We start from the raw sequence: 60948 nt of genomic DNA, 5'->3' as shown, positions 1-60948 counted from the left end.
AAGTCCTGGACTACTTGGAAGTGCTTTATAAAATGTGTACTATGCTAAATGTGTAAGTGCATATATGTTTTTTTAATACTGACTTGGTTTGGTCAATACTTATCATAGTTTTACGTTGGTGGCAATTTGAACAAAAACCTGAAAGAAAAAAAGAAGTAGCTCAAATGAATACCTTTACCCAGGCCTGTCAACAGAAAATTTGGGGCCCGGAGTAATAAGCCTCAAATGGCCCTGCCTTTCCCTATGTCATCAGCACGGAAAACTCCATACAAATGCCAGCATTTTTGTAATGTAAGTATTATCTTAACAAAATAAATGTGTTGTCAATTATTTTTATTAGTCTAGACAAGTTTTGGTTTAAATTTAAAGTTTAAATTTGCTAGGTAATATTTGTGGAATTACATATGTTACAGTGATGGCACTCTGGGGGTGTTCTACATGTATCGCTATGGTGGGATGCTCAGAAGTTCCCACAGTCCACAGATTGTTGTAGTTACAACTAATCAGCTCTTTCTGGTTAAATTGCATTAAAATAAAGCTCAGATTAGACTAACAGGCCTCAGATCGAGCAGTTTCTATTTAGCATCACCCCAGAAAATATTGATGACATCAGTTGCAGTGCAAAGTATTGTGTTATGGCATATATGCTGAAGCTTGTGTCTAACCAGGAATTGAAAACTTCATAAAAATTGGAAAACTAGACAGAATTTTGTTTGTTTTTAAACATGACATTAACAGGGGTATAGTGGGCGTGGAATGCGGAGGTATACTGGCCACCCACTTCTCCCGATGTGAGATATAAAACAACAAATATAACATAGATACAACTTAAATGTCAAACCAAAGCTATTGGCAATGGTGAAAACAACCTGCATAAGGTTCATGATATCTGCAGTGCTGCCCTGAACCAGGACTCAAAGAGGTTTAAACCAGGTCTAAACCAGAACTAAACCAGGACTAAGTGTTGGCATGAACCCAGAGGTGCGCCCGTGTAGACCGCAGATGAAAGGACCAGCGCAGAGCTCTGTGCCTAGTGGAGTTATGTGCAGCCATCACTGATCTTGCTTTGTGGACGCTTTGCGGATGACTTGCTCCGCGGTCTCGGAGTTCTCTTTCTTTTTCTCTTTCTCTCTCTCTCAAGTCCAAGATTAGTCCTGGTTTAGTCCTGATTTAGACCTGGTGTAATCCTGGTTCCCTCCTGGTTCAGTCCTGGTTTAGACCTGGTTTAGTCCTCCTAGTTCAGTCACTATTAACGTACCCCCACCACACCACTGGTCTTATCATATATACTTTAAAGTCTTCTTCAGCCATATAGGTTAAAATTTAGACAATATGGAATGTCCAAGATGGTCATGAGCTCTGGGTAGTGACCGAAAGGACGAGATCGCGGATACAAGCGCTCGAAATGAGTTTCCTCCGCAGGGTGGCTGGGCGCTCCCTTAGAGTTAGGGTGAGGAGCTCAGTCACACGGGAGGAGCTCGGAGTAGAGCCGCTGCTCCTCCACGTCGAGAGGAGCCAGTTGAGGTGGCTCGGGCATCTGTTCCGGATGCCTCCTGGGCGCCTCCCTCGGGAGGTGTTCCGGGCATGTCCCGCCGGGAGGAGGCCCCGGGGAAGACCCAGGACACGCTGGAGGGACTATGTCTCTCGGCTGGCCTGGGAACGCCTCGGGGTCCCCCGGAGGAGCTGGAGGACGTGTCTGGGGTGAAGGAAGTCTGGGAGTCCCTGCTTAGGCTGCTCCCCCCGCGACCCGGCCCCGGATAAGCGGACGAAAATGGATGGATGGATGGATGGAATGTCCAAGAAATTTGTGGGGCAATTACTCTATGTTGAATCAACTTGCTAATGCTAATGTTGTTCAAATGTACTTCAGTGGTAAAACGAGCTAACCTAAATGTAGATTGGTGACAGGAAAAGGCAATGACAGCACTTCTCTTGAGCTTCCTGGTGGAGTAAATATTAAAATCAATACAAATTGTGTTGAATCATGTCTCAGCTGTGGCTTTGCCCATTAATTGCACCAGAGATCATTTTCATCATAATGAGATTTGTAAACAGGCACTTGTGTGGTATCCACAATGGGACGGTGGTGCTACGGAGCTGGTTGGATGAACAGTGGTGTTTACAGCCCCACAATGAGGTTTGATTCTCAGACCTAACATGTAATTGCTGAATTTCAAATGACAACACAAGCTTTCAAAGACAAGATTTCAAAACTGCTTTTTAGATCGTCTTAATAATACTTGGTGATATTATGCTGGCTTGTTTGTATTAACCTGTAGGCATGCAGGGTAGGACTGGCCATCTAGAGCACTGGGAGTTTTCTCAGGGGCTAAAGGGACTTTTTGGGACACTGTCAGACCTGAAATCACACTTCAGCTGCCTCCTGCTTTTTTCAAACAAACATATTAGAAATTTGGCCTGGTTGTTTTGCTTTTCACTTGACAGTAAAATGTTCTTGCTACAGCTGCTCATAGATTAACATGTAGTATGATGTAACCTTGCACATGGGGTCCAGGGGCATTAATATTGAAGTATTCTTAACAGACATCGTTAGCCCGACTGGAGACATCCAAATGACTTCCTGTTCTCTGATCTCATTTCTACATTTGTTTAAGTGCCTTTAACTCTGGGATTTTCTGCACTCATTCCTTTGGATGGATTTTTTTTTTATTTAAATGTACTTTGAACAAATCTTATACTCCTCTTTAATATTGCATTAAACTAATCTATTTTACATTTATTGATACACAGGTGTTTTTTATTGCTTGGAAATACCGTGCTTGAGCAGGGATGTCTCTCCACAGACCTGGTCGAGAACTTGGCCAACACCTGTTTCAGGCTAGGCTTATTCAGAATAGCACTTTACAATCAAATTAAATAATACAATCTATGACCAGGTTATTGTGTTATGCTTACAGTTTGGAAAACGGTGTTGAGATGATTACCATAACACAACCTCACAAACAACCTCACGGGATGAATGAGAGACTTAAATAAATAAATAAATAATAATAAGAAGAAAATAATAAGAAGAAAACATAAAACATATTAGTTGTTTTGCTTTACACTTGACAGTAAGTAAGGTAAGGAGCCTACTGCTGCTCATACTGACATGTATGAAGTAAGCAGAGTGAGTCTGAGGCATTAATATTGAAGTATTTTTAACAGACATCGTTAACCTGACATCCAAATGACTTCCTGTTCTCCGATCCAATTTCTACACTTGTTTAAGTGCCTTTAACTCTGAACAAATCTTATATTCCTCTTGGCATTAAAATAATCTATCTTACATTTATTGAAACATAGTGTGCTGTGAGCAAGGTCACCTCCACAGATGTGTGATCAACACTTGTTTAAGGGTAACATACACATTCTTGTCCCCATAGGAAATTGTTCTCTGCATTGACCCATCCTTCAACTTTTGGGTAGGACTATATTAGCTGGAGGATTTGACCTATGGTGCATGTTCACTCAATAGATAAATAAAGAATACAGTTAAGAATAAGCTTAAGGTTAGCTTAGTCAGTTTTGCTGATAAGTTGCTGTTATTTAAAACTGTATATTTGCAGTAAGCCTATGTCTGTTTTCTTTAATGTTATTGTATTTATTTTATTTTTTTCCTATATTTCTATCCTTACACTTGATAGCTGCAGTCCAGTACGTTGTGGTGATAAGTCATGATTTGTTTTATTTAGATATTATTTAGCAATAGTGACTGTAATCATGACATTATTATTATTAGTAGTTTTATTTATTTTTGCTGTATTTTCTTCCTACACTTCTCTCATCATACTTGATATCTGCAGTCCATTATGTTGTGGTGATAAGTGACTGTTGATGGGGGCCTGGCTCAGACGGACAGGCAGCCGTGATCTCGTTATCCTGAAACGTGATCCTCCGCCAATGGTTTTTGTGGCGCGGTGCTTTCAGATACTGAGGCTAACGCTAGCATCCCCCTTTTCAAACCTCTAGCAGCCAAATAATGCACTCCCTCTATTAAATATTAAGCTGCGGTCTGGATGTACTAAACTGTGTTAAGGAATTAAGCTAACAAGCAATAAGACAGTAAGGATACACTGAAAAAAACTAAAATCTAACAAAGTTAAGATTACTTGAATTAAGAAAGTTTTATTGGGATTTGAGTTAATTTCTCTTGACAAGTAAATTTATCTACCGGTGGACCTTCTTTCTTAAGATAAGAAAAACAACAACTCTTTGCACTTAAAAATAAGAAACAAAATTTAATGTTGCTTGTGGAAGTGAAAGTGAAATGTTTTCAATTTAAGTCATTAACTTAAAGCTAGACATTGCTTTTTGCGGTGTAGTAGTAGGAAGCAGCAATACATCCATCCATTTTCTTCCACCTATCCGGGGCCCCACGACATCATCATTGGGATAAACAAAAATTAATTTCATAATTAAGATGGTTCATAAAGGTGCACTATGTAACTTTTCTGGTGTGTCTCCATGGGGATGTTATTGCTTTCCCTGGAATGTTACACAGTATGACATTAAACATATCTGTCTCCATGGAGACAAGTAATAAGACCGTATATTTATACCATACAAATAACCCTGTGTCCTGTAAATCAATATATCATTTTTGCACTGTTTTCCTTATGACCTCTTGTATATAATTGAGATATATTTGTATTACAGTATTTAATTTTTACTTGTACATATACATGTATATAATTATGCCTTATTTCACCATTACCATTAATATTTTTTTCTTTGTCATTATGATATATTGTGATGTGTGAACTACTGTGTCCAAATAATTTCCCTTGTGGATCAATACATTTTGTCTAAGTCTAAGTCTAAGTCTAAGTAAGTAGAAACACACGGGCATAATGGCTAAGACAACATATTTAGGTCACTGTGTAACCATTTATTAAAATGCTAAATTTGCTAAAAACAAACTATTACATGTTTTCATTTTACTTTTGTTTTTGACAATCTGAGTCAAAAGTCACTTCTTTTAAAGAGCACTATCACATTACAATCAGTGTGGGTTCTACTAAGCAAACTACTGCACATCGCATCAGGTCTGTAAAGCTGCAGTGAATTGTTTTGTATCATGTTTTTGTATATTTATGGAGAGAATTGGGCTTGAAGATGAAGTACTCAACAAATCTAACCACAAGGAAGGTTTGAATAGGGCCTGGGAGACATTGCTAAATCACTCAAACATGCATGGATGACATCTAAACCTCTTGTTGGCATGATTTTGGTGAGGGCACAATGTTATAATATAATGTGAAAAAAATTGCAGCAATGATCCAAGATTCCAAGCCATAAGTAATTGATCCCAAGTGAGTTGATCCAACTTATAGCAACCAGGAAATGCTGTAGGGAACCAATGACTTTAATTAAGCTGATTAGCCTGATCTTGTCTGATCTCAGAAGCTAAGCAAGGCTGGGCTTGGTTAGTACTTGGATGGGACACCACTGGGAAAATCAGATGCTGCAGGGGAGCGACAGTGGCCACAAAAAACCCTGTCATTGTGTACTTAGGCAAGACACTTCACCCACATTGCCTAGTATGAAAGTGGTATGTAACTGAGTGTTTGTGGTGGTCAGAGGGGAAGATGGTGCAGATTGGCTGCCTCGCTTCTGTCACTCTGCCCCAGGGCAACTGTGACTACAATAGTATCTTACCACTACTAAGAGTGGAGTGAGTGAATGAGTAATGCTCTCTAAAGCACTTTGGGTCTCTTGAAAGGCACTATATAAATCCAATGATTAAACAATTAATTTAATTAAAACATCATATATTTAATTCCTTAATCAACTATCAACTTATTTCACAACAAATTTTACACTCTGAATTTTGACTGTTGAATTTGTTCTGTTCTCCATGGAGTAACTCATCCAGGCTAAGTTACATGTCAGATCTGTGGAAAGGAGACCCTGCTTACATTAAGAATTCATGTCTTTTAGGGTATTTTAGCCTGTAATTGAATAAGTGCAAGAGGACTAAGTTCATTGTCCCATTCCGGGCAAAGCTTTCACATGTTTATGGAGAGGATCTGGTGACAGAAGATTAAATGTTTATCTCAGAGAAATAATGAGGCTATATTAAGAACACATTTGTGATGTGTAAACTATAATAATCTTGTTATGAAAAGAGACACTTAGCCAGATCTTCACTTCACTTACAAAATACAGAGCATGTCTCAAGTTTCTGTGAAGCTATGAAGGAAAGAGGGCAGAGAGAGACAGAGCTAAACCATCAGGAAGACCAGAGGAGAAGAAAGATAGAGCGAAAGGAGTAGGAGAGATAATATGATAGGGGGGGAGGAGAAGGAGGGACACGTGGAGAGAGAGGAGGAAGGAGAGAGGAGGGATGATGTCGAAAGAGAGAGAAAACAGAAGAGGACAAAGAGAAAGAAAAGGATCATGATTTATATAGAAAGAGAGAGAGAAGAGAGAGACAGAGAGGGAAAGAGACTGGAGCAGTGAGAGAGAAGACACGAGAGGAGAAAAAAAGGAGAGAGAAGGGTAGAGTGAGAGAGGAGAGAGAGCACACACTGGGTGGATACTGTTTACTTGTTGATTTGAATTCTTCAATATAAAGCTTCATTGGGCCGAAGATCACTTTTGGATTTGAATACTGGATACAATTGTCAAACAATTTTCAACAACCAATACTTTCAAAAAATTTTTTTTTGCATTCTATTTTATTTTTTTATTTATTTTACATTATTATAATTACATTTTGTTGACTAGATTAGATTTGTAATTGTCCCCATGCTGGCTGCAATGTGGTCATGTATTACGAACTTTTTCACGTACGAAACCACCAAATCTGTGGTGGTCAAAAGCTGGACCATTGGAATCATTAACCGAGTGGTACAACTGCTAATTATCACCTATTTTGTCGGGTAAGTCCTTATTTTAAAATGTTTAGTAATTTAAAAATCTCATATTATTTGTATGATTCCTCATGTGTCCAAAAACTTAGTACAATTATAAATATTTATTAATAAGGATTTTTGGCTAATACTGGGTTAGTATAATGCATCTAGTACATAAATTCCAATTCAGCTTCTGTCCTGATTTAGTCCTGGTTTAATCCTTTTTCAGTACTGGCTTAGTCATCACATTAGAATTAAATTGGCAGGTGATACAGATGTTAGCATTTTTAGATTAATTCTATTAAAGTAACTGTAAGCAAGTTCTGATTTTAAATTTCATAAACTTGACCTATCTGGTTTAAACTAAAATGCCTCTCTGATCTGAATGGTCACTACCTAAACCCCAGCACCTGCAGCCAATCACTGCTCGGTGCTAGTGCAGCTTCTCCAGCTCAGTCAGGGAACTCTGGAGGTTCTGAACTTTCACATGTTCTCTGTCTTCAGGTTAATGCACTGACAAACCACATTCAGTTGTTGTAGTACCCTATATACAGGCTACATAAAGTTCTTTAATGCCCCTAAAGCTCATTATTATATGTGTAATTAATATGTCCTATAATACAAACTGTTACATTAGACCATTTCCATCTTATTGTTTATTTAAATTTTTAAGTTTTGTTTTGTTTTCGAGCCAAGCTAAATGTACATTATCTTTATTTAAAATCATCTCAATTTGATGGTTGACAATATCCTTTATGATTTTTGGGAGAAGTGAGCTTTTTCACCAGCACAATCCATTGAAACAGACATTTCGCATGTTTTGTAAGTTAGTTAATAAAATAATTTCTTTATGTTGTTCTCAGATTGAGTTGTGTTGTGTCTTGAAAGTTCTGATTCCACCTGATTGACTGTATAAGACAGATATAGTGTATATAGTCCAATTTCAACTTAAATCACCCTTGACTCAGCCCACAAGCCTATATCACCCATGCTCCCACACAGCAATTTTCCATGAACAAAAGCATGATACAAAACAATACACTACAACTTCACAAACCTGATGCGATGTGCTGTAGTTTCAGTAGTAAAAAATATTACATTTGTAATGTGATAGTGCTCTGAAGAGGGAGTGACTTAGCGAGGAGAGCAAGGGCAGGGATTCAGAACTGAACTTACCTATTTATCTACCTATAGCAACACTACCTGTCAAAAATTAGACACCCTCTCATTCAAGTTTTTTTTAGGTTCGAGCGCCAGAAGCTGTAGAAGGGCCTACTAGTATTGTAAAGCAATGCTCCTAGTGGCCGGAATGTGAAAAAGGGGGAGGTAGGAGCAGTGAGAGAGAAGACAGGAGAGGAGAGAAAAAAGGAGAGAGAGGGGTAAAGTGAGAGTGAGAGAGGAGGGAGAGCACACACTGGGTGGATGCTGTTAACTTGTTAATTTGAATTCTGCATCTGATTCAAAAAGTCAATGACACCCCCACACCATATTTTTTACGACGTCGCCATAGACATAAACTCTCCATGTTATTCTAATAGTAAAATCACCAAATTGCACAAACTTTGGCCGATTTCACTCAAATTTAATCGTGGATGGACACTCTGCCATCTTATCCGCCATCTTGTATTTTATTAATTTTTTTTATTGACACATTCCAAAATTTTGAAAAATGGTAGTGCTAGGTTAGGAGTTAGGGTTGGGGCTATGGCTAGGGTTAGGTTTAAGCTTAGGTTTATGTTTAGAGTTAGGCCTAGCATTAGGGTTGGGGCTAGGGGTTAGAGTCATAGTTGGGGTTTCTGATTATTAGTGTTAGTGTGGTGCACTGCATTTGCGGGGGCGCAGCGTTTGCGGGACGTGGTGTTTGCAGGGGGTGGTGTTTGAGGGGTGTGGCGTTTATGGGGCATGGTGGAGGCGCATGCGAGGGCAGATCATTGCCGCCTGCGGCTATATTTTTCTTTATTTTTACTATCTTCTACTTTTTATACATTACATATTACATTATATATCATATATTACATGAAGAAAGATACATGGAATTATGTAGCAAAGAAAAAAGTAAATTATTACAAATATTAAATCCTCATAGTTGCTACCCTTTACTTTGGCAAAAAATATTTAGTAGAGATATTCAACTCTACTACACAATGCCATCTATCTTGCATTATTTATTTGATGTATTCTGTATGTATATAAAAATGTGGAAAGTAGTAACAATAAAGGGAAAAATAATGAGAAGGGAAAAATGAGGAGAAAAATGAGAGGGTGTGTCAAATGTTCGACTGGTAATGTACAGTATATGTATCTGCAGGTGGGTGTTCCTTCATGAAAAGGCCTATCAGTCCAGAGATACGGCCATCGAGTCCTCAGTCATGACCAAAGTCAAAGGCTTTGGAATCTACAATGGCAGAGTGATGGACGTGGCCGACTACGTAGCCCCCACACAGGTACTGCTACACTCTACGGACACAAACAGGTACTGCTACACTCTAGGGGCACAAACAGGTACTGCTACACTCTAGGGACACAAACAGGTACTGCTACACTCTAGGGCACAAACAGGTACTGCTACACTCTAGGGACACAAACAGGTACTGCTACACTCTAGGGGCACAAACAGGTACTGCTACACTCTAGGGGCACAAACAGGTACTGCTACACTCTACGGACACAAACAGGTACTGCTACACTCTAGGGGCACAAACAGGTACTGCTACACTCTAGGGACACAAACAGGTACTGCTACACTCTAGGGGCACAAACAGGTACTGCTACACTCTAGGGACACAAACAGGTACTGCTACACTCTAGGGGCACAAACAGGTACTGCTACACTCTAGGGACACAAACAGGTACTGCTACACTCTAGGGACACAAACAGGTACTGCTACACTCAGAGCTCAACACTGCTACTGTTACATCTGTTATATATAAATTTAAAAATTAGCACATTATATTTATTCATTTTTAATTCATTAGAAATATAATGATGTCATCTATGTTTAAGTGCGATAAGTAACCTGTCATATACACTTACTCTATGTTTTGCAGACTGAAATATACAGATATCAATTTTTCTTTTGCAAAGTTAGACTCTATAGTGCACGTTATGTTGCCTATGAAGGAAATACTAGCTGCACCTTAACTGACATAAAAATGTCTAGCTGTTTATAAATGTTACATGTAAAAAATCTACATAAAAACAACCTGTTATTTTTACTACAGGGAGCTTCAGTCTTCTGCATCATCACCAAAATGATAACCACAGAAAACCAATTCCAAGGATTTTGCCCAGAGGTTAGAAAAAAATATTACTAATATGTGATTTTGTGCAAAGTTTTTGCATGGAGAGTCCACCACCTGCTGGTCTCCCTGGAAATGTATTGCTTGTTTCCATAGAGATAGATATGATTAGGTGCCATACAGGTGAACATTAAGGTGCACTAATGGACTGTATATACAGTCTATGGTTGCACTACTATGTAACTTTCTGGTGGAGGTATACACCTTTTAGTTGTTTCCTTGGAGATGTTGTTTGGCCTAGTATTTTCCACAATATAGCATTAAACCTATTATCTATCTCCATAGAAGCAAGCAAGTAAGACCACCAGGCCAAGGATCCAATGATCCATTGAAATGTATTTACCAAAGATCCTATAGAATGCCTAATGTACTGAATGCACTTCTTGTAGAGTGAAAAAAAATACATTTGCGAAACAGATAGTCACTGCAAAGCTGGGAAAATTGGGGGCAATGGTAAGGATGTGTTAAAAATGTGATATTTGATTTTTATTTTATTTTATTTATTTTTTTTAAGCAATATATTTCTCTGTAGGAATCCTGACAGGAAAATGTGTCATGTGGAAAGGTGGCAATAAAACATGTGAGATCCAGGGCTGGTGTCCGGCCGAAGTGGACACCATCAAAACGTAACACTTTTACTATACTATTTTACTATTTTTACTATATCTTTATGGGAGTATTTAATGTGATTCTATGTAACTTTTTGGTTGGGGGTCCATTACCTGCTTGTTTCGATGGAGATGTAATTGCTCTACCTGGAATGTTCCACAGTATGACATTATATAGCCTTACCTTACATTTATTCAATCCCAGGTCATTTTTATAACTCAAACAAAAAAATAAATAAAAAATTGAAAAAGAGGCACCCTGTCTGTGACCAGAGTTGCCTCTCTACAGATCTGACCTGTAACTTGGTCTAGTTTGGGCTCAATGAAGATAGAAAGGTTTAATACCATACAAACATTCCAGATAAAGTAATAACATTTTCACAGAAAAAAGCATTTGACGGACCCTCCACCAGAAAAGTTACACAGTGCACCTTTAAAGGGATAGTATGTAACTGTCTAGACCTGTATGAAATGGAAAGTTGAAATTATGCTTTGGAACATTCTGCATGAATATATACATTTTATGCTTTAATATGGAATCAGGCATTGGACAGTGAGCTGCTGGTTTTTGCCAAGTCAACACACAAGAAGTACCTTTATAAAAGAAGTGTCCTAAGTGAAGTTTTCTCCTCAGTTGTAAAGTTTAATATGTGGTCAGGGACGTCCACCTACAGCTCTCTGTCCACTGCCTCATCTGTCAGGATTTCTTGGTTTTACTGTGACTCAGCAAAAACCTCCTAGACATTACATTAGAGCGAAAAGACCGGAATTAACTGGCCATTGTGCACGAAGTCCATTAGGAATGGACAAAATCAGCTCCCATCCCCCCATTCACGGATGTGTCAAACATGTGATTAATTATAAAGGGTTACTCAAACGTGTGAATGAAACAAAACACAACTCAGTGTAGGTTTTTGAGGAAGTAACAACATTATAACATGGCTTAAAGCTCACAAAGGTAAATTCAACATAATATAGAACCTTTAAATAGACAAGAGCTGACAGTGGGGATAAAATGACTCGTTCAGTGACAACACAGTACACTTTCCCTATCCCCTATTCTCCAAGAAGCCAGTCTGCTCTTTTTACATTGCACTGCCCTCTACTGGTCATTCTTACCTATTATATGTTTGTTCTTTCCCCTGCAACTATCGCACTATGGCTGAACAATTTGGGAAAGATATCATACTGCAATTTTGTGCAGGATTGTGATCGATTTATGTTTAATAATAGGACTCATACTGAAATGCATCCAGGAGAATAGACAAAGATGGAACTGTCAATAGAATCACATTTCAGAATATGTATATAGATCTAAACTACAGGGTAAGTTTTTTATTATAATTATTATTAGGGTCTGGAGTCTCTGGGCAATAACCATTAAAAATTATAACTTAAAGAAAAGAGGAAATTATATTTTTGTTTTAACAGCCATTTTCATTCTTTACTATATTTCAAAATATTTTTTCATGTTAAAATGTGCATAAATGTTTTGTATTCTCTCATTCACAGCATACCAATGCCAGAGGTGGAGAACTTCACTATTTTCATCAAGAACAGCATTCGCTTCCCAAAATTCAACTACACAAAGTTTGTATTTTTTTTATTATTATTATTATTATTGTTTTTATTTATTTTTTATTTATTTATTTTACAAATAATCAAAATGTAAGACTAAATTACAGCTCAATATCTTCTGCAGAGGCAACTTCCTTCCAACCATTACACAAGACTACATCAAAACTTGTAATTACGACATGGTGAACAACACATACTGCCCCATTTTTCGAGTCGGGGACGTGATTCGGTACGCACAACAAAACTTCTCCGCTCTCGCAAGTCAGGTGAGTATGCAATTTAAAGGTCCTATATTACACAAAGTTGACTTCAGTGAAGCTTCAAGTCATGTTATAATGTTGTTCCCTCATAGAAAACATAGCTGGAGTTGTGTTGTGTTTAGTTTACACATGTTTGAGCTTTCAAGTTAGCAATGTATAGAAATAAAAATATTCAGATTGATACTTTGTTTTTTACATTATTTACCTTATTTCCCCACATAATTTCTTACATTTAGTGATGATTTGGCTCATGTGATCATAACCCTGGCTCTTTTCTCTTCGCTCAGAGTCATGTTGTGTGTCTCTCTGATGCTCATACACAAACTAGTTGCAGTTTTACATTTTAAAAGTTGTGTTATTGCAATATCCAACACAGTAATCAAATATGACTGCCAAAGCTGAGAAATGAGAGGCTCTTAGAAGGTTAAATCACAAAGTGGAACAAAGTGTTTTCAGTTTGAGCCTAAATATGCAGGGTTTATGTGTTAAATGTGTGAATGAAACAAAACACAACTCCGGGTTTTTTGTGAGTCAACAACATTATAACATAGATAAAAATAATAGGAACAGTTTTAGGACTATGAATGTATTTACAAACATACATTCAATTAAAGAGTGTCACTTTTTTGGCTGTACAATGTGAGGTGAATACAAGTACTTTGATCCAGAGCTCTCAAAGCAGTAAAATCATACACATATGGTTGATTGTATTTCAGGGTGGAGTGATTGGGATAAAAATCGGTTGGGTGTGTGACCTGGACAAGTCTGATAACAAATGTAACCCCGAATACTCCTTCACTCGACTGGACGCCATGTCACAGAAGACCGTCGTTTCGCCAGGATACAACTTCAGGTTAAAATTTTCTCACACACACTCAAAATCCAATTATTATTTCATGTTTTATGAGTTAAGAAACAGCAAAACCATCCCATTTTAAACACACAAACTCTGCATATTAGAGAGTTCTTCTCCAATCACCAATCGCCAAACGCCAATCACTACTGAACAAAGCATTTTGAGCTTTGGAGATGTGGGCAGACTAATAAACCAGGTTCACTCAAACATCTGTGCATGAAACAAAACACAACTCCGGATGTTTTTGATGAGGTAGCAACATTATAACAGTCCCCAAAGCTCAAGAATCCATTTACTTTAAAATAGGATCTTTAAATAGACTTAAAGGTACAGAAGTTAATAATCAGATTTTGTTGTGCATGTAAACTAAGCCACTGTTTAATTGTTTTTAGATAACAAGAAGTGCTGACACTTCCTGATAACAAAATGATGAGTTAATCCAATAATGGTTTTGGTGTGTGTTTAAGAGAGAAATCTGATTTTCAAATACACCTGGTGACATGTGACAGTCAGAATAACTGTTATTCGGAAGACAAACAATGAAATTTTAAAAAACTCTTTCAATTTTTCACATTGCACAGATGTGAACAATCAGAGAAATCATTATCATTATTCTCATTAAAATTAACTAACTGCGATTACATGCACTCTCATAATCTGATTTTATCTGATATTTTGGATGTACACAAAGCCAGTGGCTGCAGTTACATGTGCACTCAAAAATTAAAATGACATGTAAACAACAATATCATCTAATTTCTTGCTGATCGTGGTCAGTAAAAAACAGATAATAATCACATTATGGTGTGCATGTGAAAAAAGGCACTGTTTCAATAATCTGATAACTCCAGAATTCAGATAATGATCAGATGTTTGGTGTGTAGGTAAACATATTTAACATAACCACTATTTCTGTATGTAATATATGGAATTTTCAGAAAAGCTCATTAGCTCACTATATATTATCAACTAAATCTAAAATTAAAAATGTTAAATCTATAATGGTCACAGCCTGCCCCATCTCACTTATCTCTTACATGGTTAAAAATCCATTTGTAAGAGGCTATTCACCTGTAATGAGTTGGCAGTTCAAATTCTACTTTCTACTGTTTGAAAAGCAAGACATCAACCACCTATAGACAATCTCTATCAATTCACAAGGAAAATTACTTCCCACCAACCATGAATTGTGATTTTGGTTTGATGGGCAATGCAGCTAGACAGCCATGTTTGTGTCAGTATGCCCCAGGGCAGCTCCTGGCTCTTAGACACACAATATACATTTGTAAGGGCTTATTTGTACTACAACTGCAGAATATAAACTTGGCTGACAGAATACGCATTTCTTCAACGTGACTGACAGGTTGATTAGCCAATCAGCGGCATGCAGAGAACTGAAAACCATTGTGCATTTCTGCAGAATCAATGAACAAATCACTAAACTGTTAATCTGAGGTGAGAAATTTAGATTTGGTCCAAATGATGGGTCACCAAAAAGTACGTTCATTTCACATGTGTCAGTAAAATCAATAAATGTGATTGGATAGTCGTGGAGGAGGCGTGGCAACCAGGCTGAGATCCCTCTATAAAAAGTATGGAGAGATCATTGTAAAATAGCCAGGCAATGTGAAAGTTCAAATCTAGTTTAAGTGCACCATACTTTTACCATATAGCATTGAAATTATTTTCTACTTTTACCTTTTTATTTTGCAGGTTTGCCAAGTACTATAAGACAGACAATGGCACTGACTATCGGACTCTCATCAAAGCCTACGCCATTCGGTTTGATGTGCTGGTCAATGGAAATGTGAGTATGGCCTAATAATTATAAATCTATCTGCAGATAATCAAATTTAATACAAAACTGAAAAGACTGAGACACTCAAAAAGTACAAAATAATTAAAAGCCTTTAATACCACATGGCAGATAATGTTAAAATCACGCCAACGCGTTTCAGCACTTTGGCCTTCATCAGGGCAAACTCGAGATGGCTATCACAGTGCAGATTTACATGTTCACAGTGGGCTGGCCAGCAGTCCCCTGGTGCATTATGGGACATGTAGGCTGAACAGATTTTAGTTACAAGCTATTTAAGATAAGATATAATACAATATATAATAGAAGATAAAAGATATAAATAGTACAATTACCAACAGCCAATACATAGAAAAATACATAGTATAACAATATATATAGTGAAAAAATAAAAAGTGCTACAGATACGACATGAATAATTTGTAAACAGTTTCATGGACACAAAGATGTAAAAAATAGGATTGTACATTTAAAGCTTGTGGTTTTAAAGTAAGGGGGAGAAATCTAACTCTCCATTGAGTCCTGGAAACTGGGTAGCCTTGAGAGTGTAGATCCAGTAAGACTCACTTTGTAGTAGTTTTTTCAATCAATCGCCTCCACTTATTGTTTCTTCAATATGTTGCACAATTTTTTAGGCTTTTACAGCTGCCACGGTTGGCTTCTGTGTAATGCATGGCCATAAGGTACGGGGGTTACAGGTCCTTATAGTCTGTTTGTGTTTAGCCAGTGTTTTTCAGTTTGCGTTTTGTTCGGCCTATGTAAAAATGACCACATGGGCATTCAAGCTGGTATACCACATAATTGGGGTTATAATTAAGGAATGTCCTGATATCAAAACTTTGACATGATATAATGTCCATGAAAGAGTTGGTCCCTTGTACTTGTTCACAATAGGTAGTTACCACACCTGTAACGGCCAGCCTTGAGTGTCCAGCCAAGTCTTTTGTGTCAGTGGAGGGAGATAACTGTTCACCAGTTTGTCACTGAATGTAGGGGCTTTTCTAAAGCTGATGGTAGGGGTCTCTGGGAGAGTCTCTTAAGGTGATGTCACTTTCACTGTCTAGTTCTGTTTGATTATTTGTTTGATTCAGTTTGCTTCAGTGCCAATTTCACTTACAAAGTACACTTGATTAGGACTCACGTTTTCCTGTGGTTTCTGAGTCAATAGTTCTTCTCTATTGAGACTTTTGGCTCGATTGTAGGCTGAGGATACAGTGCTATCTATGTAGCCTCTGTTTTTGAGTGCCTAAGACATGAGCTGTAGATTAAAGGACAGAGGACACCACTGTTGAGAGCAAATCATAAACAAGTGAGACTGGACTTTGTCACGATGCATATTGACAAGCCTCAAAGCTTCTGGGTGAATGTCTTTTGGACAGATGAGACAAAACTGGAGCTTTTGAAAAGCCCCTACGTTCAGTGACAAACTGGTGAACAGTTATCTCCCTCCACTGACACAAAAGACTTGGCTGGACACTCAAGGCTGGCCGTTACAGGTGTGGTAACTACCTATTGTGAACAAGTACAAGGGACCAACTCTTTCATGGACATTATATCATGTCAAAGTTTTGATATCAGGACATTCCTTAATTATAACCCCAATTATGTGGTATACCAGCTTGAATGCCCATGTGGTCATTTTTACATAGGCCGAACAAAACGCAAACTGAAAAACACTGGCTAAACACAAACAGACTATAAGGACCTGTACCCCCCGTACCTTATGGCCATGCATTACACAGAAGCCAACCGTGGCAGCTGTAAAAGCCTAAAAAATTGTGCAACATATTGAAGAAACAATAAGTGGAGGCGATTGATTGAAAAAACTACTACAAAGAGAGTCTTACTGGATCTACACTCTCAAGGCTACCCAGTTTCCAGGACTCAATGGAGAGTTAGATTTCTCCCCCTTACTTTAAAACCACAAGCTTTAAATGTACAATTCTATTTTTTACATCTTTGTGTCCATGAAACTGTTTACAAATTATTCATGTCGTATCTGTAGCACTTTTTTATTTTTTCACTATATATATTGTTATATTATTTATTTTTCTATGTATTGGTTGTTGGTAATTGTACTATTTATATCTTGTATCTTGTATTTTATCTTATCTTAAATAGTTTGTAACTAAAATCTGTTCAGTCTACATGTCCCATCATGCACCAGGGGACTGCTGGCCAGACCACTGTGAACACGTGACCTACACCTGTTACTTTAAATGTGCACTGTAACAGCCAGTTTGAGTTTGCCCTGATGAAGGCCAAAGTGCTAAAACAAGTTGGCGTGATTTTAACTTAATCTACCATGTGGTATTAAAGGCTTTTAATTATTTTGTAGTTTTTGAGTGCCTCCGTTTTTTCAGCTTTGTATTTGAGACTGGTCCCTACACTGAAGAGCACTAAATAGGTTAGGAGGATAGTTCTGCACAATCTCTGAATATCCAAGTAGCACTTCTGCCCTCTAAAGCTTAATCAAATTTATTATTTTAATGACATGAACGTAGCTCAAAACACAACAAATTTATATGTTTATTTTGTGAATATTTTAGATTGAGTTGTGTACTTTTGATGGCTTTTAGATTATTGCACTAAAAGACAAAACAAGCAAACAAACAAAAACAACATTAATCTGAGTAGGCTTGCATTTCCACAGACCTAACATTTATTTGGTCTGGAAATGTAGTTCTGTAGTTCCCATCTGCATTGGGGGATGTCCCAAAGTGGTTTTACCTTTCTATTCCCAATGTATTTTTTATTTCATTTTCTCTTGTGTACAGTAGTGGAAGACAGCAATGTAAAAGTAGGAAAGTACTATAGTAGATTTTTTAGGAATCTCTACTTTACTTAAGTTCATTTAAAAATTGATAGCTTTTTCTTTTACTTTACATTACATTTGAGAGCATGTATCTGTTCTTTCAACTCAACAACATTTTTGAACTGGACTGAAAAGTAAAATGTAGTTTTCATGTAACAGTTTTTGAGTTCAAGTTTCAGCTTCGAACAAACAAACAAAAAAAATGCACAAAATTCACAAGAAAATTTCAAGTTAAGTAAAAGTAAAATGGAAAATGTTATTTTTTTCATGTAATAACATTAAAAAAATATATTTTTTACATGTATGTCTGTACTTTTAACTAAGAAAAAAAATTGAGCACTTCATCCACCACTACTTGTATATTTTATTTAATTTCCTGCTGAAACCTTTTTAAAAGATAAACTTTCAGACTGACAATAGTTTACTTGTTTTTTTTTTTTTTTTTAGGCAGGGAAGTTTGACATGATCCCCACACTAATCAACATGGTGGCTGCCTTCACCTCAGTGGGAGTGGTATGTTGCATTTATGCTGACATTTTAATCTTTATCATATTTTGTCAATGATAATGTAATGGCTATTTTGTTCACAGGGTACTGTGCTGTGTGATATTATTCTACTTAACTTCCTGAAAGGAGCAGAGCAATACAAAGCCAAGAAGTTTGAGGAGGTAAAATTATTAATTATGTGTAACATTCAAGGCTTCTCGTGCATGTACAGTTTCTCAGACTTTTAATACATTTGCTAAACTATTCACACAAAACACAAAACACCGGTATCACTGTTTGTGATGGTAGGGCTGAGTACTATATTTTGGGATGTGGATGACTGCAGTAATTGAAGAGCAAGAGTTTTGATGCTTTATTGTTTTCAGTGACCGCTTTTGGTAAATAAAATGTGTGTGCCTCCCTCTGTGTGTCCCTCAGGTATCAGATGATGCGGTGCATGACTCCCACAGTAACGGTCTGTGCCGCTCACAGCTTTCCCTCCGGAACACCGACATCCTCATGAAATCCAGTGACTCCGGGGCCTTTTCCATCGAGCACTACACATGAGAGACACCGCCTGTAGTGTTATATCTGTACACTTATTTTAGAGACAAACTATATATGACTGTTGTATGATTATATCTAAACCGCATGAACACATTTGCATGGTAGTAAATCAAAAACTAACAAAAATAAGAAAAGAGAATCTATAGGAAAACTTTTTTTTTAAATTAAATGTAAAAACATGAAGGAAGTCAAGAAGTTGAGCGTATGTTACTGTACTAATCAGGTTAGAATAAGCATAACCACAATCTTGTAGAAATGACTAAACTGTAGTTATATACTACTACACACTGAGTTTATGATATCAGATATGTTAAATGCATTTAGACTAATAAAAGTCTCAAAAAGACAGGCTCTTGTGTGCTTAGTCCTTTTGTTCTCTTTGTGTCTCTGGCGCCAACATACGTAACGGTTACGTGTCCGGACCCTCCCCTGTCCTCTATCACGTCCTCAGAGCGTACATAACACCTGCGCTCCTGTTTCTTTCTGAATATTTAGAGGTTGATTTTCTTCAATTCAAAATGAGTGGCAGAGGAAAGGGAGGAAAAGGGCTGGGGAAAGGAGGCGCCAAGCGTCACCGTAAAGTTCTCCGTGATAACATCCAGGGCATCACCAAACCCGCCATCCGCAGACTGGCGCGCCGTGGCGGTGTGAAGCGTATCTCCGGTTTGATTTACGAGGAAACTCGTGGAGTCCTTAAGGTTTTCCTTGAGAACGTGATCCGTGACGCCGTTACTTACACCGAGCACGCCAAGAGGAAGACCGTGACCGCCATGGACGTGGTGTACGCCCTGAAGAGACAGGGTCGCACTCTGTATGGCTTCGGAGGTTAATCTGTTGTACATCCAACAACGGCTCTTTTCAGAGCCACCCACTCCTCCTTAAAGAGAAGCACTTCTCATCTAATCTTTAGAAACGTGTTCTAAACTTTACACCAGCGTCAATGCGCAACGCCATGCACCGATGGTAAGGTTTAAATATAAACGTATGGTTAGAATCGCATTTTCTGTAAGTATTTTCGTACATTTCAAAGACCAAATACCATGACGTAACAACATTTCACCGCCTTAAATCATCATCAGCACCAAACTGCACTTAGGCTCTTAATGCTCCGTTACAATGGGGTTTGTTCTTTAATATTGAACATTGAGTTTTAGGTATAATATAGGCTACTTAATCTGCCACCATTTACTTAAAAAAAAAAAAGCATATTAATGAAGTTGAGGAAAATGTGTTTATTTATGAAGAAACTACTGTTCAGTGGAGGAGACAGGAATGGGAAAAAAGGGGCAAACACAGATTTACGTGCGGTGTTACGAGACATCAGGTTAGTTTTTAAACTATATGTTGACTGAGAGAAAGAGCGCTACATTTCAAGTGTTGTAACCTACGCAAACTCAGAGTCACGTGCCTTTACTCTGCGCTATGGTTGGTTACCTTTCTCTATATAGCGCTTCTCTGAGGTGTGATTGGCGCGTAATTCCCTGCTGTTCATTGGACAAACAGATTTGGTGCGTCTGCGAACGCGTGTGCGTGTGTGAATGGGCTGGGCTCTGCGTTGATTGGTGCGGCATCAAAACGTCGAGTGAAGCTTCCACGTAAATAGTGCGGCCTTTACCTTATCACTTCGTTTTTGATTCTGTAGATATTATATTGTAACCATGAGCGGCAGAGGAAAGACCGGCGGAAAGGTTCGGGCTAAGGCCAAGTCCCGTTCTTCAAGAGCCGGGCTGCAGTTCCCCGTGGGCCGTGTGCACAGGCTACTGCGGAAGGGGAACTATGCAGAGCGAGTGGGGGCTGGAGCTCCGGTATACCTAGCGGCTGTGCTCGAGTATCTTACTGCTGAGATCCTGGAGCTAGCGGGAAACGCGGCCCGTGACAACAAAAAGACCCGTATCATCCCCCGCCACCTTCAGCTGGCCGTGCGTAACGACGAAGAGCTGAACAAGCTGCTGGGAGGAGTGACCATTGCCCAGGGAGGAGTGCTGCCCAATATTCAGGCCGTGCTTCTGCCCAAGAAGACCGAGAAGGCCAAGTGAACCGCGCACTCACCCAGACCACTACAACGGCTCTAAAGGGCCACTCGCTCTTTTAAAGAGCAGACTTTGTAAAAGGACAGACTTGATAAAATAACTTTATCAATATTTGGTATGCTTTAGTGAAAAGCTGCCCCCTACTGGTTGCATTTATTTTGTTAACAAGAAACGCACATTCCACATTACATTAATTCCTATGTAAAATGTATGATGAGCTTGTACAGTAGATATAGGATAAATTATTGGCAATCATCTGACAATCTGCTAAATCGACCAGAGCATGAACGTGTAAGCTTGTGTTTGATGATCTTAAGTCTGGACGCGGACCCCGCCCTGAGTCAGTTTATAAATTAAAAATATTGGTGTCCACCAGAGGGCACTAGAGCACCACTGTTTTATTGTTTTGTTGGCACAAATATTTTGTTGGCTGTTTAAAATTAGGACTTTAAATAATTCACAGTTGTTTAATAATTTCCATATAATAATGACAATTTGCCTATTACATGTATACTAAAATAAACGTGATCTCTAGATTCGCAACTGTTTTTTTTACATGATTGTCTTGCAGTCAAGCTAGCAGTCCACGTGAACATACTGATCAAGGTAAGTTTGCTTTATTTTTTATTCATGTCAAGATTTCATTCTCTTTAAATCAAACACAGCATAGACCTAACAAATGAAAGACCCATTTTAGATATTTTATGTTTGATGTGTTGTAAAGAGTTTCGCTTTTAATAATAAAAAGCTCAAATTTTATGTAGGCTATAAAGATGTTGCGTAGGCAGCCTACCATGAGTTCCTAGGTCTGGATACGTTTTGAGGATTTTAACCATTCAAAATATAAAATATTTTGTTATAAATTGTTAATTGCTATAACAAGTACAATTCGTTTATGTCACCATGTGTTTTAGGCAGGACTATACCAGGATTGTGTAGGACCAAAAAAGAGCCTACAGTAGAACTAAACCTGAACAAGACAAGGTTCAAACCAGGATAAATAAATAGGTCTGTTAATTCCCTTTACAGGTTGATCCAGCAGCATGAAGAATTGGTCAAATGTAGAAGAAAACTTGGCCTATTTGGGAAAATCTACAGTAAGCAGCAGACATATTACCTCAAGGGCTGCTTATAAAATATATCTGTACTGGGGCAAGATGGTGCATTCACACTACATCAAAACTGGGACTTAACTAGAACAGGACCAAACCAAGTTTACATGAGGACTAATCTGGTCTCAAACCAGGACCAAACCTCTTCAAGTGTGAATGCGGCCTTACCCTGCGATGTATTGCTTATATAAGGTTTAATCCAGAGTCTAATTGAAGGAAAATGTTCCATAATATGACTTATCCAAGCTCCACTGTCTCCTCTCTGACACTGATGTAGCGCCAAAGAAATCGCCTGTAACTGAGTTTAAGTGTGAGGTCAGAGGTCAGAGTAGAGGTCTGGAGCCAGTGAGCACAGCACTTTAAATCAATTTATCTTTCAGTTAAGGCTATTTTTAGAAATATAGAGACTGTGTATGGCATAGGGCAAAAGATACATGATTTTTCACTACTATTGATTAACCACGACTTTCAAACCTATTTGAATTCTTTGAAATTATAAAGAAATAAAAATGTCAAGATTTGTTTTTTATTGTGCATAAACAGACCACTATTTAACCATTTAGCACCTTCTCCAAAGTCTGAACTCTGCTGCTAGGCCTGTCACAATAACTAATTCCAAAGTATGTATGTTTATGTCTGGGTCAGGGAGCTGGAGAGTTCTGTGCAGTATCTTTGCTGTTCTTAGTACTGCACTTTTCTGGACTGAGGTGTCCAATGTTTTTTCTAGTATCTGCTGTAGCCACTTCTCCAATTTGGGGGTTATACCCCCAAGTGCTCCAGTCACCACAGGCACCACTGATGCTTTCACCATCCAGGCTTTCTCCAACTTCTTATTGAGCCCCTGGTATTTCTCTTGTTTCTCGTGTTCTTTTTTTCTTATATTGTCATCGCTTGGTATTGCGATGTCCACCACCACAGCTTTGTTCTGTTGCTTGTCCACCTCCAATTTATATTTATATGTATATTTATATATGGCAGGACAACCCTCTACATGGGATCTGCCAAGGTGGAAGGTGAAAGCATCTGTGGTGCCCATTGTGATCGGAGCACTCGGGACTGTAGCCACCAAACTGAAGGAGTGGCTATACCAGATCCCAGGAAAAACAACAGACATCTCAGTCCAGAAAAGTGCAATACTATGAACATCAAAGATACAGTTCAGAACTCTCAAGCTCCCAGGCCTCTGGTAGAGGGCCTGAGTTGGGTGAGAGTGAGAAAGATTGGCCACACTTTTTTTTTTTTAATATACAGAGATATGCTGATATATATGAGATATTGAAACTACTTCTACTATGCCTCTGAAAGAACAACAATAAGCATTGCTAATCATTGTAAGCCATTTTTAATAGACTGTATCATTAAAAAGTTTGAGCTACAACAAATACATAACAGAATAGCAAATAGCACTTATTAGTCACTTATTTAACCTTTTGCTGACAACATTTGATTGTTTTACAACAAAAATACCACAAATCTCTCTACTTTTACAAAGAAATTGTACACACTATACATTTTGAGACTAAAATAATTTTGTCCCAGCTTTCATGTATTGAACAGTAAGTCAATATATAATAATTATTGTGACAGGACTATCCACTGCCACTTGCTTTTGTTGAGGATTGGCTCTGGACCGCTCCATTAAAAACATCCAAGCTTCACATTGACCTTTTGAAATGACCAGATCTCAATTCAAGTAAAATTTGAATTGAAGCTCTAATACTAATACACAACACTTGTACAGAACCTGCAGTTAACTTAAACTTAACATTAACCTTAGAATAACATGTTTTTATATGATTCTTGCAGGTCTTCGGATGAAAGAGAGCGAGCGAGAGAGGGACTTCGCAGATCTACATCATCTGCGTGGAAGCATGTGTATGTTTGTAAAAGGTTGCATTACAACGATAACCGAATGCATAGAACAATAGCCAAATACGTAAATAAAAAAATAAATACACAAATTAAAACAATTATGATAATTTAATATTATAAAATATATAATAAAAAAAAAAAAGATTAGCCTACAATTAGCACACAAAATGCATGAACACTGAAATGTGCTAAATATTAGGGCTGCACAAAATTGATTTTTCAGACAAGCGTTGCAATTACTTTAGCTATTATTGTTTTAATTATAGCATTATGTTCAAAGTTCACAATTTAAACACATCCAGAAAAACTAACACAAGAAACATATTTCAGAACATGTTGGTACTGATCTAAACTACAAAGTTAGCAGACAACATATTTTGCTGTTTATGGAAGAAATTATGGTATTAGAAAAGTTGCAGTCTTTGCAATTTGCTAATTGTGTCCATTTAAACTGCAATTTATATTCTGTTCTGAGTCATCTTACAGATCTACAAAATGCATATAGTATATAAACTCACTGATTGCTTGTATATTAAATAACATGTTTTATACATGATGGTCACAGGTCAGTGGATGAGAGCAGAGAGGTCTCCATCATATGAATACATTAAAAACATACTTTAAACAGTGGCTCAGTGGTAAGGGTGGTCCCCAAATGGTCACGAGACCATTGTTTTTACCACTGAGCTTGGACCAAATTCTGTTGTGTCCTTAGGCAAGACACGTAACCCACATTGCCTAGTATGAAGGTGGTGTATGCGTTAATGATTGGTGGTGGTTGGACACAGACTGGCCGACTCTCTTTCATCACTCTGTTCTCTCACTCTTTGAGTAATGAGCACAGTGTAGAGCTTTGAGGGGCTTCGACAAGCCTATAAAGTGCATTAAAAGGCATTATTATTCTTATGATTAAAATAACGACCAAACATCTTAAACTAGTCAGTTGTCTCATATGAGTTACATCATTATGTTTAATCATAATAATATTACAAAATGAATAAATCTAATCACAGTTTAAATATATGTAAAATAGCAGGTGACATTTGCATCTGAATCTCTTTCACAAAAATATAAAAGCAACAAAAGCTTCATATGCATAAACACATACAGAATACACACACACATATATATACACTATTATTGCTTATATATTGAATAAAATGTTTGCTGTGTGGCGTTTGCAGGTCTGTGGATGAGAGGAGAGAGAGGCAGGGACTTCCCTAAGCCTCCATCATCTGCAGGAAAAAAAAAAAAAAGCCCACTCAATATTCCGCCGCCTCCCACATCACCAGAGCGAGCCGAGCACTAGCAAGGAAGGAATCGCACCCTCAACCTCGAGACAAAAGGGAAATCTAACCTCTAACCCGCCCCAACAATGGAGGAGAACATGGATGACTCTCAAAGCCAGAAAGGTAAGGCAAAAAATGAACCAAAAAACAGCCCTATTCGTTTGTATGGGATCAACCATTTTGCCATTGTTCTTGCAGCCATCTCTTAACCGTGTAATGAGGATGCTTTCTTTTGTGTGGTAGACAGCATGCTTAAAACATTACATTAGGCTTAGATTTTTGCCATTTTAATTTTTGCATTTTTTGGTAACAGATTACATCAATGTTTACGTATAAGATTAAGATTTGGATAACGCCATTGAATAACATGAAAGCCCAGCCCTATTTTCTATGTGCAAAGAGAATGAAGAAGGGATCGCACAGTCGGGGTTGTTGGTTGGTTATTATATGGGTCTTCTTGTTTTGGAGCTGTGGACATATGGACAGACAGCTGGGAGTATGGGGAGAGAGGGTGGGAGTGGCAGGGGGGGTGGAGGGGGAGGAGGTGGCGGTGGTGAATGGGAGAAAGAGGAAAAAAAAAAAACACAAAGAATAGAGAGAATAAACACTCCAGAAAGCGTTCGGGTGAAGGCCATGAATAAAGACGGGATCTTAGCGGGAGGGAGAGTGGAAAAACGGGGTGATGGTTGCAGCGCTCTGGTTTTCCTTTGTTACCGGACTATTGTTGATCCTTCATGCTTGTCTGAACGGTTTTTGCTCTCCTCCTTCTCTCTCTCCCCTCTCCTCTTTTTTTCTAAGCAGTAATCAGTTCATCTTATCTCAGTCTTTCTTCATCCAAGCAACTGCACAATATAACATTTTTAATACAATTTGCCGTCTAAATTTAGAATCTGTCATTTGTAGTTTTTCTGTCTTACTCCTTACCACCATGGTGAAACCTCCCTAGTTCCTTGCAAATTTTCAGTGCTATCCAAACAATTAATGTCCTGACATTTGTAAACGAATACACACTTGAATTTGCATATATTTTGCATACATTTTGAATTACAAATTAGAATAATTTTGGAATTTTCGAAGCCAAGGCCGTATACTTGTTGTTATTGTCGGTATAGGAATGGGCGTGTCCATTTTCTTCTCCGCACCTTCCCTTTCGCCCAAATCGTTATCCGTATGAAATAAATCTATTGATCACACCGCATTTGATCCAACACGATATATTACAAAATGCACCATCAAAATTACATCTTTTTATTGCTGTAACTATGGAAACAGGCTGTGTATCGGATGCCAGTTTGTGATTGGTGGATTGGCTTGTTTTTTAAAGAAGAAATCTGCGTTAGCCAATCACGACGCTGGAAGTGCTAGACATGATTCAAGCTGGATTTTTCATTACGATGTCCACCCTTTTTTTGGCTTGGGTCTTGTATGTGCATAAACAACCATAACACACCCTCTTGCATGTAAAATATTTAGCAACCTACATTGTTAGCACATAGTTCACTTGAATTAGTATTAAATCATTGGTCGGGGGAGAGGTAGTCAACATATGTCCAGATAGGATGTTGTTTTTTCCATTTCTTATGCATGAGTTGTTGCACCTGGAGCTCCAAGCAAAAAGCCTGCCTCAACACAAAATATAGGACAGAAAATTATTCAACCAATAGCCATTAATAATAGAAATCTACCATGTGTTGGCCATGTTTAATGCCCTACATGTAGCCTATTGTGCTAAAAAGAAACATGCCTGCCCTGCTTGAATACGGAAAAAAAAAAAATTGACTCAGAATAATCCTGTACAAAAAGCATGTAATATTGCTTGTCTACAAAATACATACAACAAATTAATCTGATCTAAAAAATGACATTATTTTACCATGTTATAACATTGTCATCCACGCAGGTTTCAGTAATTTAGTGATCTCTCCCAGATCCTGTTTGAAACCCTCCTTATGGACAGCTCTAAGACTGATTTTAGAGCTGAAGAGCTAAGCTGCTCCCACATGACAGTTCTGCATAAATACAAACAAAACTATGATATAAAACTGTACACAACAACTTGTCATGCAGTAGTTTCATTGACAGGATGTACAGAGGAGACTCAGTGTCAAAAACAAAAGTGAAATGTAACATAAAATTTTCAAAACTGCTGCTATATAGTGAATTGGTGTAGATTAGGATTTCAGTTTGATTTCAGTTTGTCAATCTGATGACATTTGAGTATATCCTTATTGCTAAGTTATATCCTTAATGCTAAGTTACCATTTGAATGTTATGTCTCTCAAGATTCTCAATTGAGCTTTCACTATAGAGTCAAACAAAAATCCAAAAATCACCATTGTTAGGGAATAAACAACCATTATTCAAAGATGACTAAGTAAACAAATGAATTACAAAAAAAGAAAAAATAAATTACAAAATATCACTGAAATCAAAAACTCCCAGTGTTGAGTAATCCTTAAACGCAAACATGAAGTTCTATTGTTGATGAATTTGTAATGACTCAAACCTACTAAATGTTCTCTCATTATGCTTGTAGTGTTAATTGCTTAATACGCCTGATACAATGGCATGGCATTTGGAGTGAGAAGATAAGCCATGCGTTTACACTGAGGCATGATGGGACTGTAAAAGGGGTCATTTCACATTACCTGATACTGTGGCTGTATATGGGGCGCAATGATGACCAGGAAATAGACTGATCCCGAACCCTGTCATAGACTTAGACAAACTGTATTGATCCACAAGGGAAATGACTTGGACACAATAGCAGAAAATACTATATAAATCAAGTGTATGACAATATGGAAAAATCTGAACTGTAGTAGTAGAAAAATATGTATTATTAATAGCAGGTTTACAACTCAAAATCTTAAATTAAGATATTGAAAAGAGTTTGTGTTGAGAAGAATTCATTTATTTCATGTCAGTTTTATGATGTAACAAGAGAAGGGTTCATTGTGTAACTTTTCTGGTGGAGGGTCTGCTTGTCTCCATGGAGATGTCAGTAGTTTGACTAGATCTGTTTGTGTTTTTATAAGCAAAGCAATGCATTCTCTGAGCAGGGTCATCTTTTCATTGCTTGCTTGTCTCCATGACGATGGTTTAAGTTTAATATCATACTGTGAAACATGCCAGGGAAAGCAATACATCTCCACGGAGACTAGCAATTGGTGGGCACTACTCTAGAAAAGTTACATAGTGCGTCTTTATGGCACAGAAAGACAACTAATCAATCTCATGTATTATCTACTGCCAATATCGTTGCTATGCTGCTGTGTGTGATTTTATAGAACAAACTAGATTTGTTTTCAAAATGTAAAATGCAATATAAATAAAATCTGTTATTTATTATTATGGAGAAATTGCATATTGATAGCAAGGCACATTCAAAAGAAACTGTGTTAAAATTCCTTCAGATAAACTAGAAATTCTTGCAGAAAATCTCCAGGAAATCCATTTTTGACCCTCACTGGAGAAGAGTATAATTACAGCTGAATAAGTGTGTCTAATTAATTTTATAGTAAAACTCAATAAAATTTCCTGTCAGGAGGACTGGCTGCTGTGCTCGCTGTGACTCTGGTCTGTTTCACTCCTAACCATTTGATTATATGACCTCTAATAGAAAGCTACTTAATGGAGAGGCAGATACAGTCAATACAAATAGACTTAGAGGGCTATAAAGAAGAGCCAGAGAAGGAGAGAGAGGGAGGGAGGAGAGAAAGAGAGATCTGAGGGAGGAGAGAGGGGGAGAGGGAGTCTGCAGAGTCTGTAAACATGTTTTGATGTAGGAAATTTTGAGTTTTTCAATACATAAAAAGAATGAAAATGACTTGAGTTCAGCATATAAATGTACTTTCAAAAATGGATGTTGAGAAATATGTTATTCCTTTATATACCCTTTTCAACTTAAATATTATGTTCAGTAAATCTAAATTATTGGAACATAAAATAATGAAAGAAAGAATAATAGCAGCTCTCGTTTTTTGGGATAATTTAAATGTCTCACTCCTCAATGAGCCATACACTCTTAAAAGTATAGAATAGTATAGAACAGAATAACATTATTTTTGATTACATAATGTCCTATATAGCCCCAACTGTTGTTTGAAAGGCTCTATTAAAGCACCATACAGGAACATTTTCGCTGTGTCCCATAAATATAAAGATGTGGTTGTCTGGTGGATGAAGTTAATCCTTTGTGGTGTTGTGTTTCATTATTGAGCTGAAACCCCACACTGCCCATTAAACTGTCAATACTTGGAATATACTGCCATAACACTTTTCAACTAGCTGACTATTTTATGTGTAGATTTGAGTGGAACTTAATACTAAATCCACTTTTTTGCTACTTGTATATGTATTACTATATTTTTATTGTATTGTCATCTGTTCCTAGTCCTTTTTTGGCAATTTTAGCACATACTAGGTGATCAAAAACAGTCAAAACTGAATGCGCGCTTCCTCTATTGCAATTTCAAGTACTATGTGACATCTCACAAAACTGCCATGATTAAGTATTTATGATTACAAACCCCTGGCTGTAGGGTTTTAAAGTGTGGATACCTTTTTATACCTCCAGACCCCGCCCCTCCTCTCCCCTCACTTTTTTCTTTAGTACTCCACATAATTTCCAGTGTAGCAGCTATGTTTGCAATGTGGTTGTGGGCGGAGTTTAGGTATTTAGTCCCAATTTAAGATATGGTTTCTGTTTACCAGTTTTATAATAATAATAATGCATTAGTCTACAGGGCTGTGCAATTAATTAAAAAGAGATTAATTTTAATTGTCAAAGATCTCTGTAACAGAGTGGTCCACAGTCAATCTTTTTTCTCAGAGAATCAATTGAAATTAAAAAAATCGACCACTAATAACTCATATCTTAATCATACACAGGTGAGGCAATTATTATATTCACAATTATTTGACTCATAATTGAAATCAATTACTTCACACAATTACTTAGAACAGTCAATGTTTTGTATCACTATTGCTTTATAGACTGGAGAAGTGACTTTGCTTAAAGATTTGTTTGTCATTACAATCACAAATCATTCTGAACTGAACTAATTGTATTTTATATAACAACATGTGTTTTCTCTAGTTGTATAACGTAATAATTGAAATAATGAGTTTTAAATTTAGTTGATAACACAGGCCTGGAGTTACACTGGATGGAGTGCTTTGTCCAGTGACAGAGAAGAAGATATGTATTTGGATGAATTTATATTCTAGCAGATTTCCGATATTATATTTAATTCTACCTCCAGTCTTTTTCCCTTGTCCATACCATGTGGTTGTGGTTTTGCCGTGGGCTGAAAGTGAATCTGAAACACAGATCATAATGAGCAGATGGGCTGAATATTCACTGAGCTGCAGTCTTCCCCAGAGAGGCCTGTCCATTCACCCATTAACCAATCACAATCTATCTACCATCACAAGTCTATCTGATCACTGTGGATTTTTGTGGATCCCAGAATCAATTCATGAGATTTAGTGTCATAATTAAGGGTGCCATGTTGAGGACTCCCAATCATTCAAAAGATCTATTTTGTATAATTGTATTATTTTCTAACATTAGTTCCACTGTCGTTATATTTGTCAAACGAAAACTTTCCCTCATGGATTATATGCTAATAGTTTTATATATTATAATATGTTGGAAATGAGACAGTGTGATCTGTCATCGTCCAGGAGTGGTCCAATGTAGAGAAGGTTTCAACAGTTGGTCATCTGGACCGTATTTTTGCAATCAACTCATTTCAGCTACCACCCAGTAGCCATTTTCATTTTGATGGTACTGACTTGAGACTCTAGAACTTATTCTACTCTGAGTTAAGTAAGTCCAGCCCCAAAGGGAGAAGTTTTAGAGTGAAACTGCATGTGGTCTTTTTTCCTTTGAGTCCGAATGCTCCTGTAAACTGTTGGTAGTTAAACCCTCAATGAACAGACATGGTGGATCGAAATTTCAACTACCAGCTGTTTACAGAACCATTCTGAACCAGCAGAAAAAGACCACAACAAGCAGATCAAATACTAATTAAGTACTCACCAATACTGTAGGTGAGACTTCCAATACACCATAGGGACATAACACGCATAATGATGGCAAAGAAGAAATTCCATTTGTCAACTGGACAAAAGTTTATTTTGGTCAAATACATTTTACAGCTCATCCAAGCTGCTTCTTGAGATCTGGTCAGAATGCTGGTGAACACTGCCTTATATCTGCCAGCAGGAAGGAGCTGACTACACTGAAACTACTCTACCATACTTACTTACAGTTTCTGTTTGTTAGCTGGGTCTATTGAACTGCTCTGCATATGGGGTCATATTAGCATAATCATTCAGGCCCCTGATAGGTGCTTTCACACCTCTGGACCAGATCTGGCTGTCCCTGTTGTTGTCGTCTCTGTTTTGATTTAGGTATGAGGATGGACCCATAATGATGTCAGCTAATAAACAAGGGTAAGGCAGTTTGACTCTAAAACTCCTCCCTTTGGGCTAGATCTAACTCGCAGTAGTATAAATCCTAGTGTTTCAAGCCAGTGTCACTAAATTGAAAATGGCTTCTGAATGGGAGCTGAAACACAATGCCCAGATGACCATAGTTGAAACCTTCTCTACATTAAAATATATTATATATTATTAAATTATTGATTAAATTAAAAAAAAATTTTGTAAAGCCAAATGCTGTTGAGATTTTTGGTTAAAAAAAATGAATTGAAGTAAGTAAGAAATACTGTCAAACGTTTGCCCTAATCATTTACATAGTGACAAAGATGGATTGCCCCACTTTTTGTCCAACCATGCCACAAAACTTGCAGATTAAAGCTGCATTGTCCCCATAAAGTGTATTGTAAGCACAGAACTAGACAAAAATCAGACAACTGCCTTCAACTAATTAGAAAACTCTATTGCATCTTTACTTGAAAGAATGAGCCATATTCGTCACTATATGGGTCTGATATGCTACGGTGGTTTCAAAATCAGGTACCCCAGCTTTATCATTGTTGACCCCATTTTAATCAAACAAAGCATTCGGCTATGCCCCTCTACACTGTCCTTTTGACACTTTGGACCATTATGTGTGTGTGTGCGTATTTGATTGACAACTTCTGACTAACCTCAGAGCTAACATTAGATCCACAATTAGATCCATGCATGCAGAGCCCACAGCGCCCCCTCTCTCCTGTCTCAGCGCTCTGCGTCATAGTGTACTGGCAGTGCTGCTGTTTTCACTCCTGTGTATGGAGCCATATACTCTGCAGATGACGTCACCTCTCTCCCTCTCTCCCTCTCTCCCTCTCGCTCATATAGATCTGTGCAGGAGGTGTGGCTCATTTCATACTATATCATTTTTTTCTTTTGAGGGTTGTGGAGATGTTTTATTTGCATTTATACCATAACAGATGTTTTTATTGCTGAAAAATACCTTAAAAAGCTTGCATTCATACTTTCAGTGGCATTGAGTTTCCACAGATCTGACTTGTGACCTGGCCTGCTGACGTCACCTGCTTGCGGATAGATAGTTTAATGCTATATACAGTATTTTCCATCTCTTTCTCCTCCCCCTCTCTTTCCTGTGCTTGTCCAGGGAGTTGACTTACTTACTTTGCAGTGCACTTAAATGGCATTGCATCCTCTGAAAATGTCAAATTGTCCAAATGAATCAGCAGTCGAACAGAATTCATCTGGTATTTCTGTGGTGGCTCTGAGATTCTTCTTTTTTTCTTTCTTTCTTTTTTTGGCCTCAGCAATACTGAATGAGTGACAGGTGGATTTAACTAGCGATAGACTGATATGGGTTTTTTCATGACCAAGACAGATACTGATTGTTTAGAATTCAGAGAAACTTGGGCCGATATTTAGGACCTGATTTGGATTATTTTCCTCAAGTTCTGTACCAGTCATTTAAATTAACTACACACTATTTACTACAAATCTACAGAAGAGCAATGTAGTCGTTTTTCCAGCAGTTATATTTTTGTAGTAAAGTGTTAAAATAAAGCTTTGTGTGTATTTTTAGGCAGCATTTCAACCAAAACAAAATATTGACCCATGCTGGAGATTTAAGGTCAAATATCGACTCAATAGATTTAACCAAGTGTAGTTAAGTGTAACCTTTCAGAAGAAGCAGATGATTTGGTTACCATTTCCAGTCAATATAAATATATAAGAATGAATCGTGATAGTTGTAATGAAATAAATGTTTGGGCATATCCTCTCCCAGTCCCTTCCCTTGTACCCTCATATATCAGACTTGCACAGGGCATCTGCAGTAGTCTTTGAGGACACAGGTTGTAGTTTATTGCACTGGGGCCTTGGAGCAGCTCCATTTGGTCCATCCATCACTGAAATGGACAGTGAGGCTTCCCCCTCCTCCTCCTGTGTAACACTCCCCAGCTAAGTGTGAATATGAATGCATGTAGTTACAAGCTGACACAAGTTTTTAATGATCATACTTCTCTTGTGCATGTAAACATGCACCAAAAAATAAGATCTATCTATTGCATTATCTGATGAAAATGTTCCCATTGTCTGTTTGTATTTATTTATTTATTTATTCTAATTATGTTTTAAAATTTCAAAATGATTCTTGTGAAAGTTTTAGATTTCAAAATAAATCAACCTAAAGTGACTTTATTCTGCCCCACCCACTTTTGCCTCTAAATCGTGTGTTTTATATATTTAATATTTATTGTGATTTTAGTCAAGCGTGATGAATGAATTTAAGGAATTCTTGATGGAGCAAACCGTTCTGCACTGGAGCACTGTATCACTTTATTTTGTAACTGTGTTTTATACGTGTTTATTGATGATGATGTGGATGAGTGAAATGTGAACTATGGGAGCTGCCTCTGAAATCTGCAAAACAAATTTACCTACGGGTACGAATAAAGCAACCTAAACTAACCTAAATGTGACTAAACCACACTTTTAATGTGCTGCCATTTTTGGTTAAGTGGGAACCCCATTCATTTCAATGAAGAATTTGAGAAAGGTTTTGTCGCTAAAATATGATATAAAGTAGGTTGATTTGTGTAAAATTTGCAATGTTCATATATGCCCTAACAAGTCAACATTGCATCAATTCTCTCGTAAACTTCACTGTAACTTAACATACATTTTGCCTGTAATATAGATTGAATATGGGTATTGACAAATATTGGATATCAGCTACAACAGCAAGGCAAAACATTAAAACATTAAATATCCATATTGGTTCATTCCTAAAATAATACAACCCATTGACACCCACTGCAACATCCAGAATACGCTGAATAGTGGTATTAATCTTGGTATTTACAATAACTAATAAATACATGCTCAAAAGGTCAAAAGGTTTAAACATGGTCCTTGTGGGAATCTGTATGTAAAACTCTAGAGTGGTAGTGAGGGAAGTAGGAGAGTTTCATGGCTGAATGGATGATGTGATTGACAGAGAGGAGAATCACTGGAGGAGGCCATGTCAGCCCAGCCCAGTGTTACCATTCATTTTATGTAGGTTATCTGTGTGTGTAGACCAGTGCACTACATTCATATAACAATCACCTTTTTCACTACAACATTGCGTGTTACTACTACTACAACTACTCCACTGTCTACACACACTGTCAGGCTGTGTTTATAATACATGCACAGTAAAAATCTCATTATCTGATTTCTGGAGTTATCGGTTTATTGAAATGTCATGCAGTTAGACAGTTAGACATTTAAAAAGTTGTCTATCAAACACAACAGTTACTCAAAAAATCTTTTGAGGATCAGATTTCGTTTGCGCTTTAAACACACACCAGTAATCAGATGTAATTATTGGATTATCTGATTATTCTAGTTATCTGATCTGATTTATTACTGACCATGTAGAAGTATCTACGGTGAAAATGAATTGTAATTTTATATATGTCACAATTTTATCTCCAAAACAGAGATATTTTAATTAATTTAAGTCATATACAGTATGTTATTACAAAATCAGCTAACACAATATATATATATTTAATTTTAGTCTTAAATTGCATAGACGTAGGGTCAATTTTTATTAAATTGAGATCCAACTGGTACTTGTCAATGTTCAGCTTATGACTTTTTAATGGAGAGCTACAGTTGTATATGTAAAAACATGTGGTTTGAAGCAGAGTTCAGAATTTTGCAAAGAAGATTTGACTTACTATTTTGTCTTAAATGACAGTGAATAAAAGTATGTATTGTTTATGTTCATAAAAATAAGATTAAAGCGATGTTTATTTTACTTGTATTACTACTTAGAAATACAAAGGTTTTTATCTTATTTAGTCAATTACCATATAAGATAAATTGGATAGGTGTTCAAATATCTTTACTATTAAAATGATCCCAGGGGTTCATATCCTTGTGACTGTATATTGACTGTCAGCTCATATTCAGCATTACTATAGGTTACTCCAGTGTGTTGACTTCGAGTGGAGCAGTGGGACCAGACCTGTCATTGTCTATCACAGCTGCAGAGTCTGGATCTGTGAGGGCATTTCCAGTTTACTCTGTGTCTGAAATGCTCTCTGTGGTACAATGCTCTGTCCAGATTTCAAATGCACTGTAAAATATAAAGATGATTATGACTTGAATTCACTTTTCTAATTTTTATTTTCATTTTTTTAAGAAAGAAAATAAAACCTGCCTTTTGGTTTACTGTAATTTTCATACCCTATTGAAATTTTTGATTGAAATTTGGAAGAATTGTGTGTGTATAAGTCCATCAATAGATCAAAACTACTACTACTACTACAAACTACTTAACTACTTAACTTAAGGCACATGCTGCAATTTGTCTGGAGGGGTCCTGCCATCTGCTTGACTCCACTCTTAGTAGTGTCACCTCTCCAGAGATCTAACCTGTAATTTAGTCTGGTGGGATAACCTGACTGTCTCCATGAAGATCTTATTAAAGGTGCACTGTGTAACTTTTTGGTTGGGGGTCCATAACCTGCTTGTTTCTATAGAGATGTCACTGCTCTACCTGGAATGTTCCACAGTATGACATTAAGCAGCTACACCTTACATTTATTCAATTACAGGTGGTTTTATGGCTCAAAAATATCTGGAGAAACAGGCATACTGACTGCGATCGGGGTCACCTCTCCACAGGTACATACTGTGAAACATCTCAGATAAAGCAAAGGCATCTCCATGGAGACAAGCATTTGATGGAGCCTCCACCAGAAAAGTTACACAATGCATCTTTAAAGCATTAAAAGCTGTTGCAACTGAAATAGGCTCACTAAATAAACCATTGTAAACTTGTCAAAATTATCCATATTCAGAATGTTCCTTATAGTCCAGTCCCTTTACAGTGAAGACCTTAGCAATCATAAAATACAATCAGAGATATTGAAACTCGCAAATTGCGTTTTGATGAGCAACAAGATGGAGATTTGCCATGGAAAAAAATAACTGTCAAGATAACCAACAATTTATTAGTCAGTTTTAGCCCATTCAAACATAATGGGCAGATAAGCACATTTTGAGACTTGTGGCACAGATAAGCCAAATGAGACACTTAATTAAAATGGGGTTTTGCAGTTAAACTGTCAGAAGGCAATCATTTACAGAGGACAATGGAAAAACTAACCCAAAGACAAATAGAAAAAAATCTAGATAATAATGAACAATATGATAACGTTATTTAATTTAGTTTTAAAGCATTTGCATCAAGATCTCCAAGGCAACCTGTTAGGAGCATTGGACCCATCTCCAGTTCTTGAACTAGTCTTGGTCCGGATTACCTTTGCTGGAGGATTTTGCCTATTGTGCATGGTTTGGGTTGATAGCAAACCAGAGTACTCACAGACATGGGGAGAATATGCAAAATCCACATGGAAAGGCTTCGGAATTAAACCTGGGAATTGAACCTTGTTGCTGTGAGGGGAAACCATCACACTCTTATGCAGTATATTTCTATGTATTAAGTCAACAAAAGGTGTGACTGTCTTACATGTAATTTGGTGCTTTGAACCTATAAAGTGAACCTATAATTCTCCCTTAGTTCTTCTGTACAGGCAATTTGTGTTTCATGTGGATGAGCCCAGTAATTACAGAAGTATTAGTGGTTAATATGAGCTGTATCTTGAAGGTTAGTTTGATTCCAGCACTTACCACAATGTGCTGCTGTTGTGTTTTGGGGAAAGACACATTCCTGGGACAGTTATCCATTTGCTTGTTTCCTGCAGATGTTGGTGAATCTGTTTGTCTTTGTTTTTGATTAATGTTTGATATTTGATTTTCTAACTTTATGGTTAAAGGGCCTGTATATTTTTTCCATGTATATTGCAGCACACAGATATATTGTACTAGCATAAGTAGCTCTTGAGGTCAAAATGTGTCTGCTGCGTGCTTTTAATTATATAGTGTTTATGAGAATCAGGAAATGTGTGGTTAACATGCTAGGTGTTGTTAGCTTTATAGTGGCGACAAAATTGCAGTCTAGTCTCTGAAAATTAAGAAAAGCGCTTATAAACTGTACAGACAGTACAAATCAAGTACAGTGCCTTTGAACAGCAATTTTCTGAAGCCCTGCTGTTTTGATGTTGCCAAAGAGTGAATGAGTGACTGAATGAGTGACTGTTAGGTGGCAGATATTCAGAGAATTTGTTTTTCTCTCTGTTGCTGTTTCTCTGTTTTCTTACTTTTTATATTAATTAATTTATTTGGAAAGGGACAATGCATATTAATACACATTTCTGTAAAGATGCATATATTAGTTAAATGTAATTATGGTAAAAAGTTCTCAAAATGTTACCTATAACATGACCCATAGATTGCAAAATGCAAAACACAAAATGCACATACATACATGAGATAAAGTATTTACCAAATCTAATTAAATAGATTCACATTATTAAGTTAAATATCTGTCTAAATTACAACACATTTGCTATATATTATGGATGTAAATTATGGTGTGGACCACTGTAAAATTAGCTCTGGTGATAAGTGGGGATCCAGTGCATAAAATAAAAATACATACAATTTAATCAAGATTTGTTATTCCAGTCACATTAACTTCTGTAGATATCCCTTACAGCTACATGTACAAATAATAATCATCTAGATTATAGAATTACAGTATATTTTTTCACAGTTGTTGAATTAATGTGTTTTTTTCTGTTACATTTGATCAGAAAACGCCCCTCTGTGAACAAAGACGCTCTCAGCCGCTGCCCCAGATTTTACCGGGTCACTGGGTCCTCTTCTCTCACGCCCAAATATGGACATGTGACGAGGATTACAGCGAGGGGAGGGCCTTTCACACCCAAATATGGAAATATGACGAGGATTACAGCGAGGGGAGGAGCTTAGGGCGTGCATAGAGCGAACCCTAATGCTTTTTAATACAACTGCAACAATTTGACATATCATGAAATTGAAATAGTTTGCATGGCTAATTCAGTTAATTAACACAATAATTTGACATATAAGTAGTAGTAGTAATTAGAATGTGTTAAAATGACATGCAAATGGCTTTAACTGTGAGTGAACTGATCCTAATGTTACTAGTCCCGAACTTTCTGACTGATTTCTTCAAGGTGCACTAAGTAACTTTTCTTTTGAAGGGTGTGTCACCTGCTCGTTTCCATCAAGATGCTATTGCTTATTCTGGAATGTAACAGTATGGTCTTTAAATATATTCTTCTTGCATTTATTCAATTACAGGTGTTTTATGGCTGGAAAATACCTTGAATTTTACTGTGAGAACTGTGAGATCTTGGCAAAGTAATACTAACATCTTAATGGGGAAAAGCAGAAGGCAGATCGTCTACAAGCCAAGTTACATAATGCACCTTTAAAGATAGAATATCAAACTAACAATATCTACTTCCTCCTTTTGTGGTTTAAAAATCAGCTATTCCGTGTTTAAATTAGGCTAAAATATCTTGCCAGTAAAGTCAATTTATACCACATTGAGAAGTTGCTTGAAAACTTGAAAAAGGAACAAACAGAAACTGTGAAGAAACCCTGAACTAAACCTGGACTAGACCTAGGACTAAACCTGGACTAGACTTTGAACTAAACCAGGACTAGAAGGGCCAGGGCCAAACTAAGTCAAGTGTGAACACAGCCTATGCCACATTATGGATATTGTTTCCATTAGAATAAATATGACGCATTCACTTGTCAGTACCTTTATTGTGAAGCTTGCAAGTGGAGCAAAGTGTTGTCTCCCTGTAAAGACTAACACTTAGACAATTCTATCACAACAAATCCTTCACAAATCATCTAAATATTATCTTTGTGTACCCGTTGGACAGCATTGTGTAGCTATAGAAACAATAAAATCTAAAATGAGCTGTTGGACTGTGTATGTGAGCAGCTTGCAAATGGAGTTGCCACGAAATGGTACCTTCCTTCGGCCATTTTCTTCTGCTATTTTTGCACAAGAAACGCATCAATCAACTTAAACTACACAGGCAAAAGAATTCTAGACTACGCCTTTTGCTAATGGACAGATCATTTTGTTCATTTGTTGAGAAAAAAGGGTGAAATCGGTTAAGGGAGAAAACAGAGATTGCGTTGAATAGACTGGAAAAAGGGAGGAGAGGAGACGGTAGGAGACGATGTAATTCTCTGCTGGTGTTGCCATGACGACGCTACAGGCAAAGTGGGTCAGGCAGTGACACACACAAACATGGAGGAGAGGGAGATGATACAACATGGAGGAGAGGAGGAGGGAGGTGGTCAGAGGAGCGATGCTGTGCAGGTTTTGTAAAATGATTCTGTAGTCTTTTTTCTCAATGGGTTAAATTTTTTGTGGGTGTAAACCATTGTGTGTTGTCATGATATTAAAATTTCAAAATCTATTTTAATTCTAAGGAACAGACTTAATACCAATTCCGATACCATGACGCTAATAAAAACAAATCTTTAGACAATAAAATGTAATTTCCTACTTTAAATCATAGTGCTTTATTTTATTATACCACATTATTATAACTTATATCTGTTCAATACCTCTATCATCCAAGTAGGTTCCATAGTATAGGGTGTATACTAGTCTATGTGCTCTTATACGTATTCTGATGCAGCTCAAGATCATTCTAAAGCTATTCAGGAAAGGTTCATTTATGTCCTGTAAATGCGACTTTTTTAGTAGCAATACCTGTTCAAATGAGTGTAGTATCTATCTTCTGATACATTTACCCTAATGTAACTAAACCAAATGTAAACAGGAAAATAAAGAATTGAACAGTGGTGATATGGTTTATTGTGCGGAGGAAAGAGACCAATTTTGGGATCAATATTTGTGTGAAAATGGATACATATTTAGTGTGAATGAAAACCACAATGTTGTTCCTGTGTCTGGGTGGGTATCCACTTTCCTCCTTTGAACTGAAACACACAGACAATGCAGTTTCACATTAATTCACCACTTGAAGGGAGCTGTTCTATAACCATGGTTTCACAGTAAATATATATGGATTACATATTAAGCAGATTATATGAACTTAATGAATTTATTTAATATTATAGTCTTGAAGATACAATATGCATTTTTTCAAATTTAATTAACATGTGTCCCCTAGTGTGTTTACCTTGTGTAAACATGGTCAAATCAAATATGATGGCCAAATTGTTTATGCTATAACTGGTGTTTTAGTTCTCAAGACAACTATCCAATTAGAAAACAGAATGAGCCTCACATCTACTAGTTTCAATACCAGTTGGTTTAAACCTAAAATGCCTATCTTTGATCTGAATGGTCAGTGGTAGTGCTGCCTCTGGAGGTTCAGTTGTGATAGTACATTCTTGTTTTATGCTGCCTGACTTGGTACTCCTCCTGACCAAGATTTTATAGTTCAGTGTATGCAGGCGCAGTCCTGGGCTAACTTAGTTCACAATTGGAAGTCTAAATGCTTTAACACCCCTTGTTTCAGTCAGTGCAATATCTTCAATACAATGACAACTAGGGATGGTCGGAGTTGTTTTTTTGACCCAGTACCAATATCTGATATTTGCCTTGCTGTTTTAAAATCTTTAGTATAGACCAAATTTTTGCTTGGCCTGTTGAAGTATATAAATGAACTTATCTCTTTTGAAATAAGTCTGTTCAAAAAGACAAATCTGTTACATTGTGGACAAACTTTGAATGACACATGGGAACAGAGACTTGGGCAGTGCAGAATTAATATTGCTGCAAAATATCAGCTAAGTTTTCAATATTGGACCAACATATGGGGGCCACCTCCGATATTGCTGATAACTGAGAACCTACATACCATCCCTAATGACATAGGTAATAGTGGTTTAGAATGATAAGCAAAAACAAGCTGGGATTGACTTGAGTTTTTGCTTTGTAAATTATGAATGAAGCGACAGTCTTTAACAGGTTTTTGCCAGATACAAATTTAGGGTTTTTAGGTCTAATAAATGTTTCATCATTTCCAAATTCCCTTTGCTTTTTAGCTCCACATTTGAGTGTCTTCTGCAGCCTCTCAGGATGTCATGATTGGTGGTAGTGCAGTGATGTGAACGCAGAACAGCCATGCTTCCTGATTAACACAAAAAGGTGATTAGAATGTAGACTAAGATTCTACCCATAATAGGGCTGTCAAAAGTAAAGTATCGAAAATCAGATACTAATCTATACTAAAATTAATATTGAAACTAGATACTGATTTGAGCAGCTGCATCAGAACAAGTATAAAACCACATAGACTAGTATATGCCCATGATGGAACCTGAACGGCTGAGGGATTACACAGATATAAGGCCACAACATAACATAAAAGAAAGTACTATGATTTAGTGTTGAAAATATATTAATGTTTTTTTATTATCATTGTAATATTGCAATCAGAATTGCGCATTGAGTCTATTCCTTAAAGATTCAATCTCTTGAAATTTCATTATCATGACAACCATAATAATTTGAATTGTTTTGACTTTGTGTGAGACATTTTAATTGAATTTTAAAGGTGCACTATGTAACTTTTCTGGTGGAGTGTCTGCCACTTGCCTCTTTGGAGATGTTATTGCTTTGCTTAGACTGTTCCACAGTGAGGAATTAAACCTAGTCTTTTTGCAGTCTTTGATTTTATATTATATTAATTCTGTGTTAATCGTTGGCTCAATGATATCTTGATATCTTGATAATCTTGTATCTTATATCTTATATCTTATATCTTGATAAGACAAGCTAAAGTGGAGGTGGAGCAGGTGTAGGACCCTTCACAAGAAATGTTACTTAATGTGAATGCTTCTTTAAGTTTTCTCCATTGACCAAGTCTTTTTGTTTTGTAAAATTTGACTTGAATTATCATTTCATCACTCAAAATTGTAAAGGTATTTTTCAACAAGTATTGTTTTTAGCCTTATTTAAGCACTCTCACTTCTGTCCATGTGCTAACACTGGCAATGGTGATGTTATACGTAGAACATAGAGCTAAATTACAGTAGTGTTGTCATGTTTTGATAGTTAGGAATGGACTCAATACTCAGTGCCATATTTTATACTTGTTTTGATAAAGTTCAAGGTACTCAGGAAAGGTTCATTTCTGTCCTGTGAATCTACTTTTGACAGCCCTATATTACAGTAACTAGTACAGCCTGTTGTATTTTATGGTACAGAACATGAAATATCAATGTTCTTTACTTTAAATAATAAAAGAGCAATAAAGACATAATAAGCTCTTTAATAACATGCAGTAGTTACAAGATATGGTTTCAGTATTGGAAGCTATAGTCTCTCTTGTTGTTGTGAAATAAAGGTTTGGAGGAGCTCTAAATTACATTCCCTCCCAAAGTAGTTCAAATTTATCACAACAAACAGACTGTCTACTCTTCACCTTTGGGAAAATAACACAGACACATTTCAGAATAATTGTGTGATTTTTGGCATTTCAAAACAGTTACACCAGACTATGTTCCCATGCATTTTGAGACTATGTGCTCTATGTATTTTTCCACCTGCTTGTCTCCGTGGGGATTCATTTGACTTTGACTGAATGTTTAAGCCATGTTATGATGCTGTTAGCTCCTCAAGAACATACCTGGAGTTTCATGTTTCATTCATGTTTGAGTAATCCTTTATTATAGTCTACTTCTCCAAAGTTCAAAATACTGCATTTTGTGATGTCATCTAGGGTAGTTTTCAAATAAACAGTTACCTTTTACTCTTTGCTTAGTAAAGATGGGCAATTCCAGGGCTGAAATTATCCAGATGATTTTAGTGAAGGTGTATGGAGTGAAAACACAATTTAGCACTTCCTGTATGATCACATGGCATCACAAGGTGTAGCAGAGTGTTTTCTGTATAAGAGCGGAACACAGTCTAAATACGCAAGGTTTGTGTGAATGTGAGTGAAATAAAACACAACTCCGAATATGTTTTTGATGAGGAAATAACATTATAACATGGATCAGCAAATAGCATATTTGGGCCATTTTAATGTATTGTTTAATGAATGCATAACAGCTGAGTGAGATTAAATATGTTCAGTATTATATTACTAAACTGTACTTTCCGTAGTAAAAGCTCTCATGTATCAGTTAGAGTGTGAGGTGAGGAGAAGGTCTTATGATTGTGACCCATAGCCCAGAGTGGAGTGGTGTATTTATTTTATGTTACGGGGACATAAATCTGTTCCAAAGCCTCTTAAAGGGATTTGCCTCCCGTCGGGCAATGAAAGGGCTTCAGAGCATAAGCAGTTAAAGGGGAGGTCAAATGGAGTCACAGCTCAGTGCAGACTGCGTTAAGTTTGTTTTATCATGTAATGTTCAGACAGTTTTGTCACTTTTGTGTCTCTGGGGTTAAGTGTTATCTCTCAATAAAAAAATTCCCTATGCAACTTTTCTGGTAAGCGGTACGCCATCTGCTTCTCTCCCTGGAGATGTTCTTGTTTTAATTGGAATATTCCGCAGTATGATATTAAACATATCTATCTTACAAGTATTTGTCTGGTAAAACCTGCATTCTTACATTCTTGCATGGTCATTAGTCTGTAGATCTGACCTGTACCTCCATGGCATTTCCTTGCATCTTTAAAACTGTCAGGAGCAGTGGGTGACTACAGTGCAGTGTCCAGGGCTCCATCTCCACACCCAAGTCAGGATGTTGGACTATCTTACCTGGAGGATTTGTCTGTTATTGTGCAATCTTATGTTGATAGTGGAACAAGAGAACCCAGTAGAAATTAATTCAGACACAAAAGAACAGTTATTTGAACTTCCATCACACATTATGTAATTATTTTTACCTATTATTTCATACCAATACTGGGAATGTCCAAGTATTTAAATGTAGGGTACTTGTCATACTCTTTTAAATAAGGAACTATGATCACAACTGAGCGTGGATTGCCAGTGCTTTACCTTGCATGGGTGGTTTTCAGATTCTAGGATGTAATGATGTCATACTCCTAGATGGAGAGCAAGATTGGATTTATACCTTTTATACATGAGATAAAGTATAAAAGGTACATGCACAAATGTTGAACCTGTAACCCAATCTGTATTAAATATTGTTGGTCTATAGAATGTTTTGAAGCCATCTGAAATTCAGCAATAGAGGACATAAAAAAAACTGTACTCTGAAAATGCTGTAGTATTTGCTTATAGATGCATCTTATTTCCTCTCATCCAAAGCCTGTGTTGTGACAGAAGCGCCTCTCTCTGTAGGCACTGATGCTGTTCATTCAATATTAATGTAGCGCTACAGGGAGAGGGGAGGGGGGGTGCAGAGAAAGGGTTTTCCTAGAGAAGAAGACAAGGAGGAGGAGAGGAAGGGGGGGGATATGGACAGAGAGAGAAAAGAAGAGAAAGGAAATGGAGAGGAGGAGTCTATGGAGTGAAATGGTTTTCCAAGATCAGATGAGAGAGGGAGGATGGGGAGAGAGAAAGAGGTGTGAGAGAAAGAGGGGGTAGGGAGGGACTGAGAAAGAATAGAGAAGACAGGAGGGGAAGAGAAACGGAAAGAGAGGAGAGAGGGACTGGTGAGAGAGTAAGGAGAACAAGAGAGAGATGAGAGAGAGGGAGACAGAGGTGTGAGAGAGAGGTGGGTGAGACAGAGGATTACATTGACTGCAACAGACAGCAGCTAAACAGATAGTACAGACACATGAGAGAAGCTGGAATACGAGGTATTGATTTGTAATGAAGCTGAGGCATAAATAAAATGTGGAACTTTGTATTTCGTCATTTCTATCCGTGGGTGTGGATACTGTGGTCAAATCAGCCTCAAGATGACAGGCCTCTATTGCTGGTTTAGTTCTGGTCTGTAGTCTGTCTCGACTCTCTCCAAGATGAAAGCCTGACTTTGAGGTTCAGTCGTGGTCTTGTCCTGGTCTGTAACTGTTCTCTCCTCTCTCTGTGGGCTGTAAAAAGTGCTGTGTGCCTTCCTCGCCAGTATTAGTCCTGGTTCAGTCCTGGTTCAGTCCTGGTTCAGTCCTGGTTTAGTCCTGGTCTAGTTCTGGTTCAGTCCTGGTTCAGTCTTGATCTAGTTTTGGTTCAGTCCTGGTTCAGTTCTGGCTCAGTCCTGGTTCAGTTCTAGTTTAGGTTTGGCCTATAACCTGTCTCTCTCACAAGCAGTAGAGTGCTGTGAGCCTTGTGTGGGCAGTCTCCTTTGGGGTTCTCTTTAGTCCTGGTTTAATCCTAGTTCAGTCCTGGTCTGATCCTGGTTTACTCCTGGTCTAGTTGTGTTTCAGTCCTGGGGTAATCCTGGCCTAGTCTTTCAAGAAGTGAGCTTTGCGTGAGCCTCCCTTCCTGTGTTAGTCCTGGTTCAGTCCTGCTTTAATCCTGGTTTAGTTCTGATCTAGTCCTAGTCTATAACCGGTCTTTCTCTCTTTCTCTTTAGGCTGTAAGGAGTGCTGCGAGCGTTGCGTGGGCAGTCTTCCCTGGGCCTCCCTCATTGCCACCATCTTACTGTACATGGGAGTGGCTCTGTTCTGTGGCTGTGGACACGAGGCTCTCAGTGGGACAGTGACCATTCTGCAGAACTACTTTGAGGTGATTCGAGCTCCGGGAGATGTTATCGATGTCTTTACTATGTGAGTACACTGGATTTGAGGTAACACTTCACTTAAAAACATTATTAATTTTGAGTCGTGACAAGGCATTATGCAATATGTAATACATTACATTTAATACTTGTCCAGGTGTCCACCCTTGAAACCTTTTCTACATAGAATGCAACAAATGAAGGATTGTGTTGTCTAATCAATTTAATATTTCTCAATAAATTGTTTATAATAATAATAACAGCACCTACCCACATTATTTTAGATTTGATTCTAATTATTAAATGTGCACTGTGCAACGTTTAGGTTGGGGGTCCATCACCTGCTTGTTTCTGTGGAAGTGATTGCTCTGCTGGGAATGTTCCACTGTATGACATTAAACCGCTCTACCTTACATTAAAAAAAAAAAAATCTCCACAGATATGACCAGTAACTTGGTTTGGTTTGGTCTCCATGAAGATAGAAAAGTTTAATGCCTTGCTGTGAAACATTCCAGATGAAGTAATTACGTCTCAGTGGAGAAAAGCATTTGACGGACGTTCTACCAGAAAAGTTACACAATGCACCTTTAACGAGTAGGCCTAGTTATTATAAAGCAGTATTCAGATGTTTTGAGGAGGTTAAAAGCTCAAAATATTAAATCTGGGGTATCTGATGTTCACACCACAGAAGGAAGAAGTAAGTATTTAAATCTGTCTTAACTCCTCCGTAGCTTTTTAACAAACCATTTCCTCACATTCTTTCCACAAGCATTATCTTTTAGGGCATGTCCTCAACTTTGGGACAAGTGAAACAGAGGTGGATGTCCCAAGCGCAGCTAATCAGAACACTGCTTTAGTGATTACTTGGTGGCTTACAAGAAATAAAAATACTTGCAGCAGACAAAGCACAATATACTCTTTGGGGGAAAATAAAAAATGTACTCATAAAAAAACTTAGGTACCTCAGCTTTAATTCTTGACTCTCCTCCAATTACCAAGTTCTCAGATGGAAATAGAGGTGGGTGATATTATATTAACGATATAAAATGGATGTTGTAAAGAAATGCAAAATCAGAATAGAGTACACTGTCTACAAGAGGAAAACTACTAAAAAGCTTGTTATCTCATTATAGAGATAAGTATTGGTTCTTGTTTTGGTTTCAGAACATGTTAAATTAATGAGCTTCACTCATTAGTGCATTGAGGCCCTTCTCTTCTCTGTAGTTAGCTATGTCTCGTAGCCCCCACACTGCACTCAAAGCCCTTACAACCGCATCTAAACAGCGATTACTGACTGAGTGTTGATGTCATTCCCACAGCATTGACATCCTGAAGTACATCATCTATGGGCTGGCAGCTGGCTTCTTTGTGTTCGGGGTCCTTCTGCTCGTGGAGGGCTTCTTCACCACTGGGGCCATCAGGGATCTGTATGGAGAGTTCAAGATCACTGCCTGCGGACGCTGCCTCACCGCATTCGTAAGAAATGTTTTTAATACCTACCACCAGTGCCACAATATTTAAAGAAAAATTTATTTGATCATATTATTTCTACCATATTAAAATGTTTTTCACTCATCAAAAACATGTCTGAAGAGGTTTTAGATGTCATCCATGCATGTTTGAGTAAGCTTGTTGTCTCTCCCGGGCTCAAACCTTCATTATAGTTAACAGTACAATTCAAGACTCAGCCCACAAGCCTACATCACCCATGCTCCCTCAAAGTGATTTTCCATAGATATACAAGAGCAGGATATAAAACAATACACTACAACTTCACAAACCTGATGCAATATGCAGTAGTTGCATTAGCAGGATGCAGGCTGATTTTGTTGTGTTAGCCCTCAGAAGGGGGAGGGATTTTATGCGGGGAGCAGAGTAAGCCAAAAACAAAATTGAAACTAACTAATCACTTTGAATACATTCTTGCATTGTCAGCAAATATAGCATTTTCAACACTATAAAAGCTGACATGTATATATGTTATCTATATATGTTATGTGTTAACACTTAATACCCCATAGCCTGCTGACTTCCTATTTAAAACTGATTTCTGTCTGGCCCTTTACATGTATGTCATTGAAAGCATCATCACAACAAAGTGCCACTGTCTAACCATGTTCAATGTCCTGCCAATGGCTAGCTGCTGTTCAGGGTTATGGTGCCTCAAATGAGAAATAATAAAACTTACTCAAACATTGACAAACCACAACTTACTATGGGGGAGGACCATTATAATACAGTTAAAAGGTTAAATGTTAAATAGATTGTACCTCACATGCTTGGAGCGAGTTCTGATTAGGCTGTGCGGTGCTCTGGACTTTGGCAGTAGCTAGCACATATTATGAAGCTCAGTAATTGTAGGTTTGCTCTTTTTGGATAACGACAGGTATTTTGGTAATGTTCGAAAATGATTGGGTAATTTAAAACCATTCTTATTTAGGAGATGCTGAACAGGCTAATGGATGTTTTTAGTTTTTAGCAGGGATGTCAGTACAGACTTAGAGACCTTCAGTCTAAGACACAGTTTGTGCTTTTTTTATTTTAAGACGGGATATTATTTTATTTTATTTCTTATGTGACATTTTAAATTGCAAAACTCTTTTTTGCATATATACATTATTTGATTGCCTTTTGTGTACTCTTGTTAATTTTACAGTGACATCCTGCGTTCTTGTGTGTTATGTAACCAGGCTTTATTTGGACATGACTAAGTGAACTCTCCCTTTTATAGGATTATGGTGGTGAGTCAGGTGATGAAACAATTTACACTGTGTAATATGCCATGGCGTAAGGTAATTAGTAATACAGTCACACATATGCATTTTATTTATTTATACACAATGTTGAGGAATAGAAAATATTCTAGTAGGTTTTTAGGATCAGGGCATTGAATATGGCTTTATTTCTGGTTTAGCGCTAGTTTAGTTATGATTTAGTCCATGAGAATCACTAGAAGACTGTAAGTTACTGAGTAGAGATATGAGCCTAGGAAAGTGTAACCATAAGAATCAAACACTATTTTTAGACCTGGATTGCGAAGTGTTGCTTTCAGCGTGCCCTACAATTTAAATAGATTTTCGCAGTTGTGTACAAGCAAACTGACATGGAGATAGATATGATATAGAGAAAACCTGATTAGAGACAATTACAGACTCTGATATCTTCCACACAAATCAGTAATAGGTTTAAATTATAACCAGCTTTGAAGGCAGACTATAACTTCTCGGGTGACTTCTCGGGTACCATCTGCTTGTCTCCATGGAGATGTAATAGCTTTTCCTGGAATGCTCCATAGTATGACATTAAATATATCTAGCATTTATTTTGCGATGTGTGTTTTTTTTTTTTTTTTTATTGCTCAAAAATTCTTGGTAAAACTACACTAACATACAATACTTTATGAAAATGTGAGTCTGGTCACTAGTGAATCTCTCTCAGTTTAGATGGGCACATATACCACAAAATAAAATACCTCAAGGAACTTAAAGCAATGAAGCACTAAACTCTGAAGTGAAAGAATTTTCATCTTATTTGTAAATTATAGTTGCCCAATGAGTTCTTTTACTTCACATGCGTTACTGAAAAAAACAAACTTCTGGCTTGAGACCAGTGGAGGGCAAGGGGACCAGATTGTTGTTGTCTGTATAAGAAATAGAGAGATATCATTCTGGATTTGTCAGGTGATGGTAAAGCGTGCCTTTTCACAGATCTGTCTCATAACTGCGTTGCAACCTGGGTGTCTTTTGGATAGGTTTTATGCTATACCATGGAACTTTCCAGGTTGTGCAATAACAAGAAAGTGTCTCTACCGAAAAGTTTTTTAAAAAGCTACTTAGTGCATCTTTTAATTTATTTATGTTTTCAAATGAAATGAATATATTATTTCTTTACAGAATGAACAAGTTTTTGCCCTCTAACCCGAAGGTTGGGGTTTGTACTTCTCCCACCTATCCTGCATGAGCTGTTTGACACTCAGACTGGTTACTACCACCAGTATGGAATGAATTATGCACCACATTTTAAAGTAAAAATCTAGGAGCATTAACTTTTGGGAGGAGAATGAAGTATGAACTGATAAACTAATACAAGATCCACATCAAAACATATTTGTAGAGATCTTAACTACAAGTACAAGATATAAAGACAGGATATTCTGTTCTTTGCAGAGGACTTTCTATTATCTAATTAATTGCAGCCTTTGTGATTTGATAATGGTGCTTACTGAGAATCCTATTTCAATTTGAGAGCATTTCCTTCCATCCATCCATTTTCTTCTGCTTATCCGGGGGCCAGGTCACGGGGCATTTGTGATAGTAAATGTAGTTGACCATATTGTCCTGTAAACCAAAAAGGCCTTAAAATCCAACTCTCTGAAACCATTTTAAATGATGTCCAAGCAGAAGACAAACTGTGACTGTTCCTGAGCCTCATTGCCAAGGCCCATTCTCCATGTGGCGGCTCTGTGTGAGTCACGTATCAATCGTGAGGAGGAGGAAGAGAGGGAGGGAGGAGGGAGGGGGGTAGAGAAAGATGGGGAGACAGGGAGGGAGAGAGAAAAAGAGAATGAGAAGAGAGGCAGGGGAGAACACCTTTGTTGGAAATGTTCTATACAAACATTATTTGTTGTTTTGTTTTATGTATTTATTTGTTTTCACGCAGTGGACAGTTTTCTGGTTCACGCCTCAGGAGACTATTGGAACACATCAGTTTACAAGAGAGAGGAGAGAGAAAAATAGTGAAAGTGAAATAGAGGAAGAATGGAAAGAATAATAGACTAGTCACAATGCCCAATGTACTTCTGAAGCCACAGCTGCCCTGGAACATGAAATGAAGAGACAGTTCAAGGCTATGGGCGCCCTTATACATGTCTGTGTTCATCTTCTTTTTCCTCTCATTCAAATATCATTTCTCCTGTCTCTCTTGCAGCTGATGTTCCTGGCCTACCTCTTTTTCCTGTTCTTCCTGGTCTCTCTTTCTCTTTCTCAAATTGTGTTTCTCCTCTCTCTCTTCCAGCTGATGTTCCTGGCCTACCTCTTCTTCCTGGTGTGGTTGGGAGTGACCGCGTTCACATCTTTGCCGGTCTTCATGTACTTCAACGTCTGGTCCATGTGTCAGAACACCAGTGTCGTGGAGGGGGCCAACCTCTGCCTCGACCTGCGCCAGTTCGGTAAGTCACCACAAGGGGGAACTGTTCTAAGAGGTGTTATTAGTTAAGTACTGGTTTATAAGTAATTGATTGCTCTGAAATCTCAAATCATGTAAAAATGCAAAGCTCTGTTTATCACATGAGCAGAGTCTGTATATTGCTGGGTTTCAGATGACATCACAACATTCTCCAGGCCAATTATATCTAATACAGATGGGGGCAGCTAAAATTGACATTGTTAAAATGCAATATCTTTAAATTAATACACTGTAGCAATATTCATTAACTATCTTGGTGTCAAGTTACTTCTGGAGATTCAGTCACAAGGCAACTGAGGCTCAAACATGCTTACGGTTGCTTCTGTTTGATCTAAGAGCCTATTCTATCCGTTAGCTATTTGCTAAAATCATAATTTTGAAAAGTTTTAGAATGATCTTGAGCTGTATCAGAACCAGTATAAGCGCATATAGACTAGTATACACCCATGGACCACTATGGAACCTTCCTGAACGACTGAGGTATTACACAGATATAAGGCCACATAGTAATATACAAAAAGTACTGTGATTTAATATAGAAAATCACATTGTATTGTCTAGACAAAGAGTGTTTCAACTATGATTGTGGTATTAGGATCAGTATTGCATACCAAGTCTATTCCTTCTTCTTCTCATCAGATTTGAAATTGTAGTATCGAGATGACACTAGCAGGTTATCTTGAGCAACAGGATGGCTTCAAAATATTTATACAACATTACAGTTACCTAAGGCCACCTTTGGTTCTGGTTCATATTTCTGGTGTAATCTGGTTAAATGGCAGTTCACCAAACTGACCAAACTGGCAGCGCCCATGGAAACTGTGTGCTCCAAATGCCACACAGAGCAGCAGGTGTCAGTGCCACCCCCAAATGTCACGCTCCAACTTAGATAGGTGTAGTCACATTTTTAATTATGGATAAAAAACACTACTGTACATCTGATGATATAGACAACTTGATACTAAATACTGAGTCCCATACTACAATGATGACAATGATGAATTGAATGTGTTTTTCAGCATTAAATAACAGTACTTTCTTTCATATTACCAAATGGTCTTATACTGTGTAATCCCTCAGTCATGCAGGTAGGTTCCATAGTGGTCCATGGGTGTATACTAGTCTATGTGCTCTTTTACTTGTAATACAGCTCAAGATCACTCTAAAACTATTCAGGAAAGGTTCATTTCTGTCCTGTGAATGTGATTTTTTTTTTTGTATCAATACTCAAATTGCTCAAATGAGTATCTCGTTTCGATACTAGTTTTAGTATTCATGAGTATGTCTTGTCCTATTAAATTGCCACACAATTTTACATTAACATGTGAATTACATTAATGACATCTAACCTAACCAGCAGGACCTCCTGGGGCTACATAAATAATTGAAAATAATGGAATTGTCACCATGACAACCCAAATTAAAGCGATGCTGTATAAACATGTTATTTTGTGCAGAGCCACACTCCTCCTCCATGTTGTTGTGTTTTTCTCTCACTTTGAACCTGAAAGCAAAGCCATGATGTAATACAAGAGAAACCGTCCTGTGATGGCTGCCATCTAGTGTTCAAAATCAGATGCAGAAATTACTGATGGGAAACATGGGTGTACTGTTAGAAATGTTATTATTTCCAGCTCAATACAGAATTCATTTTAGTTTGCACCAAAATATGTCCCGCAAGCATATTACCTTCTTCTTATTACCTCTTCAAAAACCCGAGAATTAAACCTGATGTGCTGCCACAGTAGTTAGAACATGGGTGTATTGTAAATTATGGAGACTGGCTGATGTTAAGAATGGTTATTATTTCCCTCTATAAACAATTCATTTTAATTTCACTGCAGTTGATGGTAGTTTTGGTCATATTTTCTCCCAATTATTCTTTCATTCTTCACTCACAATATCACCACATAGCCAGGAGCTACCGGGTTCAAATTCTTCTTTTCAACAACCTTAAAGGTGAGGTGCACTATGTACATTTTCTGGTGGAGGATTTGCCACCTGTTTTTCTCCTTTGAAAAGATATTGCTTTGCTATGTTCCATAAACGCCTTAAACTCCATAGACACAAGCATCTGACACAGCCAAGCCAAAGCAGGTCAGATCTGTGGAGAGGTTATCACACAAAGCATTTTTGTACTAGTAGAAACATCTGTAATTGGATAAATGCATAAAAATAAATGTTTAATGCCATAGTGGGGAACATTCCATGCCTCCAAAAGAAAAGCTACAGTGTTCCTTAGATATCATGTCATATAAAAACACTTCACTGTGCAGTATCTGAAGCAGACTCTTTATGATCATTTGTCTTCATCAAACAACTTAAAAAATCAGCAGCTACTATTTTTAGCTTTATTTATTTTTTTGCCCTCTTTAGCAGCAGTGGTGTTTTGTAATGCTCAGAAATTAGGAATATGTTGCTTTTAGTCGTTTTAATATGAAACACCACAATAACACAAAATATGACTCTTTTAAGTCTATGAACTCATTGTTAATAGTGGGGGGAAAAAATAGCAGAAACGTTATGCATTGCACCTTTACTAACTGTACTATGTTTTATCTGTTACAGGAGCTGTGACTATCTCTGAGGACAGGAAAGTGTGCACAGGATCTGACAAGTTCTTCAAGATGTGCGAATCCAACGAGGTCAGAGGCAGAACTAAAGAAATTAAGTTCATTTAACAAAAATAAAGTGCATTGTAGTAACACTAATGTCCTCCTCAGCTGGACCTGACCTTCCACCTGTTTGTGTGCGCACTGGCAGGAGCTGGGGCTGCTGTTATTGCTATGGTGAGAATATAACAGATATTATTATTAGAATATCATTACAACTGTATCATAAGCAATGGTTCGCAGACAGTGTGAGTGCGAGTCTTGCCTAAAGAAATGCTAGTAGTTATTGACTTTTGCTATTGACTTCCTAGACACCAGTGTATTTCGTGCACTAATTCCTTCATATTTTAAGTCAATATATATATATATTTTCTGACTAAACCTGACTCTGACTCTAACCTTGTTTTTTTTTTTTTTATGTTTTTATTGCACTCAAAAAATTACTTATTTGTGAGAGGACTTAGAAGAAAAACGTAAACAATGAACATTAAAACTATAAAACTAAAATTATGTTAAATGTGTGGATCCTTTTGTCAAATACTGGTTGGTGTAACCAGTTAAAGATGCACTGTGGAATTCTTCTGATAGAGGATCCGCCACCTGCCTCTTTACATGAAACTGTTATTGAGTTGCTTGGATTTATTCTACAGTATGGCATTACACTTATGTATCTCAACTAAGTACAAGCAAGTGATGCCACAGGGTCAGATCTGTGGAGAGGCAAGCCCACTCACAGTAAAAAATTCATGTTTTCAAGTCATTAAAATGCATGTAATTGAGTAAATGCAAGATGGATAGTTTAACGGCATACTGTGGAACATTCATGACAAAGTAATAACATCTCCATGGAGACAAGCATGTGATGGACCCTCCAACAAAAAAGTTACACAGTGTATCTTTAACAATAACAATTATTAGGTTCAACATTTGTGTATTTTCTGTTCAACAAATACCTCAACCATAGAGTTATACTGAGCCCTGCTCTCTCTTTGACATTTTGAAATCATTAAATTATAAAGCGTGCATCTACATAACTTATTGATTTTCTGTTGCTACATATAAGCTGCTAGTTTTGATTAGCATTGATTTTATGGCAATCTCATAAATGGTCTGTTCATTTCTATTAAATTCTGTTCATTACTTAAGACATTCCTGGAAAATATTTTTAAAAACATGATTGATATAAGTTTAAAGCCTTCTAGCTAAATGAATGCAGGCCGTTAAGTATAGGACTAATCAATACGTTTTAGCATTGACTTATTTTGCACGGACTGAGGTAAATCATTAAATGCAGTTTACATTAGGCCTGGACAAATGCCCTCCAGGGACAAACTTTAGTAACTGTAAAAATACCAGAGAAAACAATGGAATATACTGTGAAAATACTAGTATGTGAGTCCTTCTAGAGAACTGATCTGGCTTGTTCGTGAAAAATTTGTGTAAAAATGTTTATGTGCACCCTTTCTTTGACTTAGAAAACACATTTGAAACACAATTTGTATGATTCAGAAATCTTTTGGTGAGCTACTTGGAAGGGGGTGGAGAGCTACTGGTAACTACTAAGCTACAGGTTGGAGATCGCTGTTGTAGAAGTTATTTAGATCAGCAGCTCTATTCAAAATCACACGAATCAGTCTGTCTGTGGGAGTTTCATAAACAATATCTACAAATGTCATGAAAACTGTGTGTTGGTTTGTCTCAGTTAAATCTAGACCATTCTGATTAATTATTAGATTATTATATAACTATTAGATGGATGAATAGCGAGATTAGATAAAAAGATGGATAGATGGATAGATAGATAGATAGATAGATAGATAGATGCAAAGTTAAACAGATAGATAGATGCAAAGTTAGACAGATGCAATGATAGATACATAGACGGATAGATGCAAAGACAGACAGACAGATGGATAGATAGTCAGACAGAAAGATAGATAGATCAATGGTTGCAAAGATAGATAGATAGATAGATAGTCAGACAGACAGATCAATGTATGTAAAGATAGATAGATAGATAGATAGATAGATAGATAGATAGATAGATAGATAGATAGATAGATAGATCAACAGACAGACAGAAAGATAGACAGAAAGATAGTCAGACAGAAAGATAGATAGATCAATGGTTGCAAAGGCAGATAAATAGATCAATGTATGCAAAGATAGATAGATAGATGCATAGGTAGATAAATGCTTTGGTAGATAGATAAAAAACTACATAGATTCAAAGACAGACAGACAGATAGATAGTCAGATAGATTTATGTATGCAAAGATAGATAGATGATGGATAGATAGATAGATGGGTGGATAGATAGTAAAACTCTGCTGCACATTGGACTCACCCCGCTCCATCTGCCGCTCCCCTCCCCGCAGGTGCACTTCCTGATGGCTCTGGCTGCTAACTGGGGCTACCTGAAGGATGCCAGCCGGATGCAGAAGTACGAAGACATCAAGTCCAAGGAGGAGCAAGAGCTGCACGACATCCACTCCACGCGCTCCAAAGAACGACTCAACGCTTACACATAGAGAGGAGAGCCAGCAGAGGGCGGCACGCACCATTCAAACAGAGCATAGGCACATACACACAAGCACCCACCTGACAAACAGCGCAAATATACCACTAAATATACTATGAAAACACCAACGAGTTAAGTTTTAAAAATATACTATAAGGAAGCAGGGAGCACAGACACTTGGCAATCCATGGTGAACACTGCAGAAAATGTACTGTTGTTAAAATGATTTGAATTAACTTGCGATTTTTGAGTTGTTTTGACTAATTTAGAGTTATTTACTTAGTTGGTAAGTTAATCAAGTTATTTTAAGATATTTTTACTGATTGCAATATAATCTGACAATGGAGTAAGAATTTTGTCTGTTTTCTTGCTTAACTTGACAATTTAGCTCAAAATTAGAAAAAAAAATCTGTATTGAAACCAGTCAGAAGTATCTTGAAATAATGGTAAATGATACAGTCAATATACGAAGTTGCTAAAATTTATATTCTGATCTCAAGTCATTTTAACTAATAGACAATTTTTTTGCAGTGTGCAACTTTTACCTCCAAGAAAGCTATTTTGTATTTTTTCCATCATAAAAAAGTGGTGCTAGATGGTAGAAAAATATGTAGAAATAAATATAAGTAGTTTGAGTAGTTGTATTTTAGAGCCAAATTAGATTAGATTCAAAATAGTACACTAGACTAGGGTGATTATAGAAAATTCCTTTACCATTTTAACTATTTTTTTTGTGTGTATTATTTTGCGCTTCGAAAGCAGCTATGTAGAAAGATTGAATGTGCTGAACAATCACATCCCAAAACGGTACATACTTACACAAATGGACAGTATTGTATAAAGAATGCCAAAATAATGTATCCAAAGAGGAATTGTGAGTTTTTCAGTTACTCATTTATGGCATGTATTAAGGAAAAAATGTGCTACTATTTAACCTTAAAGCATTATAACTTTTCATTGACTTGCTACTCTGTAATCTGTTGGCGTATACTAGCAATGCCAATATTTAGCTTTGTATAGAGTATAGATTGGCGTATTTTACTTTCAACATTACGGTAAATAGCTACTACCAATAGCTATTTTAAACTAGCTCACTATGGATTGTCGTAAGCGTCTGTGATTTCATTGCTATAATTTGGGGTGCATCCAAAAAGTGCATTGTCCATCCCCCTTGTATCCTTCTTTACACTTTACACTATACTGATATAGACACAACATATTAGACATAAAACATTCTAGATGTGGCTGATTGGTCGGTGTTGTCTGGTGGTGTCATATGCTGTAAGTCGTGTCCGTTTTGCCACATTAAGATGACTGGGAAATGGAGATTTAAAATGGTTCCCGAGGAGTTTGTATCTAATATTGGGTACAAATGGGTAGCTTTGCTGAAGTCCCCCCTGACCATTACTCCCTATACACCCCCAAACCTCAAACCTTGTATTGTCTTTTTCAACCCACTTTCATTAGTTGTTGCACGCAATTAGGAATGGGTTTTCAGAAACTTCTAGAACGCACTTAGCTTCAATAAAGTGACAACCCAAATTTCATAAACATTGGGACAGTGAGTAAAATGCAAATTCATAAATAGTTAGGAAAAAAGGCAAGATATATCACATGTTGAAACCAAGATTGCATGTGATAAAGTGCTAAAATGCTAAAATGAAATCACTATCCAAATGCATTGAAATTGGGGTTGTTCTAACTAAATATGCAGATGTTTTGATGTCATACAAGAGACCAAAATTATTTATTTGTATCGACATCTTAATTTGGATTTTGACATATATAGCACTTAAAATGGCAGTTTAGATTTGTCCAAAAAGAAAATGCCATTTAAAAGAACAACTAGTGAAATGGGGTCATTGTCCCTTATCTCTTTCCGTCCAATTTCCAATTTGTAAAAACTTGTGATTTTTGTCCTCCGAAACAGCACATTTAGCAGCACAAAGTATTTTTAACGTGTCCATATTGAACCATTAAGGTCTGTTTATAATGTTTTTCTTCACTGGAACAATTTTGCCACATTTTTATCGATATTATTTATGTGTGATTTTAGCATTTTTTGGTATTTAAAACAGAAATTTGGGGCGGGTTTTGCGCGGGTTTTTGGGAGGGTATGGGTTTACTGTATCACTTGATTTCACTTGATTTGTAAATGGATTATGCACACACACGCACATGCAAAATGACACAAAAACTTACCATTTTTAACACAATTCATAATTTAATTCATGTTTTTGATTTTCATAAACAGGCCCAACAAATGTGACCAAAATTTTAGTTTACAAATTTCAGCTGACTGATAGTATTACTTAACTTGATGTGTGCGAATAAGCTAAAGGTATACTGTGAAATGTACACTGGGCAAGATGGTTTTCAAAAACATTTTAATGACTGGTATTTTGATTGGAAAAACTGTAAAAGTGGTGCTATACAGAATATTTCATTAACAGCTTATTTGTTTTGATAATACAATTTAAGCTGTTACGTTAATATTGGATGGAGAGTTAGCAAGTTTGGAGGCAGTGGCTTTGTACTATTGATGCGCTAAGGACCAAAACAATTACCGTAGATTAGTTAATATTACCTTAGTTTAGGCTCAATATGGCAAAAATATTAGAAAGTCCTGAAGCCATTTGCTGTACTAGTTAAGCGCTTATTACATGTTAACTTAACCAGCAAAATGGCGATTCCGAGCTGCCAAAACCTGACCAAAACAATGCATTAATTCGTACATTTTGCGGGCAACCAGTGTCACATAAGGACCAAGTTTTTCCAAATGGCCTGTTTCCACCTCATATCCATTCTATCCTATGATTTCACCAGTCATTAAAACTACTGAAGATTGTATGTTTGTCCTGGTTTAAACTGTGAACGAAAGTGTTGATTCTCTATCAACCAATAGAGACGCGCCAGAGGGAGACGGATGGACAAGAATACACTGCAGAAAATAATATTGAAATACGTTAAATAGCTTGGAAACACTAAAAATTTACATAGTTGTTTTGAGAATTTTTAACTAGTTTAGATTTTGTTAATTGGTAAGTCTACATGATGACAACAGTTTTAATAGTTTTTCCTATACTCAAAAATGACATGTAGCCCATAAATCAATGCATTTTGTAATTTATTTCTATTTAATTATTTTGAGTTAACAGAACACATTTTAAGTAAGAGTAACTTAAAAATCAAAATATTATTGTTGGATTAACTTAAAATAATGAATTAGAATAAGATTGCATAATACATTTAGTTAAACTCAACATTTCATTTTTGGAGTGTATTCCAAGTTAAATTATGTGCCAATGAACTGTATATGATAACTTGAGTAAATGCAAACATACTTATTATAATAATTTAGCTTAAAACAAGAGATCAGAAACAAATATCTTTAAACACAGTCAAAATGTGTCATCCTGGTAATTAAATTTAAATTAGTAAAACTGCTCAAAACAAGTTGAATATTTTTAATTCAATTCAATATAACACATAGATTGTTATTTTTGGCAGTGTAGTTGTTTGGACAGTGGGTATTTTGAATGGCTTTTGAAAAGAATATGAAGCTACTATATACCAGCACACACTCTAAAAACACAAACATTTACAAACAGTACACAAATCACCTCTATCATCTTTGAGCCATAACTTTTACTTTCACCGATTACATGTCACTATTTTATTATCAATCTTTATTCTTGAAACTTTTTAAATGTGAAATTATTATTTAGGAAAAAAATGAGATGTGTTTTTATTTTGTTTTTGAGTTGTTGGGCAGTATTAAAAGCACTGTTCCTACATGATTCCTGTACAAATATATACATATATGTGAAACAGTCAAGGTGAGAAGCCGGCAGAATGATTTCCTATGGGTGCAGAGTCTGGGGGAGCAAAATACAGTCAAAATAAGCAGATTTTTCACTCCATGCAAATTAATTGTAACTCAACACTAGTCTAATACAAGGTACCAGCCAACAGATATGATTAGCCAGGCTTGTGTTACCAAAGTCATTGTAGTTATGGCAAAGTTTTGTTGGTAAAATAGGTGTAGATTGCAATACATCACAGACAGCTAGGGGGAGTCACTTCAAGCAAATGTAATTACTTTGCTAAATAGTGTATGAAATTAGCTTAGCCGTTAGCGCCAGTAGGTTTGATTAGGTTTGTGCTTAGCTTGTGTAACGAACTTCAGTATTAGCACTTTTTAGCTTTAGCAG

The 60948-nt window shown here is 37.0% G+C and overlaps 4 protein-coding genes across 4 annotated transcripts; all 4 read left to right on the top strand.

The window, feature by feature from the left end:
* Positions 1–6696: 6696 nt before the first annotated feature.
* Positions 6697–19495, top strand: LOC110167604 (P2X purinoceptor 3-like). The gene is made up of 12 exons (XM_055158146.1): positions 6697–6887; positions 9169–9304; positions 10083–10154; positions 10550–10613; positions 10693–10786; positions 12281–12358; positions 12471–12612; positions 13323–13459; positions 15176–15269; positions 18541–18606; positions 18684–18761; positions 19018–19495. Exons 1-12 carry the CDS (start codon positions 6754–6756, stop codon positions 19144–19146), a joined length of 1224 nt encoding a protein of 407 aa, XP_055014121.1. The 5' UTR covers positions 6697–6753; the 3' UTR covers positions 19147–19495.
* Positions 19496–19653: 158 nt separating this feature from the next.
* LOC110167609 (histone H4) lies at positions 19654–20499 on the top strand. Its single transcript, XM_020932977.2, has one exon. The coding sequence runs from the start codon at positions 19665–19667 to the stop codon at positions 19974–19976; it is 312 nt and encodes a 103-aa protein (XP_020788636.1). The 5' UTR covers positions 19654–19664; the 3' UTR covers positions 19977–20499.
* A 150-nt stretch (positions 20500–20649) lies between these two features.
* Positions 20650–21719, top strand: LOC110167547 (histone H2A-like). The gene has a single exon (XM_020932907.2). It carries the CDS (start codon positions 20805–20807, stop codon positions 21180–21182), a length of 378 nt encoding a protein of 125 aa, XP_020788566.1. The 5' UTR covers positions 20650–20804; the 3' UTR covers positions 21183–21719.
* Positions 21720–21721: 2 nt separating this feature from the next.
* Positions 21722–56899, top strand: LOC110167577 (neuronal membrane glycoprotein M6-a-like). Its single transcript, XM_055158145.1, has 10 exons — positions 21722–21782; positions 22206–22273; positions 24095–24163; positions 25345–25572; positions 46274–46466; positions 47737–47893; positions 51431–51584; positions 54170–54246; positions 54325–54390; positions 56592–56899. Exons 4-10 carry the CDS (start codon positions 25536–25538, stop codon positions 56742–56744), a joined length of 837 nt encoding a protein of 278 aa, XP_055014120.1. The 5' UTR covers positions 21722–21782; positions 22206–22273; positions 24095–24163; positions 25345–25535; the 3' UTR covers positions 56745–56899.
* The last annotated feature ends 4049 nt before the right edge of the window (positions 56900–60948 follow it).

Source organism: Boleophthalmus pectinirostris, unplaced genomic scaffold, assembly GCF_026225935.1.
Source record: "Boleophthalmus pectinirostris isolate CB_2022bp ecotype Guang Dong unplaced genomic scaffold, ASM2622593v1 HiC_scaffold_22, whole genome shotgun sequence".
NCBI classification, from domain to species: Eukaryota; Metazoa; Chordata; class Actinopteri; order Gobiiformes; family Gobiidae; genus Boleophthalmus; species Boleophthalmus pectinirostris.
Note: the sequence above shows the minus strand (reverse complement) of the source record. Positions and strands in the feature narration are given on the sequence as shown.

What these genes read in the sequence shown, in the direction of transcription:
- LOC110167609 (XM_020932977.2), top strand. Translation starts at nt 19,665, where the DNA reads ATGAGTGGCAGAGGAAAGGGAGGAAAAGGGCTGGGGAAAGGAGGCGCC.
- LOC110167547 (XM_020932907.2), top strand. Translation starts at nt 20,805, where the DNA reads ATGAGCGGCAGAGGAAAGACCGGCGGAAAGGTTCGGGCTAAGGCCAAG.
- LOC110167577 (XM_055158145.1), top strand. Translation starts at nt 25,536, where the DNA reads ATGGAGGAGAACATGGATGACTCTCAAAGCCAGAAAG. An exon ending in GACGCTGCCTCACCGCATTC is followed by an intron (nt 47,894 to 51,430) that starts GTAAGAAATGTT and finishes TCTCTCTTCCAG; the next exon opens with CTGATGTTCCTGGCCTACCT. An exon ending in CCTCGACCTGCGCCAGTTCG is followed by an intron (nt 51,585 to 54,169) that starts GTAAGTCACCAC and finishes TATCTGTTACAG; the next exon opens with GAGCTGTGACTATCTCTGAG.
- LOC110167604 (XM_055158146.1), top strand. Translation starts at nt 6,754, where the DNA reads ATGCTGGCTGCAATGTGGTCATGTATTACGAACTTTTTCACGTACGAA. An exon ending in TGGGAAAATTGGGGGCAATG is followed by an intron (nt 10,614 to 10,692) that starts GTAAGGATGTGT and finishes ATTTCTCTGTAG; the next exon opens with GAATCCTGACAGGAAAATGT. An exon ending in TCTCCGCTCTCGCAAGTCAG is followed by an intron (nt 12,613 to 13,322) that starts GTGAGTATGCAA and finishes ATTGTATTTCAG; the next exon opens with GGTGGAGTGATTGGGATAAA.